Source organism: Rhinoderma darwinii, chromosome 1 (assembly GCF_050947455.1).
Source record: "Rhinoderma darwinii isolate aRhiDar2 chromosome 1, aRhiDar2.hap1, whole genome shotgun sequence".
Classification (NCBI taxonomy): Eukaryota; Metazoa; Chordata; class Amphibia; order Anura; family Rhinodermatidae; genus Rhinoderma; species Rhinoderma darwinii.
The window spans coordinates 567,993,541-568,065,629 of NC_134687.1; positions in this window are offsets into that span (position 1 = coordinate 567,993,541).

Here is a 72,089-nt window from a genome sequence, read left to right on the forward strand (position 1 = left end):
TGGAGTTCACTTCACGGATAGAGATGAGCGAACCGGGACAACCGAACCCGGTTTCGATCCGAACATCCGGAAAAGTTCGGTTCGCAGCGAATCCGAACTTCACCGGGTTCGGCCGAACCCGTTTTGACCGAACCCGGTCAAAAATATTATACAAATCGGCAGCCACTTGTCCCTATCAATCACTGATAGAGAAAAGAGGCTGCTGATTAAAAATAAAATGAAAAGCATTTCATACGTACCCGGTCGTTGTCTTGGTGACGAGTCCCTCTTCCTCCTCCAGTCCGACCTTCTTTTCTGACGCGGCAGCCTGTGATTGGCTGCAGAGGCCTCTGCAGCCTGTCATTGGCTGCAGAGGCCTCTGCAGCCTGTGATTGGCTGCAGCGGTCACATGGGCTGTATCGTCATCCAGGAAGGTCGGGCCGGATGTCGAGAGGGACGCGTCACCAAGGCAACGGCCAGGAGACCGGACTGGAGGAAGCAGAAAGTTCTCGGTAAGTATGAACGTCTTTTTTTTTTTACAGGTTACTCTATATTGTGATCGGTAATCACTGTCCAGGGTGCTGAAACAGTTACTGCCGATCAGTTAACTCTTTCAGCACCCTGGACAGTGACTATTTACTGACGTCGCCTAGCAACGCTGCCGTAATGACGGGTGCACACATGTAGCCACCCGTCATTACGGTAATATATTTTATAATGGGAGCACGGCTCGGAAAAACGACCGGCTGCCCGTGGCCGGCCATGCCCGGCCGTGCTCATCTCCTTAAATACTCTGTGCTGCCTTAAACTCTGTGGACAGGTCAGGATCCTGTTTCTTTTAAATGCTGCTGGAGAACCCGCTCGATCCTCTATATAAGGCTGCGCTACAGTGCAGCATTTAAAAGAAACAGGATCCTGACCTGTCCATAGAGTTTAAGGCAGCACAGAGTATTTCAGGAGATGAGCGTGCAGATTCAGTGCTGCTGTAAACTCTGCTCTTACCATTACGTAGCTCAGTTGTACCTCTCCTCCACTCCTGTCCTCAATAACACCTTCACATGTAAAGGCCCGTCTGAAGTTTGCAAGTGAACATCTGGATGATTCTGAGAGTGATTGGGAGAAGGTGCTGTGGTCAGATGAGACTAAAATTGAGCTCTTTGGCATTAACTCAACTCGCCGTTTTTGGAGGAAGAGAAATGCTGCCTATGACCCAAAGAACACCATCCCCACTGTCAAGCATGGAGGTGGAAATATTATGTTTTGGGGGTGTTTCTCTGCTAAGGGCACAGGACTACTTCACCGCATCAATGGGAGAATGGATGGAGCCATGTACCGTCAAATCCTGAGTGACAACCTCCTTCCCTCCACCAGGACATTAAAAATGGCTCGTGGCTGGGTCTTCCAGCACGACAATTACCCGAAACATACAGCCAAGGCAACAAAGGAGTGGCTCAAAAAGAAGCACATTAAGGTCATGGAGTGGCCTAGCCAGTCTCCAGACCTTAATCCCATCGAAAACTTATGGAGGGAGCTGAAGATCCGAATTGCCAAGCGACAGCCTCGAAATCTTAATGATTTACAGATGATCTGCAAAGAGGAGTTGGCCAAAATTCCATCTAACATGTGTGCAAACCTCATCATCAACTACTAAAAATGTCTGACTGCTGTGCTTGCCAACAAGGGTTTGCCACCAAGTATTAAGTCTTGTTTGCCAAAGGGATCAAATACTTATTTCTCTGTGCACAATGCAAATAAATATATATAATTTAGACAATGTGATTATTTTTATTTTTTTTTCATATATAATCTATCTCTCACTGGTAAAATTAACCTAGCCTAAAAATTCTAGACTGTTCATGTCTTTGACAGTGGGCAAACTTACAAAATCAGCAAGGGATCAAATACTTATTTCCTTCACTGTATGTCTGTGTTTGTGTATGTTTGTTTGTGTGTGCGTGTATATATGTGTGTAGGTGAGTAGAAGTATTGTTATTGTTCACATTGATAACTGTTTTTTTAAGTTGTTGCAGATTTTGATGTACCGATTGGACTACATCTTCGATTCGTTGGACTACTGCGTAGATCTACGTTTTTTCAAATTTTAATAAAATGGTTAACGAGGGTTTTGTTGGGGATTTCTTATTTCAATAAAAAAGAATTGTCTTTGTGTTTTTTTTTAAACTTTATTAGTGCCTAGATAATGGCAGTTGGCTGATTGACAGCGTCCATTATTAAGGCCTTCCCACCCTTGTAATGCTAGGCTGCTGCTGCTGTGTTGTAACGGGCTGGTTATAAAAATGGGGGGGACCCCCACGTAGTTTTTTTTTTTAATTTAACAAATTTAACAATAGACGGGTCCCCCACATTTTAAATAACGAGCCATATACAAGGCCGCAGCAGTCTGGCATTACATGGGTGGGAAGGGCCACTGGTTTTGTCCATTCCCAGGCTAATAACACTGTGTTGTATGTGGCTGGTTATGATAAATTGGGTGGAACCCCATGTCTTTTTTTTTTTTTTTTAAATTAAAAATTAATAAATAATTTTAAAAAAATGACGTGGGGTCCCCCCCACTTTTATAACCAGCCAGATACAACACAGCAGCAGCAGCCTAGCATTACAAGGGTGGGAAGGTCCACTGTTTTTGGCCCTTCCCAGCCTCATGATACCAACCTGCGGCCGCCCCAGAGCCCGACCATCACAACAGATGGTCGGGTACTGGATCGTACCTTGCTCTTCCCGGCACCCCTGGTGGTGGTGGGTACCAGGGTAATAATGGTGGTTAGTGTTAGCCTCTGCACCGGCTAACACTAAGCCTCGCCTTAGTAATGGATGTTGTCACTCAGACAGCGGCCATTACTAAAGTGGTAGTAATAAAATTTGAAAAGAAAAGACAAAGATATAGATAAAATATTTTATTTAAATAAAGCACCCCCAACACAACCCTCATTAACCATTTTATTGTAGAAAAAAAATCCGTCATCTAAGTAGTCCTCGAAACCGACTTAGTCCAAACACCAAACCTGTAAAAAAATCAATTAAAAAAAAATGAAATAAAACATGTCGTAGGCTTAGATTCAGTTTAATGTGTGATACTGACTGTTATACCATGTATAGAAGCCTGCCGCGAAGTTGACTTAGATACAGGGCGGCAGCAGACAGTATCATACATGGCCATACAGACATATATACAAACAAACATACATACATACATATATACAAACAAACATACATACATACATACATATATACAAGCATGCACATATATACATGCAAATATACATACATGCAAACATACACACATATATACATGCAAACTATCATACATACATACATACATACATGCATACACACACATACATACAAACAAACATGCAAAGATACATACATACATACATATATACAAGCATGCACAAATATACATGCAAACATAAATACATGCAAACATAATTACATACATGCACATATATATAAACATACATGCAAACATACATGCAAAAATAAAAACATGCAAACATACATACATGCACATATATACATACATACATGCCAACATACATACATGCAAACATACATACATACATGCAAACATACATACATACATACATGCAAATATATACATGAAAATATACATACAAACATGCACGTATATACATACATGCCAACATACATGCAAACATACATGCACATATATACATACCAACATACATGGCAACATACATACATGCAAACATACATACATGCAAACATACATGCACATATACACATACATACATGACAACATACATACATGCCAACATACATACATGCAAACATACATACATGCAATCATACATGCACATATACACATACATACATACATACATACATACATGCCAACATACATACATGCAAACATACATACATGCAATCATACATGCACATATACACATACATACATGACAACATACATACATACATGCAAACATACATACATAAATAAACTCACCTAAGACGTTCCCACAAAGATTTGAACGGTCCCGTCACTTTTCTTCTTACTGCTCCCATTCACAATAACAGAGCGGTGGGCGCAGATGACGTAATCACGTGTGCCTGATATGATTACGTCATCTGCGCCACAACGCATGTAATGTAATGTAGTGTAGTGTAGTGTAGAGTGCGCTGCAGCCTGTGATTGGCTGCAGAGGCGGTCACGTGGGATGAAGCGTCATCCCTGGAGGCCGGCCTTCTGACGTAATCCTGACGTGCGTGACCGCCACTACAGCCTGTGATTGGCTGCAGCGGCGACATGGATGAAACGTCATCGCTGGAGGCCGGACAGGAGGAATGTAAGTATGAACGTATTCTAATTTTTTTTTTATTACATTAAAATTTTATTTTCCGCGCGCCGAGCATGTACTGTCAAGGTTGCTGAACGAGTTAGTGCAGCCCATTAACTCTATCAGCACCCTGGACAGTACCATGCTCGGCGCACGGAAATTACAGGTTCGATCCGAACTAGTTCAGTACGAATCTAACTTTTTCGTGAAATTCGGCGAACTAGCCGAACCGAACTTTTGATAAGTTCGCTCATCTCTATTCACGGACATTGGCTTGGACATATTCCTGTCTGGCCTGCAGGATGGTATTGAGTAGACTCTTTTCTTGTTTGCTGGGGGTCGTGGTGAGGCGGAGGAGCGTGTAATGTGAGTACACGCCCTCCTGATGGTGGTTTTATAAGGTAGATTACCTACATGCCCACTTATGTTGGTAGGCCGGCATACGGGTGTTAACCTAAAAGTAAACATTATGTGTATGTTCAATATTTGAATTCATAATAAAAGCTGTGGCCGACCCAGAGTCAACTCACGTTAAAAGGAAGTAACTATGGTGTCTTGTGTCAAAGTTAATTATAGGTTCTTATTCCTAGCTAGTTATTAAAGATTTTTAATGGTCATGCATACAGTCCTCCGACTACAGCTGTTTAACCCTTTAATCACTGTGGTCCATGACCCAGGCATAATGAAAGGGTACTTCCCTCTTCAATTGCGTCACGAGTGATGCAATTGGAGACTCGGGGAACCCTCTGCAGCCAGCTGTTGGGACATAGAAAAGTAATTATTTAGCATAAACAATATTTTATTGCCCATACATTACATAAAAACAAAAAAGCTACATATGTTAGCTATTTACATGACCCTAATAAACTGAAGAATTAATTTAAAAGGTTATTTAGCATGAAACAGGAACAAGATCAAAAAGAAACAAAAAAAAAACACATGCCTAAAATCACTTTTTTTCTATATTCATGATGCAAAATTTTTTTTAAAAAAGACATAGCTTACACAGTAAATTTTTTATACCCCTAAACTATGCAGGAGAAAAAGTTCTCCCCCGTCATTGAAGCCACATCATTGAAGAAATAAAAAAGTTATGGCTGCCGAAAGGCAGAGATGTCAAATGAAAAATAGCTTATCATGAAGGCCTTTTCAGGCCTGGTTATTAAGGGGTTAAGAGCATCTTTCTCCAATTGTTTAGACATGCTCATTTAGGTGTGAGTGATTGCGCAGACATTATTGATTTTGCTGATGATCAGAATAGATGGTCCTTTAATCTTGTAAAGTTTGAAACGCAATCCCTAAACCACAGGTCACGATGAGTTATTTTTGTACATAAGTAAATTGTTCCACTAGATCAACTTCTAGAATTAATGGACATTGTCAAAGAACTGGCTCTTAGAGACTGCTAGATGCACTCAGAATGCAGTTCTTGGCACTGGAAAGTATGTATGTTTAAAGGACTCAAGTACAGTATTGAAATTATTAACTGCACCTCCTAAAGATTTTTTTTTGGTGGGATTCTTACTACGTTTAACCCATATTGCTTACTTTGTTCCTTAACCCCTACCCGCACCAGGACGTAACTGTCCGTCGCTGCGGGAGGTTACTTCCCGCACGAGGACGTATAGTTACTGAGTTTTTCCCGATGCACACTGTCAGTGACAGTGTGCACTGGGAATCGGGAGGTCAGCTGTCACCGACAGCTGACACTCACCTCTTGCCGGCCAGCGGTCCTTTGCCGCTGATTTTGGCGAATTAACCCCTTAAATTCGGCGATCGGGTGCAATCGCCGAATTTTGGGGGTTTCTAACATATCGGCAGACCCCGGTCCGAAATCGCGGGGTTTGCCGATAGTTACTATGGCAAACGGAAGCCAAACAATGGCTTCCGGGTCTGCCATGGACGGTAGCCCATCAGGACCAACCTTCGGCTGGTCCTGATAGGCTTCCTGTCAGAGTGACAGGAAGTCACTGTGTCGTTCCCGATGGCACACTGTCGGCGACAGTGTGCATCGGGAACTTGGAGATAAGCTGTCCCCGACAGCTGACACTCCAGTGTTGCCGATCAGCGGCTCATCGCCGCTGATTTTGGCAATTAACCCGTTACATTCGGGGCTCGATTGCGATCTGCGCATGTAGCGGGTTTGTAGCGCATCAGCAGCCCCCATGCAATCGTGGGGGCTTCTGATGCTTGTGATGGCACCCGGGGGCCAGACAACGGCCCCCAAGTCTGCCATGTATGTCAGCCTATGAGGATCAGCCTCTGCTGATCCTCGTAGACCAACTGTCAGAGTGACTGTGACGTCACACTGACAGTTGGAATACGTTACACTACCTGGGTAGTGTAATGTATTCTAGCAGCGATCAGAGCTGCAGGTCAAAAAAATAAAGTGTAAAAAGTAAAAGAAAAGTTAATAAACAAAAAAATTAAGTGTAAAAAGTAAAAAAAAGTTAATAAAAATGTTTTATAAAAGTGTAAAAATAAAAGGTTTTGTTTTCCTATAATAAGTCATTTATTATAGGGAAAAAATGAAAACTTTAAAAAAAAAGTACACATATTTGGTATCACCGTGTTCGTAACGAGCCAAACTATGAAACTATAATGTTAATTTTCCGCACGGTGAACGCCGCAAACAAAATAAACGGAAAACTGTCAGCATCGCTATTTTTTGGTCACCACCCCTCCCAAGATATAGAATAAAAAGTGATCAAAAAGTCGCATTTACCCCAAAATGGTACCAATAAAAACTACAACCCGTCCCGCAAAAAACAAGACCTCCCACAGCTTTTTTGACGAAAAAATAAAAAAGTTACGGCTCAGAATAGCGTGTCTCAGAAAATAAATAATTTTATAGAAACGTAATTTTATTGTGCAAACACTGCAAAACTTAAAAAAAACTATACACATATGGTATCGGCGTAATTGTACCGACCGGCAGAATAAATTGAAACGTAATTTATTGCGCACGGTGAACGCTGTAAGAAATAAAGAATTTAAAGCTCCAAAATATGCTGTTTTTTGGTCACCTTAGCTCTAAAAAAGATCCTGAGGGGCCAAAATGCTCACTATACCCCTAGAAAAATTCCTTGAGAGGTGTAGATTCCAAAATAGGGTGACTTTTGGGGGGTTTCCACTGTTTTGGTCCCTCCGGGGCGTTGCAAACCCGACATGGCACTGAAAACCAATCCAGCAAAATCTGCGCTCCAAAATCCAAAAGGCCCTCGTTCCCTCCTGAGCCTTGCTGTGGGTCCAAACATCAGTTTACGACCACATATGGGGTATTGCCGTAATCGGGAGAAATTGCTTTACAAATGTTGGGCGGCTTTTTCTCCTATATTCCTTGTAAAAATGAAAAAATTCTATGTTTCCACAGAAAAATAGGTGATTTTCATCTTCACAGACTAATTCCACTAAATTCTGCAAAAAAACTGTGGGGTCAAAATTCTAAGTATACCCCTAGAAAAATGCCTTGAGGGGTGTAGTTTTCAAAATGGGGTCACTTTTTGGGGGTTTCGACTGTTTAGGTACCACAAGACCTCCTCAAACCTGACATGGTGCCAAAAATATATTCCTAAAAAAAGGAGGACCCAAAATCCTCTAGGTGCTCCTTTGCTTCTGAGGCCTGTGTTTCAGTCCATTAGGACACTAGGGCCACATGTTGGATATTTCTAAAATCTGCAGAATCTGGGCAATAAATATTGAGTTGCATTGCTCTGGTAAAACTTTCTGAATGTGGTTTTGAATACCTTGAGGGGTGCAGTTTTCAAAATGGGGTGATTTATGGGGACTTTCTAATATATAAGGCCCTCAAAGCCACTTCAGAACTGAACTGGTCCGTGAAAAAATGGCCTATTGAAATTTTATTGAAAATATGAGAAATTGCTGCTAAAGTTCTAAGCCTCGTAACGTCCTAGAAAAATAAAAGTACGTGAAAAAAAATGATGCAAACATAAAGTAGATATATGGGGGATGTTAACTAGTAACTATTTTGTGTGGTATTACTATCTGTTTTACAAGCAAATACATTTAGATTTAGAAAAATGCTAATTTTTGCTAAAATTTGAAGTTTTTCACAAATAAATATTGAATTTATCGACCAAATTTTTTCACTAACCTAAAGTACAATATGTCACGAGAAAACAATCTCAGAATCGCTTGGATAGGTAAAAGCGTTCCGGAGTTATTACCACATAAAGTGACACATGTCAGATTTGAAAAAATCATCTGTGTCCACAAGGCCAAAACAGGCTGTGTCCTAAAGGGGTTAAAATATTGAACAGATTTTTATTAATAAATGTACTATATTGATCCAGAAAGTGGGACTGTTTTATTATTGAAGTCAATGTATAACAGTATGCAGTAATCTCCCCCTAGTGGTGGCTGCAGGCAGATAGAATTATTTATTTTCATTCCATGCCTAGGCAAGGGACTTGGAACTCCGTATTAGAAAAATGCAGCTCCAACCACTATAAAATGTACTGTATTTAGAGATTAATCAGCACAGAATTTTGGACCTAAAAAGTATGTGGTGTTGAAAGGTGAATATTCACTTTAAAGATTATCTGTCACCAGGTCCTAACATGCAATTTACATATATTACCTTTAGCCCGCTTCCTCGCAGTTTGCAGCGCTGTTTTTTTTGTTCTGCTCCCTCCGATACCTGAGTAATGATGCTCTGTATTTTAGGTGCTCAATATTCGAATTCACTGTAGTTAGCCAACAGGGCGTGAACTACAGTGAATTTTCCTAGGTAGAACATCTTCACTGGCTCTGACGCTGTCCAATCTGCGTGAGGAAGCTTATGACAAATGTGTTTGATCAGAAGCCTTGCCCAGCGCGGTCTCGTTGGGCAAGGCAGTCATAAGCCAGAGGCGTACCTAGGTTCTACAGCACCCGGGGCAAAGATTCAGTTTGGCGCCTCGCCCCCAACCTCTTTCCCGACATCTCCTTCCCCCTCGCCGTGTTTGTTTTCTCTACCAATCAATGACATGCCATTTCTTTTCCACATTTCTTTTTATGTAACTTGAGCATAAAAACATTTGTACATTTTACAAGCAATATAGTTCTATACACAACACCATAACCAAGCTCAGTACATATATACAGCCCCAGAACCAAGCTCATTACATATATACAGCACCAGCACAAATACAGCTCAATTTAGTGCAACCCTTGCCGTATAGGTTTGTATGGCGTAAAACTAGAGTTCCAAGCATGGCCCGAACAATAGTAAGGATATGCTGGGAGATGCTGTTTCACAAAAAATAAATCATATCATAATCATACCACCCATCATCTCGCTGCAGATCATACAGTGACTACATTACTGATTAGAGGCAGAATAAACATTTACATTAAGTGACTCACCGGTTACTTCTCAAATTCTAGTTATTTTTCTCCTTCCGATCCAGACCTCTATGATGACTTCTCCCGGTCACAGACCATTTCTGCAGTTTGCCACTCAGATGTCTTCAGCTTCTCACTTTTCCAACATTTCTACACCTATAAATAAAGATAAAGTTCTCATTATACCACACACTACACCCCTAAATATAATAGCGCCAAACACTGCACCTCTAATTATAATAGCACCATACACCATGTCCCCCACACACACACACACACACACACACACACCATGCCCCCTGTAGATAGAGCCCCCTGTAGATAGTGCCCCCATATAGCCCACCCCTGTATATAGTGTCCCACAAATAGCTGCCCCTATAGTGCTCCACAGATAGCCCACCCCCGTAGATATAGCCCACCCCTGTAGATATAGCCCACCCTGTAGATATAGCCCCCCTGTAGATATAGCCCACCCCTGTATATAGTGCTCCACATATAGTCCACCCCTGTACATAGTGCTCCACATATAGTCCACCCCTGTATATAGTGCTCTACTTATAGTGCACCCCTGTATATAGTGCTCCACATATAATCCACCACTGTATATAGTGCTCCACAGATAGCCCACCCCTGTATATAGCCCCCCTGTAGATATAGCCCACCCCTGTATATAGTGCTCCATAGATATCCCACCCCTGTATATAGCCCCCCCTGTAGATATAGCCCACCCCTGTATATAGTGCTCCCCTGTAGACATAGTCCACCCCTGTATATGGTGCTCCATAGATAGCCCACCCCAGTATATAGCCCCCCTATAGATAAAGCCCCCCGTAGATAAAGCCCCCCTCTGTAGATAAAGCCCCCCCAAAAGATAAAGCCCCCCTGTAGATAAAGCCCCCCCTGTAGATAAAGCCCCCATGTAGATAAAGCCCCCCTGTAGATAAAGGCCCCCTTGTAGATAAAACCCCCCCATTAGATAAAGCCCCCCTGTAAGATAAAGCCCCCCTGTAAGATAAAGCCCCCCCTTAGATGAAGCCACCCTGTAGATTAAGCCCCCCGTAGATAAAGCCCCCACGTAGATAAAGCCCCCTGTAGATAAAGCCCCCCTTGTAGATAATGCCACACACTTTTTATCACAATAAAATAAACAATTTAAACTCACCTTAAAGGAACAGTGTTACCACAATAATTTTTTTTTTATATGTTAGAGATGTTAGTGCTTTATTAAAAACGTTTGGATTAATTTGTGTGTTTGTGTGTTACTTTTTCTTATTTTTACACTTTTTTCTTCCCTATGGGGGCTGCCATTTTTTTTTCCATTTCTGTATGTGTCGATTAACAACACATACAGACATGGAATACGGCAGCTCCAGTCCCATAGGGACTGCGAACGGGGCCCGTTCCATCCACTTCTGTGTACGCCGTCTGTGTGGGAACGGCGCATGCGCCGCTCCCACACAGTCCAATTTGAAATGCGCGCCGTCCGGCGCCATTTTCCTGTGGACCGGAAGTCGCGGCCGGACAGTAAGATTACTACTTCCGGTCGCGGCTTCCGGACTTGTGCACTTGGACCAGCGGCAGCAGACGGAGCGGACGGACCGGAGGGAGCCGCGGCGGCAGGAGCAGGTAAGAGATTTCTATGTATGTTCGTGTTTGTGTGTGTTTACTACTGTATGTAAACCTACTACACTGTGTGTTAGCTCAAAAAATGGCGACACACCGTGTAGGAGGTTAGACCGTTCAATCCCCTCGTTTATCCCGGCACTAGCCAGGATAAAGGAGGGGGGGATGCTGAGAGCTCACTAGAGCGAGGGCTTTTTACCCAATTTTGCAGCATAAAGCAATGTGGTTGCTTTACCACATGCAATGCTGCAATTTTGGGAATGGCTCCATCTAGTGACCAGCAATGGGAAATATTATAAATTAGAATCCAATTGAATCCAATTTATAATATTTCCTGACTCGTGAAAAAAAAATAAAAAATTAGAACAATGTTTAATCACCTATACACTAATTGTTTAACTAAAAAAAAAAAAATCATGTTTTGCTGGCAACACATTCCCTTTAATTCCGCTCCCACGCCGTCCGGCAGCAATGGAGACCTGCTCTCTTCTGCACAGGTCTCCTGGGGGTTGAACGAAGCATCTATGAAAGGCACTGATAGGCTGGGCAGGATGACTTTCCCTGCCACTCAGCGCCTCTCATCGACGGAAGCGCGATAGCGCTTCTCTGGTACAAATGAGCTGAATAGCCGGGAACGGAACGTACCCGGCTATTCATTGCTTCTAATTGTACCTGTGTCCTATAGACACAGGTACGATTATAGTGCAGGAGGAGGTGGCGCTGGCCCCGCCTGCCCCCCCCTAGCTACGCCCCTGCATAAGCTGCCTCATGCTGATTGTACTGCGTCAGAGGCAGTGAAGATGCTCCACACAGGGAGATTCAATGTAGTCCACGCCCCGTTGGCTAACTACAGTAAATTACCATATCGGAATGAGGAGGGGCAGATCAATCGGTAATTATGTCGATTGAATATTGGGACCTGGTGACAGGTCCTCTTTAAGTGTCTTTAAATTTAAAATGTTGATGAACAAGTTTTAGGCTTTTAAGCTGATTCACCAACCGCATATTTTTCCTTTTTTCTAAGTACGAAACTGTATTTCTGCTGTGTAAGATAAAGGAGACAAAAATGTGAATCCGAATGAAAAGCTTGAATATGGATGTTCACTTATTTACTGCACATTAGATAATATAAGGGCGGGTTCACACATGGCGGAATTCCACTTAAATTCCGCTGCGGACACTCCGCAGCGTTAATCCGCAGCGGAGCCGTTTCTCCATTGACTTTCACTTTAATTTAGCAGTGTTCGTTTACACGATGCGTACAATTCCGCTGCGGAGCATAGGCTGCGGAGCGGAATTTGGTGTCCGCAGCATGCTCTGTCTGTTGCGGAGCAGTGGCGGACTCATGGCGGAATTTCTCCATTGACTTCAATGGAGATTCTAAGTTCCGCAATGAAGTCCGCAGCTGTCATGCACATGTCATGTGTGCTGCGGATGCGTCTTGCTTTTTTAACTTGACATTTCTTCATTCTGGCTGGACCTAGGTATTTCTAGGTCTACAGCCAGACTGAGGAAGTCAATGGGGCTCCCGTAATGACGGGAGCGTTGCTAGGAGACGTCTGTAAATAGTCACTGTCCAGGGTGCTGAAAGAGTTAAGCGATCGGCAGTAACTGTTTCTGCACCCGGGACAGTGACTACCGATCCCAATATACATGTATCTGTAAAAAAACATATAAGTTCATACTTACCGAGAACTCCCTTCGTCTGTCTCCAGTCCGGCCTCCCAGGATGACGTTTCAGTGTAAGTGACGGCTGCAGCCAATCACAGGCCAAGCACAGGCTGCAGCGGTCACATGGACTGGCGCGTCATCCAGGGAGGTCGGGCTGGATGCCGAAAGAGGGACGCGTCACCAAGACAACGGCCGGTAAGTATGAAAATCGTTTACTTTCACTAGGGAAAGTGCTGTCCCTTCTCTCTATCCTGCACTGATAGGGAGAAGGGAAGCACTTTTCCCGCAGTCTGCAGCAGCTAGTCCGCATCAATGTACTGCACATTTTGTGCAGATCCGCTGCAGAATCTGCAACGCAGATTCTGTGCGGCATCGATGCGGACAGTTGCGGAGGAATTCCGCCATGTGTGGTCATGCCCTAATACTTATGCCCTCTTCACATTATGTTTTACCTGTATGTGCAGTGTGTATGACAGGGAGGCCTTCCGACATATGCACCAAACGTAAAGACCTGACGTATGCCATACAGTAGCATACGTCGCCCATAAGCTCCCATGTAAAAAAAAAAAGAGAAAACTTGCACAGCAAACTATGCTTTCCTTTACAGTAAAAAAAATAATAAAAAAATTAAAAACGTTATAGTAACGTATAGCTGCCCCGCCAATAGGAAGCTAGAGTCCTTAGGGCTCTATGGATACTTCAAGGGTACCTATAACGGTAAAAGGGGGGGCCTTTTTTGATTAATAACCCATTATTAAATGGGTTAATAATGGGTTATTCAAGAAAATATTAATTTTCTAAATATATGTTATTAAAAAATAATGTAAACACACCCTCACTATCAGTGTACTTTCACTATGCAAATTAGGATTTGCAAACTTCTCGGTAGGTGTAGCCCTGCATTTCCTGCATCCTCCGGGCCTTCCCCACGGCAGCATCTTAGCTCAGAACATGAGATCTCGCTGGTTATCGGGAGATCTCGCATTCTGTCTCAAATAACGCTGACTGCTGTATTAATACACTATGATCGGTAAGTGCTATATTAATACAACAGTAAGCAATCTTTGAGAGAAATTGCGAGATTTTGCTATAACCAGAGTGATCTCGCGTTCTGAGCTTGGATGCTGCCGTGGGGGATGCCATATATTGATGTCTGAAACGTCTTTCTTCCACATGCAATGGATGTCCCCTAGTCCTTTGTAGAGTCCTTGGAAGGAACAGATCATGTGCTAGTTCTCTGTATTAACCAAACATATACTCATACATGTTAATAAGATCACCTCTTTTTTCCAAGCTGAACAAGCCCAATTTTTCTAGCCTTTCATTGTAAGGGACACCTCCCATCAAGCTGCTGCTGGACATTGAGGGCTGCTGCTTAGCTTATTTGTAACCAGAATACCCAGGTTCTTTTACGTTCCGTTATCCCCAGTTTTATTCCATTCAGGCCTGATTTACACGAGCATGTGCGTTTTGCGCACGCAAAAAACGCAGCGTTTTGCCTGCGCAAAAGGCACTTAACAGCTGCATGTGTCATCAGTGTATGATGCGCGGTTGTGAGATTTTCTCGCAGCCGCCATCATTTTGACACTCCGTTTGGATGTTTGTAAACAGAAAAGCACGTGGTGCTTTTCTGTTTACATTCAGAGTTTGACAGCTGTTGCGCGAACCATGCAGTTCGCACGGAAGTGCTTCCGTGCGACCTGCGTTGTTTTAACGCACCCATTGACTTCAATGGGTGCGTGATGCGCGAACAGCGCACAAAGAAAGGACATGTTGTGAGTTTTACGCAGCGCACTTGCGCTGCACAAAATTCACGCACTGTCTGCATTGCCCCATAGTCTAACATAGGTGCGTACGACACGCGTGAAAAGCACGTGCGTATATTACGCTCGTGTAAATGATGCCTTAATACTATTATTACGTCCTAGGTGCATTACTTTACATTTATCAAAAATACATTTCATCTGCCATGTTTTTGCCCATGCTGCTAGATTATCTAGGTCTCTCTGTAATGTTTCATAATCAAGCTGAAATTCAAGTATCCTACAAAGTTTTTTATTGTCAGCAAAAACTTGCTATCAATCCCATCCACAAGGTCATTAATAAAGAGATTAAAAAGAATTGGGCCTAACACCGATCCTTGTGGTACCCCGCTGTTGACGTCTGCCCATTTTGAGTAAGTACCATTCATAATGACTCTTTGTTTTCTGTCCCTTAACCAATTCTTTACCCCCTTGCATGTATGGTCCCCCAGTCCCTGTGTCTGTAGCTTTAGAACCAGACTGTTGTGTGGAACAGTGTCAAATGCTTTTGCAAAATCCAAATAAATCACATCAGCTGCATGACCAACATCCAGATTTGCACATACGTCCTCATAGATACCGAGCATGTTGGTTAGGCACGACCTGTTTTTCATGAATCCATGCTGGTTATCAGTTATTAGATTTTACTATTGCATTTCATCTCTTAGAATATGTTCAAACATATATTTAGATTTTTTTTTATTTCTTAACGGACTAATGGGTTACCAATCAATACAGACCCTCCATTTCCAGTGATAGGATCAGCATATACACCTGGAGTATCTCTAAAGAATATGCCTAACAATGAATATGCCTAACTTACACACCAAACGCCATGTGAACAGAGCCTAACATTGCATTTTATTTATAAATCCTTAAGATCACTAATGCCAGAGATATTAATACCGGTTTGCTTTTATGTCATTGGGAGTGGCATGTAGTGTGTGGGATGTTCTCGCTCATTGTCATAGCTGCTCTGGAGGCAGATGCAGGGACTTTTTACTAGATACAGATAATCATCAATACACAGCATAGACCTCTTACACAAGCAATTTGTTATCTCTTAAAGCGTAGCAAAACTTGTTTTATATATTCTACAAACCTGTGGAAAACTGGAGGATTCATCACCCCAATAACTACACAAAGGTGTGGCCTATGTGCGACAAAAGGTAAGGGGCACTAAATAAATAAATAATATTTATATGTGAGATACTTGCAGAAAGACAAAGGGGACGTTGGCCTTGTATGAGGGCGACTTCTCCATCATAGCCTGTGGGTTACAGAAATAGCTGAGTGCCCTTGCTTGGCTGTTTGTGTAACTCTCAGAACATAATTGAGAGAGTTATGTATATGCACCTGGCAGCCTCACTTATAAGACATCTAAAAAATCCCCCTTTAAGCTTTAAAGAGGTATAGAATGGTATTTTCTATGATTACATCTATTTACATAATGATGATATTTGCATTTTTATTAAGATATATTGATCAAATAATTAGCAAAACACATGAATTAGACAATACACAAAATTCAGATTACTTGGTGCTTTTACTACTAGCTTCAGATATATGTTAACACAGAGGGGGAAGTTAACTACCAGTTTTCTTGTGTAGAAATGTTGCAAACCGTCCAAAGGTTGCAAAAAAATGTTGACTTTTTGCTCGTTCCTCTTAATAAATTTGTCGCATCTTACTTTAGCTTGTTTTTTTTTTATTATTAAGACTGGCGTAGTCTTAATACATCTCCCCCAGAGAGTTTTTATATCGCAGATTTACTGCTGTCAGTTCAGCAGTCTAATATCTGTAACCTTATTTTGAGATGTACACGTTAAATGTTGCTTCTTTTATTCTATTTATACTTTTAGGAGAATCATGATACAGATTTTGGTGCTACTATTCACTGTCTGCCTTGAGACAGGTAAGATAATTTTTTTATTTTTAACCAAAAACAGTGCCACTCTTGTCCACAAGCTGTGTCTAGTATTGCCATTAATTTCAACAACCCCTTTAACAATATGTCTAGTGTCCTTTTGCCAAATATACAGTACCAGGAGTAGATATCCCAATCTACAATTAGTTAAATTTCTGTTGAACCTTCATTTTCATCACCTCATTAATTCATGGTATATAATTCTATTAATCTATATTTTAAAGAAAATTCTGAAAAAAATTAGCTTTTTCGATAATTTTTTGGTGTTGTTTATTGTTTGGGGTGTAGTGTGTAAAGACGACGTCCCCTTTCTGCCAGTAATCATACGCTTGTAATGTATAGACGTCGGAATTGGCACTTGTAGTGATGGGAACTCGACTACACAAATAGACGTCGGTACTCTGTGCCAAAGCTAGCGGGTCCTGTCCTATGTATGGGGAGTGATCAGTAGTGTGGGGCTTGAGAGTATTATGCCAAGCAAGGCGGTAGTCGCAGAGATTTTTGCCAAGCGGGACGGAAATTGCAGAGATTTTTGCCAAGCAGAGCCTAAGCTGCACTGATATTTGCCAAGCAGGGCAGAAGCCGCAGCAAGCTGTCAGTTGTGAGGTAGGCCCTAAAAGTGTAAGTGGTCACAACCTTCTGGTTATAGAATATTAGCATGTTGTAAAAGTGTGTGCCTTGCTGTGAGAAATGTCCTGCATGAGTAAAGTAATTTTGTTGTACCATCTTTGTCCGCGATATTTGTCAGTTGTGTTTGGTTATCCGTCAGTTATAAGGGCTTGTTACATTTTGGCGCTGCGAGCAGGGTCTGAACTTTACACTATGCAAGTGGAAGAAAGATTTGAGTTTACTAGACTGGAGGGACTGCGTAAATCTTGGGCCGCATGTGTTATCAGGCCAATAAGAGTTATGCAGAGAAATCGGAGATCTTGGGTAAGCAGTGCAATGTCAAGGCAAAGGTGATAATTGTGGGTACAGTTGGATTAAAAGAACCAATTCCTGAGGAAAAAGAGAGGAGGCCTCCTTGTCGTCCTAGTTATTTCTTGTTCCTCGTGAACTGTGGTCCAGGGAGAGGAGATCCGCAGAGTAAAATGGTTGCTGCTCTTTTGGAAGAACAAGTCAGAGAAATGTTGTAGACAGCCAGTGTGGAGCGACATGTAACAGAATAGAGGCTGGACTGACAGTATTAAGAACCGTTTAAGCCCGAAGTGAACGCTGAGATCTGTTGAGGTTTTGATCCACTTAGTTTATCATTACATCGTTTAGTGTGCCTCGCAGTGAAAAACGTCCTGCCTGTGTAAACCTGATTTGTTGCACCATCTTTGTCCATGATATCTGTCACTTGTGGTCTGTTATCCATCAGCAATAAGGGCTCGTTATAAGCTGTGTACCCATATAATGTATGGGTAGAGATCAAATCACATGGCATCCATGCCTATTGTATGCTGAAATCAGGTTTTTATCATACAAAGGGTTAAACAACGGAAATCAGAGGTTTCTCTGACATCTGTCATTAAAACAGTCCGGTGGCAGTGCCTAAAATATCAGCGTCATAATAGTATGGCGCAGGCCCTCTGCAGACTTCTGCCTTTGTCGTACTATTACAGCATCGATTGTTAAGGGGATAAAGGGGTTAAAAAAACAAGGCTGATTTCTTCCAGAAACAGCGCAACATCTTTCCCTGTGTTACGTCCGGTATTGCAGCTCCATTTTAATGAATAGAGCTGAGCTACAATTCCCCACACACTCTATTGACATGTGCAACGTTGTTTTTGAACTGCAGCCATGTTTTTCTAAACTTGTAGAACCCCTTTAACCCTAGAGAAGAGATCATGAACAGATGAAGGAACAGTCTGCTTCCAAAAAAGAGCACTTAGATGCAGTTACAGTATGGAGAAGGAGCCTGGTACATGTGTTTTTCAGATAACTTTTAGGTGTAATATCTAGACATTAATAGATAGGATCCAGGAGTATATAGACCCCATTAACTGGGTCTACGAAATTTTGGACTAGTCACCAGATAGGTTGAGGGAGAGGGAAATCCCAGAGGATATTGAATAATGTTCTTTACATTGAGTCCTTTTATATTTTTGCAATTAGGTGATATGGCTGCCTTGATCCAAATACATAGAAGAGAGTGGGTCCTATACTAAAGAATCGGTATTACCACTCAGAACAGAAAGGTGTGGTTTTTCTTTCCTCCCTGCCCCATTCATGACCCTGTAGGCAATTCCCTACCCCCTTGTCTGTAGAAGGAGTCCTGCACAGGTTCTTGTTACCCTGTAGAAAAGAGCATGGACCGAACAAGGGCTGGGCCCCCACTCTCCAAAGTGAGGCCATAGAGCAGACCCCTTGTCTGCCTCTATAGCATGTACGCACTGGCGTAGCTATAGGGGTCGTCAGCGGTCGCAATTGCGACGGGGCCCCAAAGCCAGGGGGCCCACGGCCCCCCGCACCACATCAATAAAGAGTTACTATAGTAACTCGGGCCGCGGGCCCCTGTTACTATAGAAACAGACTTTACTTACCTTCCTGGTTCCGGATCGCAGCGCAGGTCCTGACGTCACACCGCTGTGCGCAGCGCATGACGTCACAGCGCTATGCGCCGCGCACAGCATCGAGACGATAGAACTTCCGCCGCGGCTGAAGAGGAAGGTAAGATTAGCCCTGACTGGCGGGGTCCGACTCCCGGGACCCGCCAATCAGCTGTTTTGAAGGGGCCGCAGCACTCGTACGAGAGCTGCTCCCCTTCATTCCGGTCACACTGTGAATCGGTGTCGGCGATTCACAGTGTGAGCGAGTAGTGAAATGAAGGGGAAGCAGCTGTCGTACGAGTGCTGCGGCCCCTTCAAAACAGCTGATTTGCGGGTCCCGGGAGACACATCAGCTATTGATGGCCTATCCTGTGGATAGGCCATCAATGTTTAGGGACTGCACAACCCCTAAGCCTATGATGTAGCAGGCTTAGGGGGCCCATGAGACAGGATCACAGATTGTGTGATCCTGTCTGCTGGGCCCTGTATCTAAGCCAATCACATGGTAGGCTTAGACACATGGCCCATGTGTGATCCTGTCTGATGGGCCCTGTATATAAGCCTACCACACTGTAGGTTTAGATACAGGGTCCAGCACACAGTAATCTTATACGGTATAAGATTACGGCCTGCTGGACCCTGTATCTAAGCCTACGTTGTGGTAGGCTTAGATACAGGGTCCCACAGACAGTATCACACATGGGCCCTGTATCTAAGCCTAACACATGTGTTACTAATCATTTTTCTTGTGTGTTTTCTTACAGGTTCGGTCGTTGGACTACGGCGGATTCCAGGACTACTTCGATGACGGCTATTTTTTTTATTAGCAATAAAATGGTTAATGAGGGTTGTGTGTTTTTTTTTTATTTCAATAACATATTTTTTCTATGTCTTTGTGGATTTTTTTAAACTATATTACTACCGCCTTAGTAATGGCCGCCGGCTGATTGACAGCATCCATTGCTAAGGCGGGGCTTAGTGTTAGCCGGTGCAGAGGCAAACACTAACCCCCTTTATTACCCCGGTACCCACCGCCACCAGGGGTGCTGGGAAGAGCCGGGTACGATCCAGTACCTGCCCATCTGTAGTGATGGTCGGCCACTGGGGTGGACGCAGGCTGGTATTATCAGGAGGGGAAAGGCCAGATACAGTGGCCCTTCCCGCCCTGGTAATGCTAGGCTACTGCTGCTTTATTGTATCTGGAAAGAACGATGTGGGGTTCCCCCCCAATTTTCATAACCAGCCAGATACAACACAGCAGCAGCAGGCAGCATTACCAGGATGGTAGGGGCCACTGTTTTTGGCCTTCCCCAGCCTAATACTACCAGCCTGCGGCCACCCCGGTGCCTGCCCGTCACTACAGATGGACGGGTACTGGTTCGTACCCGGCTCTTCCCAGCATCCCTGGTGGCAGTGGGTACCGGGGTAATAATGGGGGTTAGTGTTGGCCTCTGCACCTGCTAACATTAAGCCCCGCCTTAGTAATGGAGGTTGTCAATCAGCCAGCGGTCATTACTAAGGCGGTGATAATAAAGTTTAAAAAGATACAAACACATAGAAAAAATATTTTATTGAAATAAAAAAACACAACCCTCATTAACCATTTTATTGAGAATAAAAAAACGCTGTCATTGAAATTGTCCTCGTATCCGAAGTCCAACAACCGAACCTGTAAAAAAACACAAACAGACAAAAATAATCAGTAACACATAATGAAGCAAAATTATTATTCTTACCTTTCCTGGGTCCAGCGCTGGAGCCGCAATGTTAGCGAGCTGAGCCCTGTATCTAATCCAATCATGTGTGATACTGTCTGCTGGGCCCTGTATCTAATCGTATCATGTGTGATACTGTCTGCTGGGCTCTATATCTAATCCTATCATGTGTGATACTGTCTGCTGAGCTGTGTATCTAATCCTATCATGTGTGATTCTGTCTGCTGGGCCCTATATCTAATCCAATCATGTGTGATACTGTCTGCTGAGCCACGGTATCTAATCCTATCATGTGTGATACTGTCTGCTGAGCCACTGTATCTAATCCTATCGTGTGATACTGTCTTCTGAGCCACTGTATCTAATCCTATCATGTGTGATACTGTCTGCTAAACTGTGTATCTAATCCTATCATGTGTGATACTGTCTGCTGGGCCTTATCTCTAATCCTATCATGTGTGATACTGTCTGCTGAGTCATTGTATCTAATCCTATCATGTGTGATACTGTCTGCTGAGCCATTGTATCTAATCCTATCATGTGTGATACTGTCTGCTCAGCCACTGTATCTAATCCTATCATGTGTGATACTGTCTGCTCAGCCACTGTATCTAATCCTATCATGTGTGATACTGTCTGCTGAGTCATTGTATCTAATCCTATCATGTGTAATACTGTCTGCTGGGCCACTGCATCTAATCCTATCATGTGTGATACTGTCTGCTCAGCCACTGTATCTAATCCTATCATGTGTGATACTGTCTGCTCAGCCACTGTATCTAATCCTATCATGTGTGATACTGTCTGCTGAGCCAATGTATCTAATCCTATCCATAGTTTATAGGGTCGTAGTTCTATAGATATGCTGTCTCCTATACACAATTTTTTTTTGGGGCGGACACATATGTAGTGGGGCTATTTCCCCTGACATTTTAAGCCCTGAGGGTATGTTCACACGGCAGCGTCCATTATGGCTGAAATTACGGTACTGTTTTCAGGAGAAAACAGCTCGATAATTTCAGCCGTAATGGCATGTGCAGGCGTCTTTCGCTGCGTCCATTACGGACGTAATTGGAGCTGTTTTTCTATGGAGTCCATGGAAAATGGCTCCATTTACGTCTGAAGAAGTGACAGGCACTTCTTTGACGCAGGCGTCTTTTTTACGCGCCGCCTTTTGACAGCGGCGCGTAAAAAAAATGACCGTCGGCACAGAACATCGTAAGACCCATTCAAATGAATGGGCAGATGGTTGCCGACGCTTTTGAGCCGCATTTTCAGACGTAATTCAATGCTAAAACGCCCGAATTACGTCCGTAAATAGGGTGTGTGAACCCAGCCTTAGTGACTGCTAGTGCTGCATTGTTGGGTCACTTAGGAGACCCAGCGATGCAGCTGAAAGCTGCGGACCGTCGGCCATGAGGAGTTTGCGGGGGGGGGGGCCCAATAAGAACTTTTGCATCGGGGCCCATGAGCCTTTAGCTACGCCCCTGCATGTACGCCCTTGTTTTTGGCCTAGGAACTGTCAGATCTGTTTATACTGTTCAAGGGGCTTTATTCTGGAGTGCTGTGGGTTTTTTTTTGTGGTGGCAGCCAAATGATCTATATACAATGCAAGGAATCGGAGAATCATGCAGCCCCAACTTGTGTGCCCGACTCTTGGACAGTTGAACACCCGGTAGGTAAAGGAGAAACATTTTATTTCTATCATACTGTTTCTGCATTTTTGATTGCTATAAACACAGCACTCAATGAGCAATGTACAAACAAAAGAGGAAGATATAGTGTCGCCTTCTCTAGAGGTTACAGTAATCATATGATCACGGGACAGCTATCATGTGTCTAGATCCAGCATAGTCCCGGTATAGCAAATCCAGATACCGGGAAATAGTGTTATGTAAATAAAAGTTATTTTTTTAACAAGTTGTAGTAAAAAAATATAAGTAAAAAATATATTCCAAATTCATAAAAAAAACTACAATGAATCTAGTAAAAAAAAAAACAACCTGTCAACAATAAGTCCTAGACCGACAGAATTTCCCTTGCTAGGCCATGTCATATCAAAACAAATAGCACAAAAGGGGAATCAAATATTAATTATAGTTAAAGTGTAGCTAATCGTTATATATATATGGCTGTATCATTTCGCGAGTTCTTCATGCGCACACTCAGTGGAGCTAGAACATCCCTCTAGCCGTACGAGCTTCACTAAGGAATTAACCCTGTATGTGGCATCTAGTGACTTAGAGTTTTCATAAGTTTTTGGAAGACTTTTGCCTCTACCCCTAGTTTTAGTGTGTTTAAAGTGATCCTATTTTTTCACTAAAATGGGAGTGCTGCCTTGTATTCTTGTATTTTGATGTTTGCTACGGATTTTGGGACATTGGTCACATGTCTGGACAAGGACTGTGCACCCTGTATGTCTGAAACAGTGCTGCTTTTTTATTTCTTTTTGTGTGTGTATGTATATATATATATTGTGAGGGTTTGGCATCAGGAGAAGTTGGTACAGCGGTTTCTTAGTAGCCAGAGACAGGGACACCGTGCATTAAAGTTCATAACAGGGCTTTGCCTGTGTTTTATTCTTGTCAAAGAAACAGCCTCTTGTACAACAAGGCAAAATACAAAATAAATCCTGCTCGTCTGAGCACTAACTAAACAAGATATTATCTAACTATACCAAGTGCCTTCCTACCAGACACTGGACACAAAGTAACACAGGTCTTTACTCACATAGAATACAGGCTACTCCAGACTTAGTAGTCTCCGGTCTGAGTCAGGGGTGAGACTTTCACACACTGTGTCTGCACCTTTTTATACACAGGCTGCAGGTGCAGCTCATTGAGCAGCAGCCTTGTCCTACAAACAGAGATGGACTAGGGATTGGGGAACCCGCCCTGCTCTTCCCCAATCCAACTCCAGGCCCTTTTTCCGGCTTTTCCTTAAGCCGAGATTGGAAAGCTAGAGCTTTCTATTGCAAAAATACTCATTCCCTGGAGCCTAGGATACATATGACAGGATTCTAGGGGAAACGTACCTTCCCTCAATGACTTTACCTGTCACTGTCTCACAATATATATATATATATATATATATATATATATATACACACACACACATTATGTCTAACCAGCAAATGCGCATAATCTAAAAATGTAAACTGGTAGTACTAAAGGGGTCATCTCATAAACACAACCACAGTCCATATGCCCATATGCCTTTTGCAGGGGTTGTCGGGAGCTGCAGAGGTTCCAATATGACAGGCTTTGTCGATAATGGGAAAACTCTTTTATGGGGTCAAGCATATACCTACGTTTACACGGTGAATTTCTAGTAGTACAATTTAGTATAGTCTACATACAGTATTAGAGATTGTGTCTTTTAGCGAGGGGTCCCCAAAGCAGGGATAGTAGGGGGATACATATTGTGGTAAAGCACAAGTATATATGCACTCTCTAGTACTAACATGCAGAATATATGTGGTAATATTATTCAGTATTCTGTATATTTTTCCATTTTAATTATTTATCAGCTGAGGGCAAAATACAGGTCTTTATATTTGACATATCTGATTAAAAAGTCAATGTGGTCTACGTGTAAAGATATACAGTATGTGTAAGTTCAGCCGCTGAAAAGGATGTGGTATCAAGTGAGTGGTATGGCTGTACTGAGGACAGGGTGTGAGGTGATGAAATCATAGTTTTGTGCTTTACTGTGTAACTGATGGGAGTTGTGGTAAGACTTGTGAAAATAGTTTAAGAATTTGTACAGGCCTCTTCTGAAAGCCAGAGGTACAAACTCAGTAAACCGAAAAATTCCTCAGAATGCGAAGAGGATCTGCCAAATTTCTTCTTAATTATACTTGTTTCTAGGTAAAAGTAAATTTAGTAATGCAGTCTTACATCCTCTGCTGAAAATGTCATCCATATCACTGCATAACTAGGTATCTTATCCATTTGGATCTCTAGCCTACCTTGGTGTTATATAAAAAAATTTAAGCGGAAATTCTCTTCAATATGCCAGTCTTTATGTCAGCGCCAGAAAACCCCCGTGATAATACAATATCACCAGGGTAAAGGGCAGGGTCATAGCTATATGGGGTGCAGAGGTAGCAGTCGCACCCACAACCTGCTGCCTTGAGGGGGCTCGAAGGCCCCTCGGCCACATGACAAAAAACAGCGTTATAAATGGCACATGGTTGGTGGGGGCTTTGTTACAGATTTTACAGAGGCCCTGGGGCTTCAAGTTGCACTTTTGGTAATATGCAAATTACATGGAAAAAGTGACAACAAAAAAGAAAAGTGTGTACACCCATAATAGTCAATGGTCAAAAAATGAAAATACTTTATGTAAGTACAAGCAATACCGACAAACAATTTACAAAACATCCCAAAAAATAACTCATACACAAAGGTCACGAACAATAATGTGACCCAATTGTAGCGACAAGCCAGATTATGGGAATAGCCAGAGTAATAAGCATAAATTATTAATCTAATGAATTACGGTAACCTCTCCACAGCATTAAATAGCATCAAACAAATAAATATATGACATGAAATAACCACAGGTCAAATGGTCAAATGTAAAGTGCGAATTGCTACAGATTAAAAGAGAGAAAAAACTATAACAATTAAACAGGATGCTAAGGTATAACTAGATAGCTCTAAAATAAAAAAAAATGCAATGTGACATCCGAGAAACAGTAAACGTGTGAATCTAAGACAATTAAGACAATAATATCTGACCTCGTTGGGTTCGAGAAAGACGTTTAGCCATACATGATGCAAGGGCAGGGGAGATAATAAAGCTGAAGCCTAATGCGTATTGCTGATGCAATACATATAATTACAGGGCCGCACCGTCCATGAGGCGAGATGAGTATCTCGCCTCCTCAGGCGGAGCCCTGCTGCCTCTCTGAGGGGGCGGCGGCGCCACTGAATCCAGCCGACGCCACCCTCTTCTGCACTAATTGTACCTGCGTCTATAGGGCTCAGATACAATTACATGCATTAGCACTGAAAGACCGGGCACGTTCCGTGCCCGACCATTCAGTGGCGTACAAAGATGCGGATTGGCAGGGCAGAATGACTTGCCCTGCCAATTTGCGCCTTTTAACGATGCTAGCGGCACGATGACGTCATCGCGATGCTTCCGTTGTTGAAAGGCGCTTATTGGCGGGGCAAGTCATTCTGCCCTGCCAATCAGCACCTTTCAACGACGCAAGCGGCGCGTTGACGTCATCGCCGTGCTTGCGTAGTTCAGCCCCAGCAGACCTGCTCAGAAGAGAGCAGGCCTGAATTGACACAGGACGGCGCAGGATGAGTACTCAAGGTAAGCATGTCAAGTTTTTTTTTCCACTTAAAAGTGTGAGTGGCATTATCTACAGGGGGGCTATATGTGTTGCACAATCTTCAGGGGAGGCTATATGTGGGGCACAATCTGCAGGGGGAGCTATATGTTACATAGTCGTATGGTTGAAAAAAGACACATGACCATCAAGTTCAACCAAGGAATGGGAAAGGGAAGGGAAAAATTTCTACACATAGGAGCTAATATTTCTTTGTTCTTGGAAATTATCTAAGCTTTTTTTAAAGCCATCTACTGTCCCTACTGTGACCAGCTCCTGCGGTAGGCTATTCCATAGAGTCACAGTTCTCACAGTAAAGAAGGCTTGTCGCCTCTGCAGATTGAACCTTTTTTTCTCCAGACGGAGGGAGTGCCCCCTTGTTTTCTGAGGGGGTTTTACATGGAACAGGATTTCACCATATTTTTTGTATGTGCCATTCATATATTTATATAAATTAATCACGTCCCCGCTTAGTCGTCTCTTTTCAAAGCTAAATAGGTTTAATTCTTTTAATCTTTCCTCATAACTTAGATTCTCCATGCCCCTTATTAGCTTCGTTGCTCTTCTTTGTATTTTTTCCAACTCCAGGGCATCCTTTTTATAAACCGGAGCCCGGAACTGAACTGCATATTCTAGATGATGCCTCACTAATGCTTTGTAAAGTGGTAATATTATATCCCTGTCCCGCTCCATTTGTTTATATAGCTGATCTGCCATCTCCTCAGTTATATTGGGGGGTCTATAGATTACACCAAAAGTAATTTTTTTTCAGTGTTTACCTCCCTTTGTAATTACACCCACAAGGTTTCATCCTCCTCACAATCTTCACCCACTATTGCCTTTTTCACACTCACCTTCATATTACTTCTCACATACATACATACATACATACATACATACATACATACATAGACCACCACCTTTCCTATTTATCCTGTCTTTCCGAAACAATGTAAAACCCTGTAGATTAAAAACCCAGTCGTTTGAAGAGTCTAGCCATGTTTCAGCAACACCAACTAAATCTATATGTGGGGCACTATATACAGGGGGAGCTATATATGGGGCACAATCTACAGGGGAGGCTATATGTGGGACACTACAGGGGGGGCTATATGTGGGGCACTATATACAGGGGGTGCTATATGTGAGAATTCACTGTATTTCTTCGATATATATTAACTTGTGCTCCCACAAAGTATAGGAAATTGTAATTCACTGAAGTGATATATGAGTAAAACGTATACATTTTATTTCATAACTCTCTAAAAACAGGGGTATAGTCACCACTGTGAAAACCCCCTCCGTGTGCATTAAAAACGTATTAAACACATACTCCAAGTCCTGGTTCGTTTGTGAACCCTCTCTGACTGGGTATACTTGAAAGATGCAAAATATGGGATCAACGTTTCAACATTGGTGTAACAGTGGATTAGACCCTAAAACACACCGGAGCCTGCAGTTACCGCTCCTAAATCTCCTGGTGCTAAGGTACACAACAATGCCACTGTTCCCTACGCTATGATCCCTCACTAACCTGACCCTACGCGTTTCTATACATATTATCAGGGGTCTGTAACTTGGTCATTCTGGCTAGGATGCCAGCGATATTAATTCATTAGCAGATATTCTGCTGTACAACACGGAAGCATGCACATATAGATGTCAGCGGCACGCTTCACTTCGGGACTCAGAGTTGATATAACTAATACTCCTCCCCCTGGCCTCGGCAGCGCACTTCTAAACAGCCAATCACACTGGCCCACCTCATTCGTGACGCCTGACAATGTGACTCCCGGCCGTCAGCTGACGTACCCGGAAGTAACATCGACCACATCAAACGTACGCGCAGGCGCAGTGGGAGGCTGTAGGCGCATCTCCTTACTGCACATAAGCCCATTCTCATCGAGGATGGAGTATGATAATAGCAAATAGGGTAGATATTGCGGATCAGCTCAAAACCGCAACTCGGCTGCCATAGATAAAGCACCTTCTCTGTAAATACACTTGGTATAGATAAATAAGCGATATTTATATTTGCTACACTTTAGAATTTTAAAACACTTCTCTTGAAAGGAACGGCTATACCTGTTAACAAGGAATGGTGTACTGCAAGTAACTGTATTGTAACCAGAATTGACAGCCACACACATACTTCAACAGCCATAACATTGAAATGTGTATTTAAATGAAACAGGTATAGTTTGTTTGCTCATTTGGACCTTCAGGCTGTACACAAGCCAGTCTGTAAATCCACTGGGCCTCTTTACGCAGAATAAGATTGTCCCAGTCTCCTCCCCGTTTTGGAGGACGTACCAGTTCAATCGCCTGAAATTTTAAGCATTCTGCTCTGCCTTGATGTTTTGCATGTACATGTTTGGATATGGGAGTATCTCTTTCATTTGTAACATCTCCAACATGTTTTCTAATCCGGCGCCGAAACTGCCGCACCGTTTTGCCCACATAATTCAGTGGGCATGGACATGTTATCAAATAAACCACCCCTGCCGTTTTGCAATTGACAAAGTCTCGGATATCATACTCGACCTTGGTGGTAACACTTTTAAATTTTCTCCCATTCTGAATAAAGTCACAAGCTTTGCAACTGCCACATCTATGTGTGCCTGGTATCTGCCTATCCAGCCAGGTTCCTTTTTGTGTTATAGGGTCAAAGCAGCTGTGCATCACCCTATCCCTGATGTTTTTGCCTCTACGGAACGTGACTGACGGCCATTGTGTAATCTGATCAACCAAGTCCACATCTGCACCTAGGATACGCCAGTATCTTTTTAATATTTGCATGATCTCAGATTGTTTGGAGTCATAAGTACCTATAAGTTTCGTAACCCTTTCCTCTTTACGTTGTCTAGGGACTAAAAGACTCTGCCTATCTGCATCCCTCGCTCCCTCATAGGCCTTTCTAATTACTCCCTTCGGGAAGCTTCTCTCCTTCAATCTATTTGTGAGATCCTGTGCCTGTATCTCAAAGTCATCCATCGAGCTACAATTCCGGCGTACTCTCATGAATTGGCCTCTTGGGATACCTCGTTTGAGGGGATAAGGGTGACAACTATTCCATTGTAAAAAGCTGTTAGTTGCTGTCTCCTTTCGGTGTACTTTAGTACGTATTGTGCCTTCCTTAGTTTTCATAATCTTTAGATCTAGAAAAGATAATTCCTGATCACTGATTTCACATGTAAACCTCAGCCCTAGATTGTTTTCATTAAGGGCTGCCACAAAGGCATTGAATTCCTCCACTGTAGAATTCCAAAGCAACAACACATCATCAATGTATCTAATCCAGATACCTATTGATGAAGTCCACTTAGCAAATTTATCCCCAAACACTACTGTATCTTCCCACCCATGGATGACTTTGAGATACAGGCACAGGATCTCACAAATAGATTGAAGGAGAGAGGCTTCCCAAAGGGGGTAATTAGAAAGGCCTATGAGGGAGCGAGGGATGCAGATAGGCAGAGTCTTTTAGTCCCTAGACAACGTAAAGAGGAAAGGGTTACGAGACTTATAGGTACTTATGACTCCAAACAATCTGAGATCATGCAAATATTAAAAAGATACTGGCGTATCCTAGGTGCAGATGTGGACTTGGTTGATCAGATTACACAATGGCCTTCAGTCACGTTCCGTAGAGGTAAAAACATCAGGGATAGGGTGATGCACAGCTGCTTTGACCCTATAACACAAAAAGGAACCTGGCTGGATAGGCAGATACCAGGCACACATAGATGTGGCAGTTGCAAAGCTTGTGACTTTATTCAGAATGGGAGAAAATGTAAAAGTGTTACCACCAAGGTCGAGTATGATATCCGAGACTTTGTCAATTGCAAAACGGCAGGGGTGGTTTATTTGATAACATGTCCATGCCCACTGAATTATGTGGGCAAAACGGTGCGGCAGTTTCGGCGCCGGATTAGAGAACATGTTGGAGATGTTACAAATAAAAGAGATACTCCCATATCAAAACATGTACATGCAAAACATCAAGGCTGAGCAGAATGCTTAAAATTTCAGGCGATTGAACTGGTACGTCCTCCAAAACGGGGAGGAGACTGGGACAATCTTATTCTGCGTAAAGAGGCCCAGTGGATTTACAGACTGGCTTGTGTACAGCCTGAAGGTCCAAATGAGCAAACAAACTATACCTGTTTCATTTAAATACACATTTCAATGTTATGGCTGTTGAAGTATGTGTGTGGCTGTCAATTCTGGTTACAATACAGTTGCTTGCAGTACACCATTCCTTGTTAACAGGTATAGCCGTTCCTTTGAAGAGAAGTGTTTTAAAATTCTAAAGTGTAGCAAATATAAATATCGCTTATTTATCCATACCAAGTGTATTTACAGAGAAGGTGCTTTATCTATGGCAGCCGAGTTGCGGTTTTGAGCTGATCCGCAATATCTACCCTATTTGCTATTATCATACTCCATCCTCGATGAGAATGGGCTTATGTGCAGTAAGGAGATGCGCCTACAGCCTCCCACTGCGCCTGCGCGTACGTTTGATGTGGTCGATGTTACTTCCGGGTACGTCAGCTGACGGCCGGGAGTCACATTGTCAGGCGTCACGAATGAGGTGGGCCAGTGTGATTGGCTGTTTTGAAGTGCGCTGCCAAGGCCAGGGGGAGGAGTATTAGTTATATCAACTCTGAGTCCCGAAGTGAAGCGTGCCGCTGACATCTATGCATGCACGCTTCCGTGTTGTACAGCAGAATATCTGATAATGAATTAATATCGCTGGCATCCTAGCCAGAATGACCAAGTTACAGACCCCTGATGATATGAATAGAAACGCGTAGGGTCAGGTTAGTGAGGGATCATAGCGTAGGGAACAGTGGCATTGTTGTGTACCTTAGCACCAGGAGATTTAGGAGCGGTAACTGCAGGCCCCGGTGTGTTTTAGGGTCTAATCCACTGTTACACCAATGTTGAAACGTTGATCCCATATTTTGCATCTTTCAAGTATACCCAGTCAGAGAGGATTCACAAACGAACCAGGACTTGGAGTATGTGTTTAATACGTTTTTAATGCACACGGTGGGGCTTTTCACAGTGGTGACTATACCCCTGTTTTTAGAGAGTTATGAATTAAAATTTATACGTTTTACTCATATATCACTTCAGTGAATTACAATGTGCTATATGTGAGGCACTATCTATAGGGGGCTATATGTGGGGCACTATCTATAGGGGGCTATATGTTGGGTATTATCTACAGGGGGCTGTATGTAGAGCGCTATCTACAGGGGGGCTATATGTAGAGCACTATCTACAGGGGACTTGTGGGGCACTATCTACAGGGGGCCTATATATGGGGTACTATCTAAACGGGCTGTATGTGGGCCACTATCTACGGGGGGATCTATGTAAAGCACTATCTACAAGGGGATCTATGTAGGGCACTATCTACAGGGGGCTCTATGGGGGCACTATCTACAGGGGGCTCTATGGAGGGCACTATCTACAGGGAGCACTTTGTGTGTGGGACACAGTGTATGGTGCTATTATAATCATGGGCACAGTGTATTGTGCTATTATAATCAGGGACACAGTATATGGCGCTATAATATAATATATATTATAATTAGAGGTGCAGTGTACGGAACTATTATATTTAGGGGTGTAGAGTGTGGCACCATGAGAATCTTATCTTTGTTTATAGGCGCAGAAGTGTTTGAAAAGTGAGTAGCTGAAGAAATCTGAGTAGCAAACTGCAGAAATGGGCTATGGCTGGGAGAAGTCGTCCTACAGGTCTCAACCGGATGGAGAGGAAAAGACAAAAAGAACAACTGGAATCTGAAAAGACGTCACCGGTGAGTCAGTTAATGTAAATGTTTATTCTGCCTCTAATCAGCACTGTAGTTACTGTATGATCTGCAGCGAGATGATGGTTGGTGTGATTTTTTTTTTTGTGAAACAGCAACTCCCAGCATATCCTTACAATTGTTCGAGCCATGCTGGGAGCTGTAGTTTTACACCATACAAACCTATGTCTTCCAGCTAGCTACCCCTGAGAAAGCTGAACGGTGTGTCAGCGATACGCGTGAGGCTTTAGCTGTAGCGCTTTTTTATACAACTTTATTATCTCTTCTTGCATAAGGCATGGCTGAACATTTTTCTCTAACCCAACAGGGTCGGACTAATGGTCTTGTATCCCACATGAACTGTTTCTTGGATGTCACATTGCATATTTGTTTTTTTGAGGAGAGTCATCTAGATATACAATAGCATCTTATTTATTTATTATAGTTTTTTTCTATTTTTTATTCATCAGCCCTTTACACTACATTTGACCTGTGGTTGTTTCACACCATATATTTATGTGTTTGATTCTATTTCAAGCTGAGTGGAGAAATTGATTCATTATTCATTTAATCTTATTACTCTTTGAATGACTATTCTTATATTCTAGGCTGTCCCTACAGTAGGGTCACATCAACGTCTGCGACTCTTTTGTTTGAATTATATTTTTAGTTTTTTTTTAATTGTTTTCTGGAGAAATTGCTTGTACTTAAAGGCTATGTAAACCTTTGAACACAATTTTTTTTTTAATATAATTTAATTTAATAATGTATTGTGGTGTTTTAAACAACTTTTAAAATATTTTTTATTACAAATTGTTTTACTTTTTCAGATAGAGCCTTTATGTATCCTGTATACATAGAAGCTGTATCTTGCGCTCAGAGTCAAATCCGTCAGGTCAGTGGGAATAACGGCTTTGGTAACAGCGGGTCGTGACGCACAGGCTGTGGCGTAGCTATAGGGGTCGCAGTGGTCGCACTTGCGACCGGGCCCCTAAGCCAGCGGGGCCCGCAAGCCCCCCTTACCACAGTAACGCTGACTGGGCTGTATTAAGGAGGAGGAGTCCGGATAATTACACTGCCACACTCTGCACTGTATCAGGCAGCAGTGGTGAACGTGCATGCGCTGCTGTGCCCTTACTTTCCCGTCATTGGATGAATTTGCTGTGGGCACTGGTCTTTGTGCCTGGGTTATATATGTTCTCCCCCTTCCCTCCTGCAAAGACTTTCAGGACATTGTAATTTGAGAGCTAAGCTGCCGAATAACATTAGATAAGACTAGGACTGCTCCGTCTCATATGTACACGAGAATCATATATATCCACACAGATAGATAGATAGATAGATAGATAGATAGATAGATAGATAGATAGATAGATAGATAGATAGATAGATAGATAGATAGATAGATAGACACATAGGATCTCTCATGCAGTCTCTTGAAGCAGCAGGGGCCTTTACAACATGCCCCATCCCAGGACAGCAGATATAACCAGCTTCAGAAGTAGTTGGTCTGTTACAAGAATAGGGGGACCCAGCATGAGAGCAGGGGGGCACAGGAGAGGGAAGCAAGGCCACACAGGAGAGAAATGGCACACAGGAGAGGGGGGGATACAGGAGACACAGAAGAGGGACACAGGATAGGACTAGAAACGGAGCTTCCTCTCTGCAGACGCTCAGGCTGTGAACTCTCCCCTCCCCCTCTTCTCAGTCCCGACTGCTTCAGACGAGAGAGAGAGAATGTAGTTTGTATTCAAAGCAGTCCACAGGCAGACTGAGGAGACTGGATATGGTGCCACCATAGAGAAGATTATGATGTAGGAGGGAATAAGGGCTACAGAGCTAGTGTTTTACGGAAGCATCAGGCAGCTTGTTTATTGTCAGTGACGGCATCTCCTTTACTTAGGAGGAGTGATGCGCCCTGTGCCGCCGCACAGGTCGCACACCACTAAGGCCGGCCCTGCTAACACCTCTTGCAGACGACCGCGATCGGGCCGCGAAAAACGGTCCATGTGTCAACCGGATTTCCCGACTCGACCACGGTACATGTGAACGGGACTCCTGGCATCATAGATATTTATGATAATAGGAGTCTCCGCCTCTCCACAGAACTGCTGTTCCGAACTGTATAATTTTGTTCAGTAAAGAACAGCAGTTCTGTGGGGAGGCACAGACTCCTAGCATCATAAAATGTCTATGATGCCAGGAGTCCAGGTCACATGTACCATGGTCGGGCTGGGAAATCCGACCGACACATGGATCGTTTTTAACGGCCCAGTGGCGGTCTTGTGCAAGAGCTGTAAGACCTGAATCCATCAGGTTCGTGGGACTGATGGGCTCAGTGATAGCAGGAGACACACAGGATCCACCTGTAATCGATCATATCTAAGTTATGAACTTAGATGTGATAGATAACAGGTGGATCCTGCATGTCAGAGACATGCAGAGCGTGCTGTCACTGAACCTGTCAGTCCCACTGACCTGACGGATATAGGATTCTGAGTAAGATACAGCTGCTCTGTATACAGGATAAGCAGCTGTATCTCAAAAAGTAAAAATAATTTTTAACAAAGACTAACTATAAAGTTGCACAAAACACACTGACCTTTTTATTAAAAAAATAAAAATAAAAATTGCTTTCAAATGTTTACAAAGCCTTTGAGGATGTTGTGAAATAGTGCCTGTCAAGCCGGTGTAGAAGCACAAGCTGTGTTTGCTGTGCTGACCTACAAGTCTGTCTCAGCATACTGCATAAGGTCTTATTAATTTGGGAGGCTCAGAGGGGATTATTACTTTGGGGCACTAGTATTGTAATGTTGCACAAAGGGGTGTAATATTACTCTGTAGGGGCACTGGGGATAGCAGCAGCATAGGATGTTTGTGTGCAAATACTACTCATGGCTGGAACTTGGAACAAGTCAAGCAGGGAAAGAAAATAAGTATCCTGTAAGTCATTGGATATAACTGTACTGTGTTCACTTTTCACTGTGTAGAACTGTTACCATTATTGGGGGCTACATTATTTAGAGGTATGGGGGGCAGTACAAAACATATGTCTTGGGGTTTGGGCCCATGATCTTGTTAGACCCTAGCAACGCCCCTGGCTACTTGTGCATTAATGGGTCACTTAAGAGACCCAGCAATGCCGCTGGAAATTACGGGTGGGCGGGGGGGCCCAAGCTGAACATTTGCACCAGGGCCCAAGAGCCTTTAGATACACCCCTGCACGCAGGATGCACCTGTTATCGACCACATCTCAGTTGTGAACTTTGATGTGATCGATAACAGCTGGATCCTGTATCAGAGAGTGAAGCTGTATCTGAAAAACTAAAACCATTTTTAAATAAACACCAATTACAAAGTTGCTTAACCCCTTAGGACGCAGCCTAGTTTGGGCCTTAACCCCTTAAGGACGCAGCCTAGTTTTGGCCTTAAGGCTCAGAGCCCATTTTTCAAATCTGACATATTTCACTTTATGTGGTAATAACGTGGGAATGCTTAAACCTACCCAAGCGATTCTGAGAGTGTTTTCTCGTGACACATTGGGCTTCATGTTCGTGGTAAAATTTGGTCGATATATTCAGTGTTTATTGGTGAAAAATTGCAAAATTTAGAGAACATTTTGAAAAAATTGCATTTTTCAGAATTTAAATGCATCTGCTCGTAAAACAGACCGTTATACCACCCACAATAGTCACTAGTTCACATTTCCCATATGTCTACTTTAGATTGGCATCGTTTTTTGAACATTCTTTTATTTTTCTTGGACGTTACAAGGCTTAGAACATAAACAGCAATTTCTCATATTTTTAAGAAAATGTCAAAAGCCTTTTTTTTAAGGTACCTCTTGAGTTCTGAAGTGGCTTTGAGGGGCCTATGTATTAGAAACCCTGATAAAACACCCCATTTTAAAAACTAGACCCCTCAAAGTATTCAAAACAGCATTTAGAAAGTTTTTTTAACCCTTCAGGCATTTCACAGGAATTAAAGCAAAGTGGAGGTGAACTTTGCAAATTTCATTTTTCTTGCGGAATTTCAATTTTATTCATTTTTTTTCTGTAACAAAGAAGGTTTTACCAGAGAAACACTACTAAATATGTATTGTCCAGATTATGCAGTTTTTAGAAATGTCCCACATGTGGCCCTACTGCGCTCGTGGACTAAAACACAAGCCCTAGAAGCAAAGAAGCACCTAGTGCATTTTGAGTCCTCTTTTTTATTAGAATATATTTTAGGCAGCATGCCGGGTTTGAAGAGGTGTTGAGGTGCCAAAACAGTAGGAATCCCCCAATAGTGACCCCATTTTGGAAACTACACCCCTCATGGAATTCATTTATGGTTGTTGTTACCATTTTGACCGCACAGTTTTTTCACAGCACGTATTTGAATTGGGCTGTGAAATGAAAAAAATGTCATTTTTTCCAATAAAATGTCATTTGTGATCAAAATTTCTTATTTTCACAGGGAACAAAATACCCCATTTGGTTGCCCAATTTGTCCTTAGTGTGGCAATACCCCATTTGTGGTGATAAACTGCCGTTTGGGCCCATGGGAGGGCTCAGAAGGAAAGGAGCGCTATATGTTTGTTGGAGTCCAGATTTTGCTGGATTGGTTTTCGGGTGCCATGTCGCATTTGCAGAGCCTCAGGGGTATCAAAGCAATGGAAACCCACCAAAAGTGACCCCATTTTGGAAACTACACCCCTCAAGGAATTAATTTATGGTTGTTGTTAGCATTTTGAGCACACAGTTTTTTCACAGCACCTATTTCAATTGGGCTGTGACATTAAAAAAATGAAATTTTTTCCAATAAGATGTAATTTTTTATCAACATTTCTTATTTTCACAGGGAACAAAATGCTCAATTTTGTTGCCCAATTTCTCCTGAGTGCAGCAATACCCCATTTATGGCAATAAACTGCCGTTTGGGCCCATGGGAGGCCTCAGAAGGGAAGGAGCGCTGTGTGTTCTTTGGAGTCCAGATTTTGCTGGATTGGTTTTCGGCTGCCATGTCGCATTTGCAGAGCCCCAGAGGTATCAAAGCAATGGAAACCCACCAGAAGTGACCCCATTTTGGAAACTACACCCCTCAAGGAATTCATTTAAGGGTAATGTGACCATTTAGACCCCATAGTTTCTTCACAGAACTTATTTGAATTGGGCTGGGAATTAAATAAATATATATTTTTTCCAATAATATGTAATTTTAGCTCAAAAATTCTTATTTTCACAAGAAACAAAATACCCCATTCTGTTGCGCAATTTGTTCTGAGTGCTGCAATACCCCATTTGTTGTGATAAACTGCCGTTTGGGCCCATGGGAGGGCTCAGAAGGAAAGGACCACCATTTGGCCTACTGGGGATTTTCTAGTGTGAAGTCATGTATGCAGAAGCCCCTGAGGTACCAGTACAGTTGAAACCCGCAAGAAGTGACCCCGTTTTAAAAACTACACCCTTAAGGCATTCATCTAGAGGTGTAGTGAGCATTTTGACCGGAGACCTACACCCCATAAACTGTAATGTGGGTTCTCCCGGGTATGGCAATACCCTACATGTGGCTGTTATCAGCTGCCTGGGCACACAGCAGGGCTCAGAGGGGAAAGACGAGGGGGGATAAGCTGTGCGGAGTGCATCAGGGTAAGTAAAATTGGGGTAAATTATAAACCAAGGGATGTATGATAAATTTTAAAACACTCTTTCATACAGAGCTCTGGTTATTCGGGACACGTGTCACATTGATATATTGTGTCCTTCCTTATCCCCCTCTTATAGCAGACTTTGCACCTCTTTTGACTTTTTACCTTCTTGCCAGTTTGGGGAACTTCCCCTGGAAAGTGTTGCCGCCCTGGTACGATGCGTGTGGCCCCACTTCCAGAAGTACTGGGTGCCCCCCCTTCTTGGTCCCTAAAGATTAGGTTCTTGATAACCACCTCTTGAAATTCCAGGAAAGTTCCCGTCTGGCCTGCACATCGACGTAGCACGTACGCATTGTACAAAGCCATCTGTATGATATGCCCGGCCAGCTTCTTATACCACACCGCATAGCGCTGTAGGGCTTCAGGGCTTGATCTTACAAGTCCACACCTCCCATGTACCTATTGTAGTCCAGGATGCAGTCTGGTTTGGGGGTGGCCTTTCCTTCATATATCCTAAACCTGTAGGTATACCCTGATGCACTCTCGTAGCTTATACATCTTCACGCCATACCTTGCCCTCTTACCCGGCAGGTACTCGCGGAATTGAATCCTCCCTTTAAAATGTACCAGGGACTCATCAATAGAAATACACTACTCGGGGTGTATGCTGGGGAAAACCGGGCACTGGAACGGTCTAATAGGGGTCTCCGTTTATACAAACGGTCAAAACTGGGGTCATCTCGGGGTGGGCACGGCTCATTATCAGTATAATGTAAGAAGCAAAGTATTGCCTCATTTATTTATTTTTTTAGGTTCCAGTTCAGTTCTGAAGTTGCTGTGAGGGGCCCATATATTAGAAACCCCTATGAAATACCCCATTTTAGAAACTAAACCCCTCAAAGTATTCACAACAGCATTTAGAAAGTTTATGAACCCTTTAGGTGTTTCACAAAAATTTAGAGCAAAGTAGAGGTGAAATTTACATATTTTTTTTTGTCAGAAAATCCTCTTTATACCATTTTTTTTATAACACCAAAGGATTTATCAGAGAAACGCAAATTAATACGTATTGCCCAGATTGTGCAGTTTTTAGAAATATCCCACATGTGGCCCTAGTGCGGTAATGGACTGAAGCACCGGCCTCCGAAGCAAAGGAGCACCTAGTGGATTTTGAGGCCTCTTTTATATTAGGCACCATGTCCGGTTTGAAGAGGTCTTGTGGTGCCAAAACATTGGGAACCCCCGAAAAGTGACCCCAATTTGGAAACTAGACCCCTTGAGGAATCCATTGTAGTTTCCTTGGGGTGCATGCGGCTTTTTGATCAGTTTTTATTCTATTTTTAGGTGGCATGGTGACTAAAAAACAGCAATTCTACTATTGTTTTTTTAGTCTATTTTTTTTACAGCGTGCACCGTGCGCTATAAATGACACATTCACTTTATTCTGCGGGGCGATACGATTACGGCGATACCATATGTTTATAGTTTTTTTTATGTCTTATGGCGTTTGCACAATAAAATACTTGTTGTAATAAATCATTCACTTTTTGTGTTACCTTATTCTGAGCGCCAGAACTTTTTTATTTTTCAATCAATAAAGCCGTGCGAGGACTTATTTTTTGCGTAACAAACTGTAGTTTCGATCAGTACCATTTTTCGGTACATGCGACTTTTTGATCTCTTTTCATTCCATTTTTTGGGAGGTGAAGTGACCAAAGAATTGTGATTGTGGTACGGTTTATTATTATTTTATTTTACGGCGTTCATCGTGCGGCATAAATAATGAAATAATTTTGTAGTTCAGGCCGTTACGGACGCGGCGATACCAATTATGTATAGTTTATTTGTTTGTTTATATATTTTTATTAATAATAAAGGACTGATAAGGGAAAAGGGGGGATTTTTACTTTTATTACTTTTAAATCTTTTATTTTCTTATTTTTACACATCTTTTTTTACTTTATTACTTTGTCCCACTAGGGGACTTGAGGGCAGGAGGCCCTGATCGCTATTCTAATACACTGCACTACATGCGTAGTGCAGTGTATTAGAACTGTCAGCTACTCACTGACAGCAAGCATAGTGGGTCCTGACGTTGTCAGGACCCACTAGGCTTCCGTCCATGGCCTAGCCGGACGCCATTGTTTGGTGTCCGGTTGCCATAGTCACCATCGCCGGCCGCTATCGCGTAGCAGGCCGGCGATGGCAGCTTAACCCCTAAAAAGCCGCGATCTCTATAGAACGCGGCTTTTAAGGGGTTAATCAGCGGGGACACAGCGATCGGTCCCCGCTGTAGGAGCTGTGACAGCTGCTGAACAAGACAGCAGCGTCACAGCTCCTGTATGTGTCGGGAGGACGGCCAAAACGGCCGTTACTCCCGAGACGTACTATTACGGCATGGAGCGCGAACGATACAGCTGCCATGACGTAATAGTACGTCAAGGAGCGGGAAGGGGTTAAGGCTCAGAGCCCATTTTTCAAATCTGACATATTTCACTTTATGTGGTAATAACGTCGGAATGCATAAACCTATCCAAGCGATTCTGAGAATGTTTTCTTGTGAGACATTGGGCTTTATGTTAGTGGTAATATTTGGTCGATATATTTAGTGTTTATTTGTGAAAAATTGCAAAATTTAGAGACAATTTAGAAAAAATAGCATTTTTCTGAATTTAAATGCATCTGCTTGTAAAACAGATGGTTATACTACCCAAAATAGTTACTAGTTCACATTTCCCATATGTCTACTTTAGATTTGCATCAGTTTTTGAACATTCTTTTATTTTTCTTGGACGTTACAAGGCTTAGAACATAAACAGCAATTTCTCATATTTTTAAGAAAATTTCAAAAGCCTTTTTTTAAGGTACCTATTAAGTTCTGAAGTTGCTTTGAGGGGCCTATGTATTAGAAACCCCCATAAAACAAACCATTAAAAAATCTAGACCCCCTCAAAGTATTCAAAACAGCATTTACAACGTTTTTTTTAACCCTTTAGGCATTTCACAGGAATTAAAGCAAAAATTTGCAAATTTCATTTTTCTTGCTGAATTTAAATTTTATTCTATTTTCTTCTGTAACACAAAAAGGTTTTACCAGAGAAACACTACTAAATATGTATTGTCCAGATTCTGAAGTTTTTAGAAATGTCCCACATGTGGCTTTAGTGCTCGTGGACTAAAACACAGGCCTCAGAAGCAAAGAAACACCTAGTGCATTTTGAGGCCTCTTTTTTTATTAGAATATATTTTAGGCAGCATGCCAGGTTTGAAGAGGTGTTGAGGTGCCAAAACAGTAGGAATCCCCCAAAAGTGACCCCATTTTGGAAACTACACCCATCAAGGAATTAATTTATGGTTGTTGTTACCATTTTGACCCCACAGTTTTTACACAGCATGTATTTGAATTGGGCTGTGAAATTAAAAAAATGAAATTTTTTCCAATAAGCTGTCATTTTTCATCAAAATGTCTTATTTTCTTGTTTTCGGGTGCCATGTCGCATTTGCAGAGCCCCATAGGTATCAAAGCAATGGAAACCCACCAGAAGTGACCCCATTTTGGAAACTACACCCCAAAAAGGAATTCATTTATGGGTGTTGTGACCATTTAGACCCCATAGTTTTTTCACAGAACTTATTTGAATTGGGAATTATAAAAAAAAAAAATGTTTCCAATAATATGTCGTTTTGAACGATTAAAAATAGATTTTTATTATAGATATCAAAACTAAAAATGGAGTGTGGGGGTGTGTACATACGAAAAGATTTTGGGGGATGGTACAGAAATATATTAAGGACCATTGGAAAACGAATCTCCCAATGACGCCTCAAGCGCTACTATTCCATCAGGCGCGGCCGCCAGAGGAAGAGGGTGCTCGAGGAGTAAGATCACCTCCCGTGTTGGTGCACACGATTTTACTGGTAGCTTTGAGATGCCTCCTGAGTCACTGGTTAGAGGCAGACACGCCGGGGTTAGAATTGATTGTGTCACGGCTGAAACAGTTATTGGTTCTTGAGAGGGTGGAGGTGGAAAGGCGGAAGGAAACGGGAACCAAGAAGCTATTTGATAAGTGGCAAGTATTTATAGAAACGCAATGTACAACAGCCGAAATAGCGGAAATTGTTAGGCCTTTCCAGTACACAAAGTGGTACTGCACGCAGCTCTTGGCAGGCGTTTTAGGGAGGATGTAACTGTGAACCAGCAGGGGGAGAAAGGATGAGTGGAAACTCATTGATGATCTAGGTGGTGTTGGAGTTGGGGGAGTCATGTTTGTTTGGTCCATCTGAAGATCGACAATTATGCCATGTTTCTATGTTGGTGTGTTTATATGTTATGTTGAATTTAATTTAAACGTTAATCCCATGACAGTTGAGTGATGCGCACTCATGATGTAACTCTTACGTGAAATGTTTGTAAGAAAATGTGAAAACTGACAATAAAAAGGATATTTAAAAAAAAAAAAAAAAAAAAATAAAAATGGCCTTAAATAGCCAAAAGAACTGTTTAAGGCATAAGCAGGAAAAAACCAGTAGGGAGACACAGGCGGATATTGCAATTATCCGTATTGATCACAGCCTGCATGCAAAATGGAGGTCCCTTTATATTATGGTATAAACCTGGTGATCCCTGCCACTGAATCCGTGTCCCTATATCTGCGTCCCAACGCGTTTCTGCTCCCTCAGTTAGTGAGGTGCGTCATCAGGGGTCACAGTATTTGTTATTAGATTAAGACACACATAAATAGGCCGGTTAGCACTTGTTTCGGGCCAATAACATTCACCCAGCTCGTGCACGACACTAGTCAGCTGGTCGATTAGGGACACGGATTCAGTGACAGGGATCACCAGGTTTATACCATAATATAAAGGGACCTCCATTTTGCACGCAGGCTGTGATCAATACGGATAATTGCAATATCCGCCTGCGTCTCCCTACTGGTTTTTCCTGCTTATGCCTTAAACAGTTCTTTTGGCTATTTGAGCCCATTTTTAGTTTTGATATCTATAATGAAAATCAATTTTTAATCGTTCATTTAGGCAGTGATATTTATATTCAATTGAAGTGAACGTACATCCAGCAATATCAGCACAACGCTTTATGTGCAGTGTTAATCTCCTAATATGTAGTTTTGACACAAAATTTATTATTTTCACAAGGAATAAAATATTTTGTTGCCCAATTTCTCCTGAGTACAGCAATACCCCATTTGTGGTGATAAACTGCCGTTTAGGCCCGTGGGAGGGCTCAGAAGGAAAGGAGCGCTATGTGTTATTTGGAGTCCAAATTTTGCTGGATTGGTTTTCGGGTGCCATGTCGCATTTGCAGAGCCCCAGAGGTATCAAAGCAATGGAAACCCATCAGAAGTGACCACATTTTGAAAACTATACCCCTCTGTAAAGGATCTGCCAGGCACAGCTTCGGGGTTAACTTCCTTAGGTAATCAGTCTTCACCTGAGTCTATCTCTCTGAGACTGACTCCAGCTTCCACCAGAGAAAATTGGGTTTGGATCCAGCACAGACGATTCAGTAAAATGGAAGGGATATTTCCAAGTTTAATGGGCCAGTATAGTTTGGCAAGTTAAAATCAGGAATAAAGAGCACAGCGTGACATCCTGATAGTGTAGGGAAAAAAAAAGTGGTAGTGGTAGATAGGAAGCCTACGCGTTTCAGACGCTACGAGCGTCCTTAATCATGGCTGAAGCTGCAGCCATGATTAAGGACGCTCGTAGCGTCTGAAACGCGTAGGCTTCCTATCTACCACTACCACTTTTTTTTCCCCTACACTATCAGGATGTCACGCTGTGCTCTTTATTCCTGATTTTAACTTGCCAAACTATACTGGCCCATTAAACTTGGAAATATCCCTTCCATTTTACTGAATCGTCTGTGCTGGATCCAAACCCAATTTTCTCTGGTCTTGTCTACTGTGTGCCGACACAAGGATCCGTGCACGACTACCCCTGGAATTACATCTGCAACGAAGGTGAGCTGGAGGTGTTTCTCTTTATCTACTTTTGTCTACTCCAGCTTCCACCACTCAGGCTGGCAGGCTTAGGAATGGGAGAGCCTATCGCAGCCTGGCCAGACTCAGCTAGCTCCCGCCCTCTGTCTATTTATACCTGCCTTTCCTTTTCCTCCTTGCTTGTGATTCTTTCCGTGTGGTTTCCTGGCCCAGCTACAGCTCCTATCAATTTGATCCTGCTCCATTCTGACCCTGGCTTTCTGACTACTCTTCTGCTCTGCGTTTGGTACCTCGTGCTCTCCTGATTTGACTTGGCTCGTTCACCACTCTGTTGCTCACGGTGTTGCCGTGGGCAGCTGCCACTTTCCCTTTGCTTTATATTCCCTTGTATGTTTTGTCTCGTGCACTTACTGAGCGTAGGGACCGCCGCCCAGTTGTACCCCGTCGTCTAGGGCGGATCGTTGCAAGTAGGCAGGGACAGAGTGGCGGGTAGATTAGGGCTCACTTGTCCGTTTTCCTACCCCTATCATTACACCCTCAAGGAATTCATTTATGGGTGTTGTGACCATTTAGACACCATAGTTTTTTCACAGAACTTATTTGAATTGGGCTGTGAATTAAAAAAATGTTTATTTTTTCGAATAATATTTAGGTTTGGCTCAAAATTTCTTATTTTCACAAGAAATAAAATACCCCATTGTGTTGCCCAATTTGTCCTGAGTATGGCAATACCCCATTTGTGGTAATAAACTACCGTTTGGGCCCATGGGAGGGCTCAGAAGGAAAGGAGCGCTATTTGTTCTTTGGCGTCCAGATTTTGCTGGATTGGTTTTTGGGTGCCATGTCGCATTTGCAGAGCCCCATAGGTATCAAAGCAATGGAAACTCACCAGAAGTGACCCCATTTTGGAAACTACACCCCTCAAGGAATTCATTTATGGGTTTTGTGACCTTTTAGACCCCATAGTTTTTTCACAGAACTTATTTGAATTGGGCTGGGAATTATAAAAAAAAATATTTTTTCCAATAATATGTAGATTGGGCTAAAAATTTCTTCACAACAAATAAAATACCCCATTTTGTTGCCCAATTTGTCCTGAGTGCGGCAATACCACATCTGTGGTGATAAACTGCCGTTTGGGCCCATGGAAGGGCTCAGAAGGAAAGGACCACCATTTGGCCTACTGGGGATTTTCTGGTGTGAAGTCATGTATGCAGAAGCCCCTGAGGTACCAGTACAGTTGAAACCCCTGAGAAGTGACCCCATTTTAAAAACTACACCCTTAAGGCATTTATCTAGAGGTGTAGTGAGCATTTTGACCGGAGACATACACCCCATAAACTGTAATGTGGGTTCTCCCGGGTACGGCAATACCCTACATGTGGCTGTTATCAGCTGCCTGGGCACACAGCAGGGCTCAGAAGGGAAAGATGAGGGGGATAAGCTGTGCGGAGTGCATCAGGGAAAGTAAAACTTGGGTAGATTAAAAATTAAGGGATGTATGATACATTTTAAAACACTCTTTCATACAGAGCCCTGGTTTTTCGGGAAACGTGTCACATTGATATATTGTGTCCTTCCTTATCCCCCTCTTATAGCACTCTTATAGACTTTGCACCTCGTTTTACTTTTTCCCTTCTTGTCAGTTTGTCAGTTTGGGGAACTTCTCCTGGAAAGTGTTGCCCAGGTACGATGCGTGTGGCCTCGCTTCCAGAAGTACTGGGTGCTCCCCCCCACCTGGTCCCTAAATATTAATTTCTTGATCACCACCTCTTGAAATTCCAGGAAAGTTTCTGTCTGGCCTGCACATCGACGTAGCATGTACACATTGTACAATGCCATCTGCATGATGTGCACGGCCAGCTTCTTCTACCACACCGCATGGCGCTGTAAGGCTTCAGGACTTGATCTGACAAGTCCATCCCTCCCATGTACCTATTGTAGTCCAGGATGCAGTCTGGTTTGGGGGTCTCTGTACTGGCACCTCGTACAGGTGCATGGGTACTGGTGTGGCATCTCTCTTGTCTTGTACTTGACACACAATATGTTGCTGCTAGAATGTGCCCTGCTCTCACCCCTTCTGAGTGTTTGCCCAAGCAGAGTCTTAGGGAGGACTCTCAGGTTTCTTCTAGCAGTGCCGCATGCCGCGATACTTCTGGAAGCGAGGCACTTGAAGAGTGGGACGCTGGTATAAAAATTATCCAGGTGCACCAAATCCCACACAATTTTTGCATTAACTGCCAGTACGGGGGGGCATTCTGGGGGCAGAATACTGGTGTCCTTCCCTTCATATATCCTAAATTTGTAGGTATACCCTGATGCACTCTCGCACAGCTTATACATCTTCACGTCATACCTTGCCCTCTTACTCGGCAGGTACTGGCGGAATTGAAGCCTCCCTTTAAAATGTACCAAGGACTCATCAATAGAAATACACTTCTCGGGGGTGTATGCTTGGGAAAACCGGGCACTGAAATGGTCTAATAGGGGTCTCCGTTTATACAAACGGTCAAAACTGGGGTCATCTCGTGGGTGGCCAAAGTATTGCCTCATTTCTTTTTTTTTTTTTAGGTTCCAGTCCAGTTCTGAAGTTGTTTTGAGGGGCCTATATATTAGAAACCCCTATCAAACACCCCATTTTAGAAAATAGACCCCCTCAAAGTATTCACAACAGCATTTAGAAAGTTTATTAACCCTCTAGGTGTTTCACAGGAATTTAGAGCAAAGTAGAGGTGAAATGTACATATTTATTTATTTTTGTCAGAAAATCATTTTTATTCCTTTTTTTCTGTAAAACAGAAGGTTTTACCAGAGAAACGCAACTCAATACTTATTGCCCAGATTCTGCAGTTTTGAGAAATATCCCACATGTGGCCCTAGTGCGGTAATGGACTGAAGCACCGGCCTCCGAAGCAAAGGACCACCTAGAGGATTTTGAGGCCTCCTTTTTATTAGGCACCATGTTGGGTTTGAAGAGGTCTTGTGGTGCCAAATCAGTGGACCCTATTTTGGAAACGAGACCCCTTGAGGAATTCATTGTAGTTTTCATGGGGTGCATGCAGCTTTTTGATCAGTTTTTATTCTATATTTGAGTGGTGTGATGACTAAAAAACAGCAATTCTACTATTTTGTTACAGCGTTCACTTTGCGCTATAAATGACATATTCACTTTATTCTGCGGGGCGATACGATTACGTCGATACCAGATGTTTATAGTTTTTTTTATGTCTTATGGCGTTTTCACAATAAAATACTTTTTGTGAAAAATCATTAACTTTTTGTGTTACCTTATTCTAAGAGCCATAACTTTTTTATTTTTCCATCAATAAAGCCGTGCGAGGACTTGTTTTTTGCGTAACGAACTGTAGTTTTGATCAGGACCATTTTTAGGTACATGCAACTTTTTGATCTCTTTTTATTAAATTTTTTGGGAGTTGAAGTGACCAAACAATTGTGATTCTGGTGCAGTTTATTATCATTTTCTTTTACGGTGTTCACTGCACGGGATAAATAATGAAATGATTTTGTAGTTCAGGCCGTTACGGACGCGGCGATACCAATTATGTATAGTTTATTTGTTTATTTCTATATTTTTATTAATAATAAAGGACTGATAAGGGAAAAAGGGGGATTTTTACTTTTAAAACTTTTATTTTCTTATTTTTACACAATTTTTTTTACTTTTTTTTTACTTTATTACTTTGTCCCACTTGGGGACTTGGGAGCAGCAGGCCCTGATCTCTATTCTAATACACTGCACTACATGCGTAGTGCAGTGTATTAGAGCTGTCAGCTACTCACTGACAGTAAGCATAGTGGGTCCTGACATTGTCAGGACCCACTAGGCTTCCGTAGATGGCATCTCCGGACGCCATTGTAAGGCATCCGGTTGCCATAGCCACCATCGCTGCCCGCTATCGTGTAGCGGGCCGTCGATGGTGGTTTAACCCATAAGAAGCCGCGATCGCTATTGAACGCAGCTATTGACACAGCGATCGGTCCCCGCTATAGGAGCTGTGGCAACTGCTGTACAAGACAGCATCTGTCACAGCTCCTGCATGTGTCGGGAAGGCGGCCGAAATGGCCGTTACTCCTGTGACGTACTATTCCGTCATGGAGCGCGAACGGGATGGTTTCCATGACGGAATAGTACGTCACTGAGCGTTAAGGGGTTAAAACACCATGATACATTTTTTCATTTAAAAAAAATGTGTTTAAAGGTTTACATAGCCTTTAAAGGGAACCTCTCACCAGCATTTCACCTATTAAAGCAGCAATACCTGGTGGAAGTGAGTGAAAATCATTTTTATTCAACCTATAATTATCTTCTATGTAGTCTCTGTACCTTTAGTATTCAGTTTTTTTTAGTGTTCCTGCACCGTAAGCTAATGAGCTTAAAAGAGTCATATCTTCGTTCAAAAAGACTAATATCTTCATTCCTCAAGGCTTTCTGAGTTAACCCCGCCTCCTTACTTTTGATTGACAGCTTACTTTTGATTGACAGTATTCAGGATGGGCCAGTTTTCGGCAGTGGGTGGGCACAAGAAGAGGAACGAATGAGACTGATGGATTATTACCATAAAAAGCGCAAAATGTTTGCAGACTGTTATTTACGGTCAGAGGAGGAGTTTAGGAGAGGGGATAGAGCCAATGAACTTTTGACAGCGGAGGTCGGCAAGGGGTGAGTAGAGTTCAATATGTGAAATGCTGGTGACAGGTTCCCTTTAACCCCTTACCAACATTTGACGTATCCGTACGCCAAAGTCGGGTAGGGGAAGTATGGAACAGGCTCACGGAGTGAACCCACTCCATATGATTCCGGTGTCGGCTGTATGTTACAGCCGACACTTCAGAGTAACGAGCGGCATCGTGCTCGAGCGCGATCCTGCTCGTTTAACTCATTAAATGCTGCGGTCAATACCGACCGCAGCAATTAATTCGTTAGAAAGAGGGGGGCGACCCACTCTAAAAGCTCATCGCGCCCCCCCGCAACGCAATCGCGGGGGGTGATGGTTGCTATGGCTGCCTGGGGGCCTAATGAAGGCAGGGCTTAACAGAGGCCTGTCAGGATCACGATATACTGCAATACATTAGTATTGCAGTATATCGTGCAAGCGATCTAGCGATCGCTGGTTGAAGTCCCCTAGGGGGACTAATAAAAAAAAGTAAAAATTAGTTAAATAAAGTTATTTTTTTATGTAAAAAAAATATAATTAAAATTAAAAGTTTAAAATAAAAACTTTGCCCACTTCCCCCCTAGAGCATAGTAAAAAAATAAAAAAATAAACCTAATTGGTATCGCCTCGTCCGTCAAAGTCTGAACTATTACAATATATCCTTATTTAACCCGCACGGTGAACGCCGTAAAAAAAAAAATTGGAAACGCCAGAATCTCTATTTTTTGGTCACCTCATCTCCTACAAAAAATGAAATAAAAAGTGATCAAAACGTCGCATGTACACCAAAATGATATTATTAAAAACTACAGCTTATCCCGCAAAAAATAAGCCCTCATATCACTTAATCGACGGAAAAATAAAAAGTTATGGCTCTTGGAATTTGGCGACGCAAAATTAATTTTCTTTTTTACACTTAGGTTGGTACTTGTAAAAGTAGTAAAATATAGAAAAAAACTATATATATTTGATATTGCCGTAATCGTATTAACCCACAGAATAAAGTTAACATGTTGGTTTAATTGCACAGTGAATTCCATAAAAACGACGCGCAAAAAACAATGGAGGAATCGCTGTTTTTTTTTCATTTTCTACCCCACAAATAATTTTTTCCCTGTTTTATAGTACATTATATGGCACAATAAATGGTGCTACGAAAAACTACAACTTGTCCCGCAAAAATCAAGCCCTCATAGGACTATATCGACGGAAAAATAAAGAAGTTATGGCTTTTAGAAGGTGGGGAGGAAAAAACTAAAATGAAAATCTGAAAAAGTGCTGCGACAGGAAGGGGTTTTAATAAATTTTTTGGGTGTGCACACTTTACGTTTGTGTTGTCGCTTGTTGCATGTAATTACAGCTTACTATGGTAATGGGCGGCCATGTAATACATGGCTTGGCAGAGTCCACCAAATAAGAGCTTCTTTGTCAAAGCGGCTCTCCAATACGGCTTATAAAGGGGGGCCTCAAGTAGAACATCCGTATTTATTATATCCGTATGCCCAAATAGGACATAACATAGGCAAGGGGATGGTTCCATCCCCTTAAATGGATAATAGTGTGATTAAGTAGGTTATTGATATTAACTAATTACAGTCCCCTTATTCTTATAGGACTCTCAGAAAGCTGTGATGGTATTTTAGACTGCCTTGAGTCTTCAGGTAAGTTAAGCTGCACTTTATTGAACTGTCAAAATTGTACAGGTGAGTTCTTTGATCAATTCTGTATTGTCAATGGTGCAAGTGATGCAGAGAAAGACCATGTTCTGCCAAATCATCTCTATTGTCAGTGCATCCGGTATTACCACAAGTGGAATAACCTTAAATCATGACCGGTTGGGGTTACTTAAGACTAGAACTGAGAAACACTGTAATAAAAAGTTGTATGTTAACACCAGTATACTGTATTTGATGGGAAGAGATCTACAGGCATCTCGGTGTGCAGGGCTGTTCATGGATAGAGGCACCAACAACTTCTCAGTACTGATCCTGTAATGACGGGGTAGGGAGACAGACAGGTGAGCCCTAATCTACCCGCCACTCAGTCCCTGCCTACTTGCAACGACCCGTCCTAAGCGACGGGGTACAACTGGGCGACGGTCCCTACACTCAGTAAGTGCAAGACAGACAAAACAGACAGGGGTACACAGAAGCTAGGGAAACGGGGCAGCTGCCCACGGAACACCGTGAGCAACAAGAGTGGTGAACGAGCCGAGTCAAACCAGGAGAGAGCGAGGTACAAAATGCTGAGCAGGAGAGTGGTCAGAAAGCCAAGATCAATAACAAGCAGAGGATCAGTAGTACAAGCAGCAGCAGCAAGCCAGGAAACAAGCATAGAAGAATCACAGGCAGAGGAGGAACAGGAAGGGCAGGTATAAATAGACAGTGGGCGGGAACTAGCTCCGTCTGGCCAGGCTGTGACAGGCTCTCCCACTCCTAAGCCTGCCATCCTGAGTGGTGAAAGATGGAGTCAGTCTCACAGACATAGGAGCAGGTGCAGACTGATTGCCCACGGGCGTCGACACAGAACCTGTGTCTGGCAAATCCTTTACAGATCCTCATATATAAGGACAATTTTAACCAGGAGACCCTCTTAGCAAAGCCCCCCGGTCTACCAGGATTCTCTCTGGTAGATATCATCATCCTATTAAAGACAGCATATATGAAGCGTCTTTGCACACAGCCGAAGTGAACCATTAGACCCATAAATGAAAGGGTTCTGTACTAGATATCTAGTGGAAATTAAAGTCTTTATCATCCGGTATTCATGTAAGAGGTGTACTGAGGGAAACAAGGGGTGAGGGGAGTTGTACCTATTGTACAGTAGGTAGAAGGACTATCTAATAGACTTTTACTTGTCATTCGACTTCTAACTCCTGTGTGTAAAGATGTAATGGTGTTAGAAAAGAGCATATTTAACAAGATCTGATCAATGCTGTCAGGACGTATTTAGAGAGAACCACTATTCTTAATTTTACCAAAGATAACAAAGTTAGAAATGGAAATCTAAACACGCACAATTCTCAGATTCTCAGTTTCGAGAAAATGATAATAACTCTTGTATTTCCCTCATCAGTCTGTCAGTACCTAGCACAGTAAGGCTTCGTTCACATATCCGTTCGGGCTCTATTCTGACGTTCCTTCTGAGGTTTCTGTCAGTATAGAGCCTTGACTGACACAAACGGAAACCATAGTTTTCCGTTTCCTTCACCATTGATTTCAATGGTGACATATCCGGTGCCAATGGTTTCCATTTGTCTCAGTTGTGCAAAGGTTCCGTCGTTTTGACGGAATCAATAGCGTAGTCACTACAGTATTGATTCCATCAAAAATATGAAACCCTTACACAACGGTGACAAACGGAAACCATTGGCACTGGGTCCGTCACAATGGTGATGGAAACGGAAACCTATGGTTTCCGTTTGTATCAGTCAGGGCTCTATTCTCACAGAAACCTCAGACGGAACGACAGAATAGAGCCCGAACGGATATGTGAACGAAGCCTTATAAACACATATGATGCCATTTTGAGTCTATACTACTATAGACATAATTAGATAATAAAATATATTGATACAAACAAACACATGATTAGAACCTTGTCAATGGTCTGAATTTCTCTCTTCTGTATATGCAGTTTTGTAGGTTCAAGTATGCACATAAACACTAGGATACATTTGTATACTGCTACCTTAACTACAGAGTAGCTACCATCTTCCCATGAGACTGATTAGACTTGCTACCCTGTCAAGTAGTAATTGGTGACTGTTGTTTTGGGGAAAATTATCTGCTAACACTAAACCTAGCCAGCTTAGCGTCCTATACTAGTGAGGATCTGCCAGGCTCCAGCTTTAGACAGTGGATAAATGGTAAAAAAAAAAATGTTGGTATATTAAAAGGGTTGTGTCACTCATCACATACATCCCTTTAATCTGCTAATTGTTGCATGTCTGACTCCCTAAAGCCCCTGCAAACAGCCCACCAGCGTGCGAGCCACTGCTTGCCAGCGGCTCTCTACTCAGGCTCATAAAAGGGGCTCCTAAGGCTTTAAACAAAATATGACTACGTGACAAACATAGCTTTATGCTGCAAAATGTTGCGAATGTTATTTGTAAATGGAACATCTTCTCATAGATACAGACTGGAATGATGGGATCTCTTGTCACTCAGTTTTCAACACAAAGGGACGTTTACTACATGTTAATTGTTCCTGGTTGCCATATAAAACTTCTGCATCATCGAAAACGAGAGGATACAAGTTACATCAGGTGTGGTAAGTTTATTGAATGTTTGACAAGTGCCTGCTCTCTAAAACAGAAGTGGCCAATCTTTTTCAGAATGAGAGCCAGTTAAATGATCTGATAGGGAACCAGGAACAGTCAAATGTGGCACACCGAGGATTAAGCTGCAAATTTTGCCCATGCCTCTCTTTCAGATAGCCCAGTGCCCCCATAACCGTGATAGCAGGCACAGTTAGTTATTTATTACACTTGCTCCACAGCCATGTCTTCTTTATAGCTGACCGTACTCCTCCTCTTTTCCGCACTACTCTATACTTATATATTAGATGTCAGGGAGTGGATGAGACCCACATTAGTTAGTGGCAGTGGTGGAGAGTGGAGACTCACAATTTCTTAAATGATTCACCAAGGTGACAGGCATGCAAACACAAACCTATAAGATAGCAGTTTTTTGTAGAAGAACAACGTGGTGGTCCAACATTAAAATCTACTCGTCCCCGATGTAAGTTGTTCTTCTAGATTGCAATTCTCTATATGGCGTCCACCAATGTAGAACATGATGACAATTTCCACAAACATTAAACTTTACAAATCACTAGTCAGTTTTGGGTACCACTATGCAAGAAAGACATAGTAGAGCTTGAGCGGATTCAAAGGTGGGCAACTAAAGTAATAAATGAAATAGGTGGACTGCAGTACCCAGAAAAATTATCAAAAATAAAGTTTTTTCGTTTAGAGAAAGAGAGGGAATGAGGAGTGAGCTAATAACTATGCATAAATATACCAAAGTTCATTACAGAGATCTCTCTCATGATATATTCTACCCAGGACTATAACAAGTGGAATTCCCCTACATATAAATGAAAGAAGGTTTCTACACAGGGCCACACCGTCCATAAGGCGAGATGAGTTTCTCGTCTCAAGCGGTGGCCTGCTGCCCCTCTGAGGGTGCGTCAGCGTAACTAAAACCAGCCCCCGCCACCCCTCCTGCACTATAATTGTATCTGCGTCTATAGGATTACATCCACAATTACATGCATAAGCGCTGAATGGCAGGGCCCTGCTATTTAGCGCCCTTCAATGATGCAAGCGGCGCGATTAAGTCATTATCTACAGAGGGGGCAGGTATATGTGGGGCACAATCTACAAGGGGGATATATGTGGGGCACTATCTACAGGGGGGCTATATGTGGCACTATCTACAGGGGGGCTATATGTGGGGCACTATCTATGGGGGGTATATGTGGGACACTATCTACAGGGGGAGCTATGTTTTTTTCAGATGCAGCAAAATCTATAAAATCAACTTTTATATTGGCACATGCTGTATGCTAATTACTCATTAAAGGGTCATGGGGCGGTGCCACTATCACATAGTCCTGCCTCCAAACCCACCTTTCCGTGCTTTATTGACATCCCCCTGCCTGTTCTACATCACTAGCAGCCTAATCCAACATTCTAGGATGCGCCATTGCCTTGTACTACTTGGGCACGCACCGTGCAGCGAGGTGTACTCTGCCCAGCTTCATCGCTGCATCGCGCATGCCAGGGGAGTACAAGGCAAGGGCGCATCTGCAAGAGTTGGAGGGGGCTGGTAGTGATGTAGAGCAGCCGGGGGGATGTCAATAAAAATCTGGGGGGTGCCATTTCAATTTTCACCTTAGGCAGCAGAAAAGCTAGAATCTGTCCTGTTTCTACACAAACATAGAAGGGGCTTCTTTACGGTAATAGCAGTGAAACTTTGGAACGCTCGGCAAGAGGAAGTTGTGATGGTGAAATCACTGAAAGAGTTCAAAAGGAGCCTGGATGCCTTTCTTGAGTGTAATAAATAATATTACCAGTTATGTTTACTAGATTACTGAAGATGTAGCGTTGTTCCAGAGATTTATATATAGTACTCTGTTTAGCCATAGACATTAGATTTATGTTGATAAATTCTGTTTGGACAATATAAATGTGCCTGTTAATAGTGTTTTTTGGCTTTATGTAAATAAAGTTTAATCATTGTGTAATGAAAAGTTATGTAACTTTCTAACATACTTTGGATAGTTTAGACTGGGTATAATTGTAACTACCTCTTAGCTGTGAGCATGGCTAGGACCATATATGTTTTCTGACCCCCGTCCCCGTTCAGGTGAACAGTGAGTTCAGAGGTGTAGAAGAGCGCAAATATAGATATTTGCGTAACAGTCATAGAAGTGAATGGAAATGGCTGCACAAGGGTTGGGGGACCCCCGTTCTCCATATAGGTGCGGGTTCAAAGTCCGGTGGCTATGCCATAAATGTCTGATATGGGAATATCGCTTTAGGCTTTATTAACATAAAACTAATAATAGGCGAATCCATGAATGCAGTGAGAGCTATTGTCTAAACAATTATTCTGATATGTGGCCAGCTTTAGTATAAAGAACATCAGCTATTTTGCCCAGAACAACCAATCACATCCTAGCGTCAGTAATTCTAGTGAAGTTTAAATTACAGAAAAAAAATCAAATTGACTGCGGTGAACAAAGCTCTAATATCTTTGCACAAAGATTACTATTTTATTATAAGAACCCCTTCCCGCCGCAGCCATTTTTCAGATTTTCATTTTAGTTTTTTCCTCCCCACCTTTCAAAAGCCATAACTTTTTTATTTTTCCATCGATATAGTCCTATGACGGCTTGATTTTTGCGTGACGAGTTGTAGTTTTTTGTAGCCATATAATGTACTAGAAAACGGGAAAAAAATATTTGTGGGGTAGAAATTGTTTCGCGTTTCGTTTTTACGGAATTCACTGTGCAATTAAAACAACATGTTAACTTTATTCTGTAGGTCAATATGATTATGGTGATACCATATTTATACAGTTTTTACAAGTAAAAACCTAAGTGTAAAAAATAAAAATAATTTTGAGTCGCCAAATTCCGAGAGCCACAACTTTTTTATTTTTTCGTCGATTAAGTGGTATGAGGGCTTATTTTTTGCAGGATAAGCTGCAGTTTTTAACGATACCATTTTGGGGTACATACCAATTATGTTTATTTATTTATTTTTTTACTATGCCTTAGGGGGGAAATGGGAAAAGTTTTTTTTTTAACTTTTCATTTTTTTTTACATTAAAAAAACCTTTATTTTACTAATTTTTACTTTTTTTTATTAGTCCCCCTGGGGACTTCAACCAGCGATCGTTAGATCGCTTGCACTATATACTGCAATACTAATGTATTGCAGTATATCGTGATTCTGACAGGCTTCTATTAAGCCCTACCAGAAGCAGGGCTTAATAAGAGCACAGAGATGGCGGACCTGGGAGCCTTCATTAGGCCCCCAGGCAGCCATAGCATCCATCTCCACCCAGCGATTTGCATTGCGGGGGGCGCGATGAGCTGTTAGAGGGGTTCGCCCTACTCTTTCTAATGATTTAAATACTGCGGTCGCTATTGACCGTGGCATTTAACGAGTTAAACAAACAGGATTGTTACTCTGAAGTGCCGGCTGTAACATACAGCCAACACAGACATCGTATGGAGCGGGTTCACTCTGTGAGCCCCTTCTTTACTTCCCCTACCCGACTTTGGCGTATGGATACGTCAAATGTTCGGGAAGGGATTAAAGGAGTTGACTCTTGAAGAAAACCCCTGTCCATATGCCCTACTAGGGCATAAAGCGATCGTGGAGGATGTCTTCCGCTAGGGACACCCACTATGAGCCAAATCTGAGAGCTACTCTGTAAGGCCCCATGCACACGACCGTAAAATATCAATGTAATTGCGGACCCTAATACGGTCCGCAATTACGGACCCATTCAGTCCTATTGGCCACGAACACCTTTCCGTATCACTACGAATAGGTGTCCATGCCGTGGAACTGTGCCGGGAATTATGGAGCATGTCCTACTTTTCATATTTTACGGGCCGTGCTCCCATACTTTGTATGGGAGAATGGGCTGAAAATGCAGGCTGCGGCCAGTGGTCGGCGGCGGCGGCCGGCCGTGCCCACAATCGCGGACCGTGATTACAGGCACGGCCGTGTGCATGAGGCCTAAGCTGCTTTGAATGGCCACCATGTAATACAACATTTCCCCTATAGTTGCCGCTGTATGGTCAATTTCTGGAAGACCGTAGCTTTCCCTGGCAAAATCAGCTGTTTGCCAGGAGTTATGGGAGCCGGATGTTGGGTCCCATGTGAAAGGGGTTGTCGTGGGACAACCCTTTAAAATTTTAGGTAAACATAATTACTTGTAAACAGGATACTGACCAGAAATGTATATCTTTATTTGATATACTTTTTATATTTTTAAGGCCCGAGCTCCTGGACTGTGAAGCGATTGATACATACGATACTTCTATGATCCTCTGGAAGGAAAAGCTTCAGGTTGATATAGTGACAACGATTTGGGTGTCACATGAGATTTCTGACCAGCTGTGTGTGAAAACAAAACATTTCTTAATTTTACCTGAAGGTAAGTTTATCAGAATTTGGAGGAAAAAAATAATTTCGAAATGTGCGAAAATGTACAGTGTGACAAAAAATACTGCATTGACTACAGTGACTCATGCTCATTGTGGTCTGATGGCAGGGCTGTAGCTATAAGGGGTGTAGAGATTGCGGTCGCACCTGGGCCCTAGTACCTGAAAGGGCCCTACAGCCACTCTGCCCCGTAAGACATTACCATTTGCTACTATCTCTATACTATGACATCACAGTGGTCCCTAGCAATTTGCTAAGATTATACTATGTTTACTATTCCTGTTTTGACATTATTACCCCTGTTCCGTGACATCACTTTGTACATGATTTACATACTGTGACATCACTGTGTGCAATAACACTTTCACAGTGTTTATAATTATGTACTATTATATACTCTGACATCACTGTGACATCACAGTGACTAATATTTCTGTGCTGTTATGAAGTGGTCATTACTGCTGTAACATCGCTGTCTTTATTATACATGTACATAGATAATACTTGTGACAACACTGTATTTATTATACCTGTGCTGGGATCCATGTACTGTGACAAAACTATAAGATTTTAAGTATTATTCCTGCACATAACTGTGTGCATTTTTATATTTAACCCCTTGGGGTTAAAGCTGCCATCGAGGTGTTAGAGCAATGCAACATAACTGTACGTGATGGTGATGGAGCGGACTCAGTATCTATTCATTTATGCAGAATCCGCCATATTCTTATGGGTTTCTTTTTTACGGAGTTCAATTACAAATTACCTTTATCCTGCAGGTCAGTACGATCACGGTGATACCAAATTTATATCGCATCGCCATATTGTGACCCTCATAACTTTGTTATATTTCTCTGTACAGAGCTGTGTAAGGCGTATTTTTGGACAAGGGAATGTCTGGCATTTAGATTTTTTTTTTTGTGGGGGTTGAAGTGGCAAAACAAAACGGCAATTTGTCCATTTTGACCTTTTTTCCCGCTACGACGTTCACCGTATTGAATAAATATTTTTATATTTTTATAGTTCGGGCATTTTTGGACACGGGGAAACCTAATGTGTTTATGTTTATTTTTGTTTATTTATTTTTATATGTGATCTAGGGAAAGGGGGGGGGATTTGAATTCTTATATTTTTTTTATTTTTTAAAAACTTTTTTTATTAGATCGCTTATGACATAGACTACAATATTACAATATTGTATTGCAGCCTATGTCAAAATTAGTGCATTGCTATTGAGACCTGCCACAGGCAGGTCTCAATGGCAATCTTCCTATAGCAGGGTTGGGAACATTCACAAGGCTCCCAGCTGCTAAAGGAGCACACCAGCCCTGACACCTGCATCTGAGGGGTTAAATGTTGCAATCAGAGATGTTTCTGATCGCAAGCATTGCCGCTAGGTCCCTGCTATGTAACACAAAGAACCGGTGGCTATGGGGCCCGCTCTGCTTCCAAACCGGCGCCATCTTTTAAATACCCTTTTCCGACATAAATAGGCATATTAGCGACGGAAAGTGTTACAAAAAAATTAAAAATAAATAAAAAAATTCACATTGAAAAAATAAAAAAAAAACTTTTTCCACAAGTTTTTACTATAGAAAAAAAATGAAAACATAAAAAAAAGCTATAAGTATTTGGTATCGCCGCATCCATAACGCCGTATGGTCTGTATCGTGCACAGTGAAAGCCATAGAAAATAATAATACAAAATAATGCCAAAATCGCTGTTTTTTGGTCACCTTACCTTCCAAAAAATGTAATAAAAAGTCAACAAATAGTCGAATGTAGCCCAAAATGGTACCAATAAAACAATAAAAACAATAGCCCATCCTGCAAAAACAAAGCCCTTTTACAGCTTTCTTGACAAAAAAATAAAAAGTTATAGCTTGTAGGATATGGCGGCACAAAAAAATAAATTTTTTTTTTTTTAAAAAAAGTGATTTTATTGTACAAAGGCTGTACAACATAAAAAAATATATACATTTGGTATCGTCCTAATCATATCGACCTGCAGAATAAAGTTAATATGTCATTTATAGCACACAGTGAATGCCGTAAAAGAAAAAGAAAAGAACATCATACCAAAATTGCTGGTTTTTGGTCACTTCACCTTCCAAAAAATGGAATATAAAGTGATCAAGAAGTCGCATATACCCCAAAATGGTACCAATGAAAACTACAGATTATTTCACATAATATAAGTCTTATACAACACCATCAATAAAAAATAAAAAAGTTCTGGCTCTCAGAATATGGCAACACAAAAGGTGCAGAGTGTGTTCCAAAAGAGTGTGCACCATTTATCAGTGCGACACCGGCCGCACATCTGTAGATTATTATTTATTTACCGCATTATTATACCACTTTATTATGCCAAGATGTATTTCGCACATCTTACATATGCCCCACATTATAAACTAAAATACCAGTATAACCCCAAGCAAAATCCACACTCCAAAGCGGGTTCCTTTTTTCTTCTCAAGGGGTAAGAAGATGAGCAGTTGCACATCTAATCGCTCACTGCGCCTGATCAGGCCCTTTATCTACTCCGTGACTCGGATGTTTACTGTTTTATCTCTATAGTTTTTATGATTTTGTGAAGATGTGTACGTAGATGTAGGCACAAGTGACCTGTATGAACTCTGTACATCTTGTACTTTTATTTGTAGGAGGTGTTGTGTGTCTCAGGCTCTGCTTGGGTCACACTTTTGCATACCTCCCAACTTTTCAGTTTCGTAAAGAGGGACAACTGAAGCGGTGCGTGTAGTAAATTTTTCCCCTGTTAAGCCACGCCTCTAACACCGCTCAATCCCGCCCATACACTCCCGGTTCAGCCCACACAGTACACTGCTCCCATAGAACCCCCTACACAGTATAATGCCCCTATAGCTGACCCCCCCACATTGTATAATACCCCATAGTGCCTTCCACACAGTATAATGCCCCCATTGCTGCCCCGACACAGTATAATACTCCGATAGTGCGTCCCACACAGTATAATGCCCCCATAGTACCTTCCATGCAGTATAATGCTCCATAGCTACCCCCACACAATATAATGCCCCCATAGTTGCACCCGTATAGTATAATGCTGACACAGATGCCCCCATAGAGTATAGTGCGCTATAGCTGCCCCCATACAGTATAATACCCCCATGGCTGCAGTGAATCACTGGCCTCAGAGATCACATTCCGTTCATGGCAGCATCACCGCTGAGGCAAGCGATTGGCTGCAGCAGCACGTGACCAGATAAGGATCTAAAACATCATATATTACTAATTAAAGGGGTTTTCCCACAAGCACATGTATCTCTAATCCACAGGATAAGGGGTTAAATGTGTGATTGCTGGGGGTCCAGCCACTGGGGCCCCTAGCGATGAGGAGAACGGGGGACCAAAAGTCCCCCGCTGTGCTACATAAGAATGGACCGCTGGTGCTCATGCTTGGCCAGCGTTCCATTAATGGTCAAGCATGCACACTAGCCCTCCATTCTTATGGCGCACTTGGCAGGACTTTCTTATCCTCATCGCTGAGGTTCCCAGTGGTCAGACCCCCAGCGATCACACATGTATCCCCTATCCTGTGGCTTAGGGATACATGTTTGTGAGAAACCCCCTTTAACTCCATATGGGGCATGAAAAAACTAGCTTTTCTAAAATCATAAAATAAATGGCATTCATGTTATGATTTTAGAAACGCTAGTGTCTCCAGGCACTCTGTGTTTTTCTTTTTACTCCAATTGTCACACTTTTCTCTACTCAGAGTAGTCCAGGGGTCTCAAGCACATGGCCTGCGGGCCGCATGCGGCCCCTGGGGCTGTCATCTGCGGTCCGCGGGACACAGAGCCGCTAGACTCTGGAATTCCCTGACATCACTGTCCACATATGAACAGCGATGTCTGGGGTTTCCCCAGAGCCGGAGTCCCATGCAGAGCGCTAGTATCGGCTCTGCTCCGGGACTCTGTGGAATTCCCTGACATCGCTGTCCATATATGGACAGTGTGTCAGGGTCTTCCCCAGAGTTGGAGTCCCGAGCAGAGCGCTAGTACAGGCTCTGCTCCGGGACTCTGTGGAATTCCCTGACATCGCTGTCCATATATGGACAGTGTGTCAGGGTCTTCCCCAGAGCGGAGTCCCGTGCAGAGCGCTAGTATCGGCTCTGCTCCGGGACTCTGTGAAATTCCCTGACATCGCTGTACATATATGGACAGTGTGTCAGGGTCTTCCCCAGAGCGGAGTCCCGAGCAGAGCGCTAGTACAGGCTCTGCTCCGGGACTCTGTGGAATTCCCTGACATCGCTGTCCATATATGGACAGTGTGTCAGGGTCTTCCCCAGAGCGGAGTCCCGAGAAGAGCGCTAGTACAGGCTCTGCTCCGGGACTCTGTGGAATTCCCTGACATCGCTGTCCATATATGGACAGTGTGTCAGGATCTTCCCCAGAGCGGAGTCCCGAGCCGAGTGCTAGTACAGGCTCTGCCCCGGGACTCTGTGGAATTCCCTAGAGCAGGAGTCCCAGTGATGTCAGAACCACAGCTGGAGTCCCAGGAAGAACCTACTAGCGCTCTACCTGGGACTCCAGCTCTGGGGTTGCCCCTGACATCTCTGTCCATATATGGACAGTGATGTCAGGAGCAGAGCTGGAATCCCAGGCAGAGTGCTAGAAGCGGCTCTGCTCCGGGACTCCAGCTCTGGGCAAGCCCCTGACATCACTGAGGCAGCATCTGCGGAGGGCACTGCGGCAGCATCTGCGGAGGGCACTGCGGCAGCATCTACGGAGGGCACAGCGGCAGCATCTGTGGAGGGCACTGCGGCAGCATCTAAGGAGGGCACTGCGGCAGCATCTACGGAGGGCACTTCGGCAGCATCTACGGAGGGCACTGCGGCAGCATCTACGGAGGGCACTGCGGCAGCATCTACGGAGGGCACTGCGGCAGCATCCACGGAGGGCACTGCGGCAGCATCCACGGAGGGCACTGCGGCAGCATCCACGGAGGGCACTGCGGCAGCATCCACGGAGGGCACTGCGGCAGCATCCACGGAGGGCACTGTGGCAGCATCCACGGAGGGCACTGCGGAAGCATCTACAGAGGGCACTGTGGCACTATCTAAAAAGGGTGTGTGTCTGCCAAACGCTGCCAACTGAGCCGCCGGACTGCATTTAGCGACACTTAAACTGGAAAACGGAATTGTTAAAATAAGCACGTGGAGAAATATCTCAAATTTTAAACCTAGCGGTATTATTAAAGTAATGTAGTATTAATTTTATAATAATGTAGTATTATTATTATTATAGTAATATAGTGTTATAGTAATTAACAATAATTTTGTGTTGTATCAAATTTGAAAGTAATGCGGCCCGTCAACTTCCCATTTTTTCTATATGCGGCCCACTTACCCTGCCGAGTTTGAGACCCCTGCAGTAGTCTGTCTGTTTATTTCTGACCGGTGGCTCGGTGCCGTGCTGCCAGTTGAGCGAGCGTCCTACTCCCTCACTCAGGCCACACATAACAATGTTGCGCCGAGCTACGTATTCACGCTGGGCGCAGGCAGCTGACTAGTCATGGTTTGACCACAGTCAGACCGTGACTCGTGAGCTGCCTGCAGTGAGTAAGGTCAACGTAAGCATATTCAATTTGCTTTACATTGACCTTACGGAGGGGAAGAGAGGGGAGAGGTCTGGCCACAGGGAGACGAAGTCGGTGACTTAATGGGGCATAGCGGGACATTTTTCAGACCTCCAGGGACGGCGGGACAGCGGTTAAAAACCGGGACTGTCCCTCCGGATCCGGGACAGTTTGCTTTTGTCACAAACGTGAATTTTTATGCATTCATTGAGTGCCTGAAGCACCTGATGGCAAAGGGTTAATACTTAATTTTTTTTATTCTAGTGAATTGTCTGTCTCCAAATATCCAGAATGCTGTTCACTCAGGAAACTTCCTAAGATTTCACCTTGATAAGATTGGACAAGTGAGATATCGAGAAATAAAATCATTTCAGTGGCACATTGTAAGTGGTGAGAACAGTCATTGTCTCCACATATGTTCATGTGACAAATCGATGACCATACTAATTGTACCTTAATATGCATCAAAATTATATAAAGTGTATAATACGTCATTTTTTATTTGAGAGTGAAAAGAACCAGACATATACTGGAACTTGGTAAGATTCCACTGGCCATTTTCTAGTTCCCAATAAAATAAATTTCATGATTCAGAGGATCCTAAAAAATGAACTGGATGTAGAGTAAAAAAATAAAGTACGGTATGTACTTTAAAGGCTATGTACACCTTTAAAATTAGTGTGTTTGGTGCAACTTCCTAAATACAATTTTATTACAAATTATTTGTAGTTATTGGGATACAGCTGCTTTGCATTCTGTATACCGAGCAACTGTATCTTGCACTAAATTCTGTATCCATCAGGTCAGCGGCACTGACGGGTTCAGTCACAACGGGTTCGGCGTGTCTCTGACACACAGGATCAAGCTGTTAACGATCACATCTAAGTTTATAACCTAGATGTGATCGATTATTGGTGGATCCTGCGTGTCAGAGACCCGCTGTCACTGAGCCTGTCGGTGCCACTGACCTGACGGATTCAGTTCTCATACAGAGAACCAATCACACTGATTTATTTAAAAAAAAAATACATAGCCTTTAACGTAATTTAATATTAGAGTACATTGTCACATTATGCTCCTACCGCTGGTATTAGATCTGGTCAAGAGAAAATTCCACCTTGGCAACAATTTTTATTTTAATGAAGCAACTTTGCAATTAGTCTGGATTTAAAATATTTAGGTTGTCTTGGTTACAGACTACAAACAAGTTGTAGTCTGAATCTTCAATCATGTTACCATCGGTCTGCCACATGTTTTACTATCTGTAGGGTATCAAGAAGTGGAGGAAGAGGGAGAAAAATGACACATGAATGGAGGATCATTTTGTTTATAATTCGTAACCATGCAGACACATAAAGTAGGTCTGCATAGAAGCTGTAGATAGAAAACCAAAGGATGTTTTTAACCTAGATTATTTGCAAAGTTATTTCATTCTTATTTTCGATGCATTGGTGCATTAAAAAAAAATTGTTACAAAGGTGGGCATATCATTTACGTCAGTCATGGTGTTGATCATTTGACCGCAATTGCAGGAGTTGGAGAAAATTTATTTTTTAACTGAAGTTGTTGACATATCCTATTTAACCTTTTAATGACCAAGCTTGTTTGTGCCTAAATGACGCAATAAAAAATTTTTTTTGCCTCTGAGCAATTTGATAGTTTTTAATATTTTTCATTGACATAGCTGTTTGAGGCCTTGTTTTATGCAGGAGAATATTGTAGTTTTTTTTTTATGCATCATTTGGGGGCACATATACATTAGTGTAGAATTTAAATAAAAAAACTAATTTGAATGGTGGGTACAGAAAAAAGCAATTCTGTATTTATTTATTTTTGTTTATTTTTTATACTTTTCATGGTTCACACTAAATAACCTGTTAAATTAACTCTTCGGGTTATTATGATCACGTTTTTTTGTTTTTATGTAATGTATGCGTAAGAAAATATTTTATACTAAATATTTCCAGTTGTTGTAATTTTTTTGCACACATACTTTGTTTACTTTTTTATCTCATTAAGGGATTACTATTTTACTTCTGTATTTAAACTTAGAATATATTATCATTTTTCTGTATCTTCAGACTATACCACCCTATATAAGGGCAGCATATTACAGGGACAGGTCCGCTATACTATTAGCCCAGACAAACATTGTGCCGTTTGACTAATAGGAGCATTCAAAGAATAAACCGGACTCATAGTTTTGAGTCCGATGTATTAATGAAGGGACAGTGCTTCCCGCCTCTCCTTTCCCTTCTCATAGTGATTGACAGTCTGCTGTATATACAGCAGACTGCTAAGTGGGGTGGGGAGGGGAAATATTTTTGGGCTAATATATAAGGCGTAATATTCTGCCCTTACATAGGGTAGCATAATCTGTTGACAGATTATTTCTAGGTCCCTAGGCCTGACTGTATTTGGGTTTCCTAGTCCATGATCACTATTAACCACAGCGATCAAAGAGTTACAGCAGGAGGTGAGTTGTCATTGGACAACTACACACCTACTATAGGATGGCACAGGACACCCATGCAGGGCTTATTCTGCAACGCAGTAAAAAAAAAAAATGTATCAGTGGTCAAAAATATAGTGATACTAATGAAGAATAATACAAAATATCTGCATTTTTTTTTCTGTAAACAGATTAATGTAACAAACATGATGGCCAATGTGTCATTGTCAGGAGCACTATTACCAGAGTCATATGTCATGCAGCAAAGATGTTTCCACAAATTTTGTTTCCATTGCAAATGGGAAACTGAGACAATAGTTCCACATGGTAAGTACTTTGTTCTAATTTTACAAATGCCATTGCTTCAGCATGCTCTATAATGGAATCTCAATTAATTATCAGGCTTATTTATTACTAATAGATGAGGTTAGAAAAAAGGGTCAGCTTAAAGAGGCTCTGTCACCAGATTTTGCAACCCCTATCTGCTATTGCAGCAGATAGGCGCTGCAATGTAGATTACAGTAACGTTTTTATTTTTAAAAAACGAGCATTTTTGGCCAAGTTATGGCCATTTTCGTATTTATGCAAATGAGGCTTGCAAAAGTACAACTGGGCGTGTTGAAAAGTAAAAGTACAACTGGGCGTGTATTATGTGCGTACATCGGGGCGTGTTTACTACTTTTACTAGCTGGGCGTTCTGATGAGAAGTATCATCCACTTCTCTTCAGAACGCCCAGCTTCTGGCAGTGCAGATCTGTGACGTCACTCACAGGTCCTGCATCGTGTCAGCCACATCGGCACCAGAGGCTACAGTTGATTCTGCAGCAGCATCAGCGTTTGCAGGTAAGTAGCTACATCGATTTACCTGCAAACGCCGATGCTGCTGCAGAATCATCTGTAGCCTCTGGTGCCGATGTGTCCTCGCTCGTCTGACACGATGTAGGACCTGGGGCAGGAAGTGAGTGACGTCACAGCGTGATCTCTCGAGAACACGGCTGTGTCTGCACTGCCAGAAGCTGGGCGTTCTGAAGAGAAGTGGATGATACTTCTATACACAACGCCCAGCTAGTAAAAGTAGTAAACACGCCCCGATGTACGCACATAATACACGCCCAGTTGTACTTTTACTTTTCAACACGCCCAGTTGTACTTTTGCAAGCCTCATTTGCATAAATACAAAAATGGTCATAACTTGGCCAAAAATGCTCGTTTTTTAAAAATAAAAACGTTACTGTAATCTACATTGCAGCGCCTATCTGCTGCAATAGCAGATAGGGGTTGCAAAATCTGGTGACAGAGCCTCTTTAAACCCATTTACTGATATGGGGCTGAGCTGCAATTCCAGACACAGGCCATGGACAGGAGTGTAAATCTCACAAATTCCTCTTAATGTTAGTGGAGTAGTAACGTCAGTGTAAAGTATAGTTGTGCCTTACAAGAAATATGGAGGTAGCTAAGCATTAATGGTTCTGTGTGTACCATCCTAGTGCTGGGTTTTGAAGAATTATCCATTTAAAGTTTTGAAGGAGGTCCTTAACAATTGTTCTTTTCCATATGTTGTCTATAAAATGTAGACATATACACCAATACACCTTTCCAGGAAGGTGTATCGGCCATGTACTCTGCTACCACACTTAGTCTTGTTCACATGATCCCCACTGTCATTTAGATGGTCGAGACTATAGAAGTTCCTCTTTCATATGAATGTTACTCTTTACCGGTTTGTTTTGTGAATTCATTTTAGAACTGATGGGAGCTCCAGATATCACTATCGCCACTGAAAAGTTATCTCCAGGCAAACAAAGACTTACTGTTGAGTGGAAGGTACTTATACTATATTTCAGTGGTTAGAAGGGCATATAAATGGCTTCCATTTGGCTGTGGCACATACGTTTTCTGATGGATCCAAATGAGGACAAATGGGCTCCACTTACTTTAATGAGATGCATCAGGGTGCTGGTAGTTATGACAAAAATAGTGCTGAAGATACATTCAATAAATGTCAATTCTTGCTGTCAAAAATACTAGAAAGTTTGACAAAAACCCCAACAGAACCCTCAAACGCAAGTGGGAACAGAACCTAAAATATGTCTATAATGTCCTTTTGCCTTAATTTGATTTGTTTTTGGAGGTGATCTACATTGCCAGCTTATCTCAGTAGGTTGGAGAACCAGAGTTGTGGACAGTGGTTTCTCAGCTAATGTAAATTATAGTCCACTAGGGGGAGCTTACTGTAGACAATTTTATTATTGAGTTCAATGGCAGCTATATAAATCCTAAGGTAACCAGAATTATAACAATTAACGGTTTGATGCTTGCTTGGTAGGATAGTTTTGCTACTCTAACATAATGAGTAAAACATGATTTAATATGTTGTTAGTTCACAAGTTAAAGAAAAGCTTCTGCAGGGAGAACTTTCCTCTCAAACTGCCTCCTGTACCTTCTCCAGCACAGCGTTGTAGAAATAAAATGATGTAAAAAATAGCGTCACACCTGTCCACAGGTTATGTGTGGTATTGTAGCGCAGCCCTCAATTACTTCGATGGAGCTGAGCTGCAATAGCAGACACAACCCATGGACTGGTGTGGTGCTGGTTCTGGTAGACGTCATAAGCCCACCTTGTTGAAGGTAGACTTGGGATGTGCCATTGGGGGCCTTGCATAAGGTAACATGGAGATATCTAAATAACCAAGGGAATGTGGACGTTTTTTTAGACCAATTATTTCTATATATTGAACTATTTGTTCACGCTGTTTGTTATCCTTTTGGCAGTACGTCAGTCATGACTATGTGGATGGATACTTTGTCACGATACGGAGGATCCCAAACAGTTGCAGTTACATTATCGCCTTTAACACAACAAATACTAAGGTTGATATAAACATTTCTGTGGCTTTCTTCAATGTCTCAGTAACTGCTTACAATAAAGCAGGCAGATCCCTGTTAGCAAGCACTGCGGTCCCTCTTTTGGCTACACCAGGTAACACTTCAACAGCAGTTTTATTATGTGGATAATTTGTGAACTAATTAAACATGTATGTGAAAATAAAATCAATATATTACAGGAATGGCTACAATAGAATACTTTCTTCCCAATAATACAGGGAGCCATTAACAAAAGATTGACTGTAATAGGAGGACAGTTGTAGAGGAAGAGATTGGGATAAAGATAATGTCCTCTATTCAGGCAAATATTCTTGGCTTTGTTAACCTATAGCTTTCCACATGCTGGGACAGAATATAAGAGTATGAGCACTGAAATCATTAGATAGAGGCATAGCTGGGGAAGAGGGGTGCATTTGCCTCAAATGCTCGGATAAAGTGGGGAGACACTTGCACCAGCAGCAACAGTTAAATGTGTCATAAAGGATCAGAAAAATATGGCTGCTTTCTTCCAGAAACAGAACAAGACCTTTCCATGGGTTTTGTCTAAGCATTGCAGCTCAGCTTTATTGAAGTTAATAGGGTTTAGCTGCAATACCACACACAACCTGCCCGCTATGTGTAGCGCTGTTTTTGGTGGAAAGCAGCTATGTTTTTCTAATCCTGTACAACCCGTGATAAAGGTTAAATAATAACAGCGATACGTACTAGTTTTGAAGGTAGATGTAATGGCAGGAAGGAGGTGAAGGGAACAAGTGAGCCCTAATCTACCCACCGCCCTGTCCCTGCCTACTTGCAACGACCCGCCCTAGGCGACGGGGTACAACTTGGCGGCGGTCCCTACGCTGTCTAAGTGCAAGGGAGTACAAACAGGGAACACGCAAGGGAATACAGTAGCCCACGGAACACCGCGAGGAAACGGAGCGGTGAATGAGCCAGTCAGGATCAGGAAGTAGTGGAGTATACAAACGGGAGCACGGAGCAGAAGCAAGCCAGGGGCAGAGCAACGCAGGATAAACGGAACTGAAGCAAGGCAGAATCAGGCTGGAGCAAGGCAGCAGTGGGGCCAGGAATCCAAGAAGAATAACAAGCAAGGAGGAAGAGAAAACGGCAGGTATAAATGGACAGGGGGCGGAGCTAACTCTGACTGACCAGGCCGCGATAGGCTCTCCCACTCCTGAGCCTGCCACCCTGATTGGTGGGAGCAGGTGTCAGTCTCAGAGGTCTGGCCTCAGGTGTCGACTGATTAATCCTGGGAGTATACCCAGACGTAGTGCCTGGCAGATCCTTTACAGTACTCCCCCTTTTATGAGGGGCCACCGGACCCTTACTAAGAGGACCCGGTTTAGTGGGGAAGAGAAGGTGGAACCTCCTGATCAATACCCCAGCGTGAACATCTCGAGCAGGTACCCAAGTCCTCTCCTCCGGCCCGTATCCTCTCCAATGGACCAGGTACTGGAGGGAGCCCTGGATCATCCTACTGTCCACAATCTTGGCCACCTCGAATTCCACCCCCTCAGGGGTGAGAACGGGAACAGGAGGTTTCCTCGAGGGGGACCAGGACGGGGAGAAGCGTTTCAGGAGGGAGGCATGGAAGACGTCGTGTATGCGAAAGGATGGGGGCAGCTCCAGACGGAAGGATACAGGGTTGAGGACTTCAATGACCTTATAAGGTCCAATAAATCGGGGAGCAAACTTCCTGGACGGGACCTTAAGGCGCAAGTTCCTCGACGACAACCACACCAGATCCCCGACGACAAACCGGGGGTTAGCAGAATGTCTACAATCAGCCTGAATCTTTTGTACGCTCTGGGACGCCTCTAGGTTCTTCTGAACCTGGGCCCAGACTGTGCACAGTTCCCGATGAACGTCCTCTACCTCGGGATTATTGGAACAACCAGGGGAAATGGAGGAGAACCTAGGATTAAACCCGAAATTACAGAAAAACGGGGAGACCCCTAACGAGTTACTGACCCGGTTATTCAGGGAAAATTCGGCGAGGGGAAGGAATGAGACCCAATCAAATTGACAGTCAGAAATGAAACACCTTAAATATTGTTCCAGGGATTGGTTAGTCCTTTCCGTTTGGCCATTAGTTTCGGGATGGAAGGCGGAGGAGAAGGATAGATCAATCTCCAACTTTTTACAATAAGCTCTCCAAAATAAGGAAACAAATTGTACCCCTCTGTCCGAAACGATATTGACTGGGGCCCCATGGAGACGCAGAATGTGTTTCACAAACAAAGAAGCTAACGTCTTGGCGTTAGGTAGTTTCTTAAGGGGCACAAAGTGGCACATCTTGCTGAAGCGGTCTACTACCACCCACACCACCGACTTGCCCTGAGATGGAGGCAAATCGGTGATAAAATCCATGGAGATATGGGTCCAAGGTCTCTGGGGAATGGGCAAGGAACGTAGTAAGCCCGCAGGTCGGGACCTAGGGGTCTTGGACCTAGCACAGACCTAACAAGCGGCGACGTAAGCCCTAACGTCTTTAGGCAACCCAGGCCACCAATAGTTTCTGATAATGAGGAGTTTGGTACCCAAGATGCCAGGATGACCAGATAGAGCGGAGTCATGGTTTTCCCTGAGTACCCTTAGCCGGTATTGCAGGGGGACAAACAGTTTGTCCCCAGGGAGGTTCCCGGGAGCTGAACCTTCATCAGCCGCGATGTCAGAGGCTAAGTCAGAATCAGTGGCAGAAACAATTATACCAGGGGGTAAAATACAAGCAGGATCCTTCTCAGAAGGAGGATTAGCCATGAAACTACGTGACAGTGCATCAGCCTTAATATTTTTGGACCCAGCCCTATAGGTAACCAAGAAATTAAATCTGGTAAAGAATAGTGCCCAACGAGCTTGTCTAGGATTAAGCCTCCGGGCAGATTCTAGGAAAACCAGATTCTTGTGGTCAGTAAGGACCGTTACCTGGTGTCTGGCCCCCTCCAAGAAGTGACGCCACTCTTCAAAAGCCCATTTAATGGCTAAAAGTTTGCGGTTGCCAATATCATAGTTACACTCCGTGGGTGAAAACTTCCTAGAGAAGTAAGCACAGGGGCGGAGATGGGTGAGGGAGCTGGTACCCTGGGACAAGACGGCCCCCACTCCCACCTCGGACGCGTCAACCTCCACAATAAATGGCTCCCTTTGGTTGGGCTGAACCAGCACGGGGGCCGAGATAAAGCACTTCTTGAGGGTCTCAAAAGCCTGGACGGCCTCAGGGGGCCAATGGAGGACATCAGCACCCTTGCGAGTGAGGTCCGTAAGAGGCTTAGCGATGACCGAGAAGTTGCCAATAAATCTCCTGTAATAGTTAGCGAACCCCAAAAAACACTGTAGCGCCTTCAGGGAGGCAGGTTGGACCCATTCCGCCACAGCCTGAACCTTGGCAGGGTCCATGCGGAATTCATGAGGAGTGAGGATTTGACCTAAAAATGGTATCTCCTGTACCCCAAACACACATTTTTCGGTCTTCGCAAACAGATTATTTTCCCGAAGGACCTGGAGGACCTTCCTGACATGCTCCACGTGCGAGGACCAGTCCTTGGAAAACACCAGTATGTCATCAAGGTACACTACAAGAAAATTACCCAGGTAATGTCTCAGAATTTCATTAATAAAATTCTGGAAGACGGCAGGGGCATTACACAACCCAAAGGGCATGACTAGGTATTCGAAATGACCTTCGGGCGTGTTGTACGCAGTTTTCCACTCATCCCCCTCTTTGATGCGGATAAGGTTATATGCCCCCCGTAGATCGAACATAGAGAACCATTGGGCCCCATGAACCTGATTAAAAAGATCCGGAATCAAAGGAAGGGGATACTGGTTCCTTACTGTGACCTTATTCAAGTTCCGATAATCAATGCACGGCCAAAGACCACCATCCTTCTTCCCCATGAAGAAGAAGCCAGCACCTACAGGAGAAGTCGAGGGGCGAATTAAACCCTTGGCCAGGCATTCTTGGATATACTCCCTCATAGCTTTACGTTCAGGACATGAAAGATTAAATATCCTCCCCTTAGGAAGCTTGGCACCAGGCACCAAATCGATGGCGCAATCGTAATCTCTATGAGGGGGCAACACC